Genomic DNA, 72,089 nt, shown 5'->3' on the forward strand with positions numbered 1-72,089 from the left:
TGGAAAGAACTCCCAAGCGTATCAACAAAAGCATGGCATGTTAGGTTGCAGTAAGACTAAATACCTTCCCTTGTATTAAGACTTGGCAAGATAATTCAGTATGAGGAACAGCTTTCCAAAAGCCAGGTAAAGCATTGGGGATATGCCCTGCTCCCACTGTAAGGAGTTCCACAAATAGACCAAGCTACAGAACTGTCATAAATGTAGCAGGCCTAGGTTGGTTCAATGTAAGCTTCCTGGTTGTTGTTTCAGACTCTGTGAGCTCCTATGACCCCAGGTTAGTTGTTTCTGTGGGTTTTCTTGTGTTGTCCTTGACCCTCTGGCTTCTACAATCCTTGGTTCCTCTCTTCAGCACAATTCCCCGAGCCTGACCTAATGTTACCTGTGGGTCTCTGTATTATTTCCATCAGATACTCAATGAAGGCTCTCTGATGACAATATAGCAGAACATTATTAGGCATCATTACATTGACACTTTTACTGAAAAAGATGACAGGAAAGTGGGGGCAATTATGAGTCAGATAGAAACCTGCTGCAAGGAAAACTCCTAAAAATCTACCAGGATGACCCCAGCTAAGATTCATAGCAATGGTAGATAAGTAACCTGAATGACCATTTTCTGTGATCAGGCAAGACTTCCAGTAGAGGTATTGGGACACCAACCAGCCACATAACCTATATGACCTATAGTCTGTCCTGCCTGTGAGGTGTGCTGTGTTAGGGGTGGCACAGAGACTGTCAGAGTGAACAGTCAATGACTAGTCCAGTCTGAGGTCCATGCCATGAGGGAACCCACCTCTGACACTGCATGGGGTGCTAGGATCAAGAGGCTGGATAGCCTAGAGATCTAGAATAGAAACAAATAGGATTAGAGTAACGCTATTTTTTGTTGTTTTGTTTTGCAACAAACTTTTCAATGGCTAAGTAATAAATTACAAGACAGTCAAGTTTCTAATTATAGGCTACTCATTGCTAAGGGAATTCTGTCACCAGTCTGCTAACCAATTGAGAGGAGCATTTTGGTCCAGTTTGCAGGGGTTGGATGAGATGGAAAGAAGAGGTGGAACAGAGAGATTTTTATCTTATATTTTGTTTTTTGGTTTTATAATAAATAAACTTAAAAGAAATCAGTAATAACTCAATGTTTATCCTTCTTCAAGAAGAAAAAAGCTCATCTTTATCAGAAAACCTTGCTATTTTAGAGCTGGGAGGAAGCCATATGTTCATCTATCCCAGCTCCATTATTTTATATATAAGATAACAGTGCTGAGGCCAAGAATGTAATTGACTTACTAATACAGCACGCAGAAAGTACTTAAATCAAATTAAAAATAAGAATGCTAACTTTAATGCTGATCCATCCTATTCTTAAATTGCTGGTAATTTTAGTCTGCTAGAGGAGAACATTTTTAGTTAAGTATAGGACCTAGCATAGGAGTGAAGAGAAGATATAACAGTGTTATGGATTAAATTTTCATGTTCCTTGAAATTCATACTTGAGTTCCTAACCTGTACCATGATAGTGTTAGTGTTATGGGAGATCAGTGAGGTTAGATGGAGTAGTAAGGCTAGAGCCAAATGTCTTATAAATTTTAAAAGAAGGGATACCATATTTTATTACTCTGGCATGTATGGGAACTGTGGCTCAGTGCTCAGAGATTTTCCAGTAATAGAGTCTTCATGAAAGTCCCACCCAAGCTTATAGCCTGATCCTGAACTTCTAACCTGCAGATATGAGATACAAAGATCTGTCAATTAATCCACTTAATGTAGCAATACATTTTTACAGAGATTGGAACCAAAATAGTGCATCCAAAATGACATGAAGAAGCTTGCAAGTGTCTACAAAGAAGTCATCCTCCCAAGGCTCACGTCTCAAGGTGTCTCTGCTGTGATAAGCTATGCCACTTTGAGGCTATGCCTTACCTTCAATGATTTTAACTGATTGGTTGCCTTAAAGCATTTATTCCTGGCATGGCACAATATGCTAACAAATACTGCAGAACAGTTGAATACTGATAAGATTCTGTAGTAAGTGGCTAATGAAATTTCATTATGACATCTATTTTGAGTCACCACAAGAAAAACATTTTCAAAATAATTCCTGTGACTCAGACTATTTTCATACACACATACATACACACATACACACACACACACACACACACACACACACACAAACACACACACACACACACACACACACACATACACACACACACACACACACACACACACACCACTTCAATAAATCTAAAGTCTTAATTGTATTTGAGAATACTATATGTTATGCCCAGATCGTGTCCCCAAAGAAGCCACTGGAGACTTTAGGTACAGAATGCAAAAGCAAGGTTTATTCTATTTAAGTTTACAAGCTTCAGCAGGGAGGCTCCTTCCAAATCTCTCACATGCAGCAGGAAGGTTGGAAGAAGTGCCCCCTTTCTTTGTGAGGCTAGTTCTTAAAGGCACAAACCATATAATTCATTTCCCACAATCCGCCTTCCTTTCTTTGGTTCGTATCAGTTCCCCTTTTCTAGTCTTTCATGTTATCCTTATTTCTTGTTTGTTCAGCAACCGTGTTTTTTTAAGTCCCTGTAGCTGATACTGCCACCTGGGAAAAAGGGGTCTAAGTTCTTATCTACACTTAGGAATCCTGGTTTAAGCTTCTCTTTGTCTGTAGGGGATAGAGTAGGGGGGTTTTACTGAGGTTTCACACTATACATTTCAGATTATGTAAGGGAACATATTTTTCTAACATAGAACACTAAAATTAGTGTCGGAGTCCAGCTCCAGTGGTGTTCTGATCCCAAAGAAGAGTATGGAGTCAGCAAGAGGAGGAGACTGGCACAATCTGAGGGTGAATAGGGATGGGTGCATGTTGATTGAAAAAAGGATATACCTTTTACACTCTGTAATTACACAAAAGACTAAATGGGACAAAGGGAGCATTTGAGCTGGGGTGCAGCTTGTAATCAGGGATTGAGGAAGCTAGCACTGACATTGACTAGTTATTAGGCACCAATCATATGCTAATGAAGGGCCATAAATTCCTCTTCCAGAGATGAGAATGACTCCGTTTTTAGCAAGCAGGAACTTTCTTCAAGCCCCTGAGGGAATGGATACTTATGTCTAAATGCCTGACCTTGGGACAAGGACTTTCTTGGGGGATCAGATACTCTATTATAGAATATTGCAGGGGTTTTTTTTGGTATGGCTTAGTTTATCCAAATAGCTAAATCTTTAAGTGAGCAAAGATGAAGCTGGACAAGTACTAGTGAGAATCTGAGTAGACCTTAGGAATTTATAAATCTTAATTATCAAATATATCTTATTTATCAACCATATGCTACTTACCTAAATTTTCTAGCATCTTAGTTTAACTGGTAGTAGGCAGAGTTATCACTATATGGTTCCACAGTGACAGGTATTTTTTTTACAAAGAATTATTTTAAGAGGCTGCCATTTTATACATTTTCATCCTTTAAAGCCCACACAAAATTTCCCAAAGGAAAAGGTAAAAGGGAACTCCCATAACACATAGTGAGAATAATTAAAAATGAAAGTAAAAGGTTGCTGAATAATTGTGATCTGCAAAGTCAAAATGATGCTTGTTATGAATTATTGCATGCAGGGAACCCATGGATATCCTGCACATGCAGGGAAACATGCTGGGCAAATGCATGCCATGTGGGCATGGCAGGGGCAGTGACCAGTAATTTACAACCCAGACAAGATGATGTATCCATGTGGATAGCTTATTATAATAGAGAGTTGAAGGAAAGAGAGAGAGAGAAGAAGAAGAAGAAGAAGAGAGAGAGAGGTCAATGGTGCACACCTCATGGGAGGAAAAAGCAGAAGAGAGAGAGAGAGGAAGGGGAGGATTTTTATTTTCAAAGTGTATATATCTGTGAATCTGTGCCCTAAATAAATTAATCTGATGTCTGAATGAGCAGACATCAACTCTGGTTTGTCATTTTTCTCATTTTGTTAACTTCTAACAACTCCTTAAAATTGTTTTAACACTTCATAAGTTTTAACCAGTTATCATTCTTCCTTCAAAGAGAATTCATTTTCACCTTTCACTCTAAGGCTAGCCCTGGCTGGTACAAATGAGTGAATATGTGTTAATTAAGTCTCTGCAAGCCTCAGTGATTCCTCAACTATGACTCAAGAAGAGGGGATCATTTCTTCTTAGAAAGACCTGCTGATGACTTCACAGAGGCCAGTGAGACTGCTGTGCCAACAAGACAGTTGAATTTTATTTTTAAGCAAAAGACTCTTGTTGTGGATATCGCTCTGCATAAATAAAATGTTGATTGGCCAGTAGTCATGCAAGAAGTGTAGGCGGGACAAACAGAGAAGAGAATTCTGGGAACAGAAAGGCTGAGTCAGGTGATGCTACCAGCCGCTGCCATGAGTACCAATATGTAAGACACTGGTAAGCCATGAGCCATGTGGCAAGGTATAGATTTAAGATAAAAGAACTAGATAACAAAAAGTCTGCCATGGCCATATAGTTTGTAAGCAATGTAAGTCTCTGTGTGTTTACTCAGTTGGGTCTGAGCAACTTCAGGGACTGGCGGATGACAGAGATTTGTCCTGACCATGAGCTAGGTAGGACTGGAGAAAACTCCAGCTACAGACTGTGGTTCTCTCCACACCCTACTCTAGCTTGCAGTTACTCCCCTGCTAATACATAACTGGGATTTAGTCACCACAGCTTTTCTTGAAGCCTAAATGAAAACATTTATGTTCTCCAGTAAAAGAGATGTCCTGAAAGGCTTTAGGAAGTCACTTTTGGCTCTAGAGGACTGGCATTAAGAACTCCCAACAGAGATGGGAGAACTCTTCCTTCACTATCCACATTCTCCTGAGCCTTGGCTGAATCTCATCACTGCAGTGTCGTCTGAGAACCCATCTGACTGATGAGAAGATAAGCTCTTTCTTTTAAAATGTGTTCAGTATCCTGGGAAATGTACTGTTTTCATTACTGCACCCTCCACCACTCCTGTATATTATGTGACCTTTTATTTTTTCAGTCTTAACAGTGCAACCAAGTGAAGTGTGCTTTAATATTAGTCTTTGACTAGAAAGGATCAAAAGGCAAAGCAGTGACAAAAAGTATTTCTTTGATGTATTTTTTATATTTCTAAAAGGGAAAATAGGAAATCTGAAATGGGTTGCTCATTTTTTAGTCCTAATTTCTGACAGGCTGTCTTTTTCCATAAAACTTTTTCCATACATTGGGTGGAAAGATGGAACATCATAATGGTTTTGGGGCTCTCATTCTTCTCTAAAAATACTCATAGAACTAATGAGCACCTTCCCTACAGGTCTCAGTTGTAGGATTTGCAAATGGACTTTGAACAATAAAAACATCAATGTGTGAATGGATTTTAAATAAGGTTATTCCTTTAATTTTAATAGATATTAAATGTAATAGTTGAGATACAGTTTGAATCTAGCCTCATAAAACTTTATGCATTGCTAACACTTCCCAAATAGAGAGGAAAGCTTAAACAGTGACAATGCTGGGAAATAGCACTTATTTGTGTTCTTAATATCCCCATTGAACTCAGCAGATAGGCGCATCTAAATGTCTTTGACACTAGAATCACTTTAAGGATAAATGGCACTGTACTGAAAATTAATTTCAAGTGAACAGGAAGAAAAATAACTAAGCCCCCTAACCATGCTTCTAAGACCCTCCTCCCCAAGTTTCCTTATGTGTGATATAGAAAGGATGGCCCTGTCAGGCAAACAGCCAGATGGTATTTGAAGATTTCTCAGAATCACTCTATTTTAGTGCTCCAGGGGTGATGCTGGCAGTTCAGAGATGTAGGGTTTATTTTTTCTTTATACTAGGTCCTATTTGGAGAAGTGTTAATAAACTGACAGAGACTGTCCAAACAGAGAAAGTGCAAATTACCAGTACAAAAGCCACATGTGGGCAAACTCTAAGAGAAAAGTTGAAGAGATTAATTTACCAACGGTTACATGTCCCTAAGTTGCTAGAATTTAAGTAATTATATAACAATCCTCAGATATTAGCACTACAAGGGAAGGAGGCAAAATTGTGATAATAGCATTATTTCAGGATATCTGGCCATTCTATGAGGGAGGGAGATGCTAACTCAGTGTCCTCAGTGACAATTCATGGTTGCAACATTAGTAGTAATAATAATGCATACTCTTACTATTGTTGCTAGTACTTGCTACAAGCAAGGCATTGTGTTAAATGTCCATGTCTCATTTCATGTTCAGAAAAAAATGAAATTATCATTACACTGTCTTATATTAAGGATCTCTGTTTATAAAGGTATAAGTACTTCAAATTAAAAAGCTGAATGAAACTTGAAATTTTCACCATTAGTCAATAAAAGATAACTATATTTTATACTTTTTAATAGAAATACAAACCCAAATCAGTTCAAATTCAATTCAACAAAAATGGAAAGGCAAGGGATCTCTTTTTTTTTTTTTTTTTTTTTGGTTTTTCGAGACAGGGTTTCTCTGTATAGCTTTGCGCCTTTCCTGGGACTCACTTGATAGCCCAGGCTGACCTCGAACTCACAGAGATCCACCTGCCTCTGCCTCCCAAGTGCTGGGATTAAAGGCGTGCACCACCACCGCCCGGCAGGCAAGGGATCTTTAACAGCTATATTGGGGAAAATATCTTAGCATTCTGTTTTATTAATTGATTTTAAACAAAGAGAAATTGGAGCTCTTCTTACATTCTTGACAAGAGGCAGTTTCAGGCAAAACAAACAGCCCTCTGAAAAGCCACTGCTGCTTTCTGGAACCTGAGTGGACCTGTGGCCTTGTTCTTGATACTTCTGTATCAAAGAGTTGGCTCCCGAATACTGGGGAAAGATAAACTTAGATTCTGAAATCCACAGCAAGAATTTTATAAGGATTTCCGTTACAGAAGGGCACTGGAGGGATTTACAATGGTAAGATTTCTAAAGTCTTAAGAAAGGGGATATCAGAAACTAAGAGTCAGGGCCAAGCTTGAAAGTTTAGCCCAGCTAATAAGATTACTGAAATTTCTTAGTGACTGGAATCATGTCTTACTATAATTTTGTGTGACACCTTTTTTTGCAAAAAATGTAACGCACAAAGAAAAGTATTTAAGTGCATTGTGATTGATATATGTATGTCTGTGACTTGTGTTATGTTGAATCAGTAAAAGTGTACTACCATGTGATGTATAATTTTAATTCTCTTATTATTTGTTTCATTTTCCCTATAATAAAAGTTTTGTAATATATAGATAGCAAATCATGTCTCTTGAACTCCCTAACATTTTAGGAGATGGGAGATGTCAGAGATAAAAATGAAACATGAGTGGTAATAAGAAAATCCATGGTGGTCTCATTTGCTTCAAGATGACTAGATCAGCTTCATACTTCCCACACACACATTCTGCTTATGGCTTCGTGTGGAAAATTCTGTGAGGAAGATTTTCTTGGCAAAGTAGTACTTCACATGTACTATAGTTATGAATGTAGTTAGTTGGTTATGATTCTTTAGACCACTATAGATTTCAAAAATTCCATTAAAAAATGTCAAAGGATAGAGAAGAAATGTTGGCAGCTTTTCCTCCTGTATAAGGAGTTCCAGGTTGAAGGCATCATTAGATTCTTGGTCCAGAGTATACTTGGTCTTGGAGTATACTTACCTATGACATGTAACCGTGCTGTTCCCATCTCCAATCAGCAGAAAGTCACATATCCATGCGCATCAAGATATATCAAACAGTAGTGTGAAAACGGGGCTCAGATCTATCAAAGATCTCTCTGACTGAAGAGTGTTAAGTGCAATTACTTTTTAAATTTTTTAATTCACTCTATTGACTTGAGGGGTTGAACGTCCATGCCAAAGCATGCATTTGAGATCGGAGGACAAAATGCAGTAGTCAGTTCTTTCCTTGCATCACTTTGGTTCCCAGGATCAACCAGGTCTTCAGGCTTGGTGGCAAGTTCTTTTTTCATCTTGAGCTGTCTTGCAAAAACTTAAGTACATTTTCAAAATCAAATGAAATGGAACATATCTTTCTGCAGTGTGAAAACAGCTAATAGGTTTCCCAATAATATGATTTTGTTGTACATTGGTAGGAATTTCTTTCCAAACTATAATAAATGGTGGTGAAATTCAGTTGTCACATTGAAATTATATTTCAAATTTTGAAAGATGTTGTATGTTCTTTTTATAAAGTAATTTAATTCAGTTTAACCCAGTTCCTCTTCTTCCTTTTATTATTCCATACTATGGGTATTCTGGAAAGTTTCCTCTGTTATTATTGCACTGTATTGTTTTGAGACTTTTTTCAGGGAATGAGGATTGCTGGAAAGATGTCTCAGCAGTTAAGAGAATTCGGTAATCTTGCAAAGGACCCCAGTTCAGCACCCAACTCTCACAAAGTGGCTAAAAATGTCACCAGAAACTCCAGTTGGGAATTACACACATACAGACATGAAGCAAACTTTCACAATTATAAACTTAAAATACATATTTTTAATCATTTGTATGTGTTAGGTCTGCATGTGAGCACAGGTGCCCCTTCAGGCCAGAAACATTGGAAAACAGTGAGGTTGAAATTACACATGGTAGTGAGCTATTTGACAAGGGAGGCAAGTATCAAACTCAGGTCATTTACAAGTGTAGTGTGTCTTCTTAACACCTGATCCGTCTCTACAGTCCCTACACTATATATTTTATAGGTTGCTTTAAGTTCCCATTTTTCAGTCTCCCAATTGCCATAGTTGGTTAAGATATGTTTTCTCATTAAAAATAATGTTATTATGGGTTAGCATTCTAGAACAAGCTATCAGTGCTAAAGTTTAAGAATGGTTGTGTTTGTGTGCTTGCTTGTTTATCAGGATTATTAGTACTTTCACTCTGTGGGGAAAGTACTTCAACATCTAAGAAGTGCAAATCATGAGACTATTGAAAGACCAATTCATGGTGAGGAGATTGGTTGAACTTCAGAAGTTGGCAAAAATGCATTGTTGATGGAATGTCATGTTAACCTTGGTCACTTCTATGATCCAACTTCATTCTCCTTCATTGTTTACAGGAAACCTTGCTGGCTGTAGTTTCCCTGGCCTACAACTCTTGCTTAAAAAATTCTGTGTCTTATTTCATTATAGAAGATAATAAATCCATGATATTTACTATAATTTTGGTTTATACAACAGCAAAAACTGTAAAACAGATGCTTAAAACAATAACATTTTAATTAAATAGGGCCCTGCAGTGTTCACTTGATTTTTCTGCAATTTTGCCCACTGACTGACAAAGATAAGCAAATTTTCAATGAAGAAAAGTTACACACAGAAGAAAATATAATTTCATAAAAGTAATTGTGTGCTGGTAAACTTATTCTCTGGAAGAAGAAATAACCAAAACCTCTAACTTAAAGCATTTGGTGGTATTTATCCTTCAAGAATTTTATTTTGAATTATTTACCAGAGCAATAACATAGAAGGGAGAGTTGGGACAGGATATGTGATGAATCTCCAGTGGTGCTCATGCCACTGATCAAAATTTCTATTTGTCTTTTGAACTGAAACTCAGGACTATGTCTTTTGGAACAAAAAAATAGTCATTTCATGAGAATTTATTCTTTGGAGTTAAAAGCTTCTTTATAATTTGATACTAGAAGGCTTTCTAGTCAAATATTAGGGCATATTAAAATTGTTGAGTATTGGCCATTTTCTGAAAATGCAGGGATGGACCTGGCCAGAGCCCATCTACCTGGACAGTATTTAATTAAAGCTTGCTTCAAATTTGGCTTTGGAAGAAATTTGTTCAATATTATTGGAGTTCCCTTAATAAATTGATAATACTGACATTATGACAGGACAAAATTTAGAAAAAGAACAGCAAGTGAATATTTGACCTGAAGATAGTAGTCTTTAATGTAATATACATTAATATAGTTAAAGGTCTTAGCTGTATTCATTCTTTAGGGTTTAGCATGCCAATCATTCAAATGGGAATTGAAAACCATACAGAACAGGCATATTTAGAAAAACTTTTCCCCACATCCCTTTCAATATTTGTTATTGTTTTATTCATCCTTGACATTATGACTTGGATGAAATGAAATCTCAAAGTTGTTATGATTTGCATGTCCCTAATTAACAGGGATAATGAACATTTTGGAGAATATTTCTTACCCATTTATTTTCATCCCCTGAGATCTCCTTATTTAGAACCCAGGCCTATTTCTTGAATGAAATAGTTCTTTGTTAGTTTTTTTTAATACTTTATATGTTCTGGATATCAAACCTATATCAAATGTACAGCTGGAAGAGATTCTATTTCTTCCTGTTGGGTTTCTCTCTACCTAGGTGATTGCTTTTTTAGGAGTGTAAAAGCTTCTTTTTAATTTCATGAATTCCTACTTGTTAATTGTTGGCCTAAATTTTTTAGCAAATAGAATGATCTTCAGAAAGTCCTTATATACACCTATATTATGTAGGGTATTGAGAATGTTTTCCCTAACAGTTTCAGTATTTCTGATTTCACATTTAAGTGTTTGGTCCATTTGGAGTTAGATTTGGTGCAAGGTGATAGATAGAGGTCTAATTTCCTTCTTCTGAATGTAGGCATGCAGTTTTCGCAGCACCATTTGCTGAAGGTGCTTTCTTTTCTCCCACTTACGTTTTTGGATTCTTTGTCAAATATTTGATGACTGTTATTACATCTATTCATGTTTGAGTATTTCACATTGTTCCATTTATCTATATGTCTGTTTTTCTGTAAGTACCATATATGTTGTTTTTGTTACTATAGCTCTGTAATTTATCTTAAAATCTGGAATGATAACTTTCCAGCATTGTTCTTTTGGTTCAGGATTATTTTGACTATCCAGAGCTTTTGTGGTTTCATATAAATTTTAGGTTAGTACTTTCTACTTCTGTGACAAAAGAGATTGGGGTTTTGAATGGGACTGCACCAAATCTGGAAATAGCTTTTGCTAAAATGGTAATTTTCACAGTTTTAATTCTACTAATATGTGAGCACGAGATGTCTTTCCACTTCCTATCTTTCTTCAGATGTTTAGTTTTCATTGTAAAAGTGTAAGTGCCAGCGCTTACTTACAGAGCCAGAGTTACCTGATTACAGTAGGTAGGAATGAAAACCAGGCCATGATGGTGGTATCTCAGCAAGACTGGAGCTTAATAAAGTTTATTGCAAGCAGTCAGACTTTTTATACCCTTATCAGAAACAGAATACAATGGTGATCAATATAGTGAAGTTTATAAGCTATACAGGGTCCACAAGATTAATGGCTGACTAACTGTCCAGCGAAGATTCTATATGCTTTATTGGCTTCTAGGGAATGTAGAGATACAGAAAGCCTGAATGTGTTACTGCCTAAGGAAGTGCCTTGTTTTCTCAGGAACTGAAAGGCACACAGTGAGCCAGGAGCCATGGACTCTAACCTGAAAAAGCTATGATGCATGCCCCTCAAGGTAGCAAGTCCAGGCCAACTCCATGATTCCCTGCATAGTAGTCCTTCACTTTCTTAGTTAAATTTATTCTTAGATATTTTATTTTCTTTGAAGTTATTGTGAATAGGAGCCCTCATTCAGTGAAGATGAGTTTGCATACTGATCCAACCACTGTGCAAATTGGTATGTAGAGTTATCTAAGATCTAAATATTACTTGACCCACCTATATCACTTCTCAGCATATGCTCAAAGGACTAAACACACTCCTCCAGACACTTTCTCAGCCATGTTCTTTGCTACTATAGTCACAATAGCTAGGAAATGAAAACAACTTAAATATCATTTAACTGATAGATGGATAATGATAGTGTGGTACATATATAATATACTATGCAGCCATAAGGAAAAGATGAAATCATAAACTTTCCAAATAAATGGATGGGAATAGAAAATATCATACTGAAGAAGGTAACTAAAACTCACAAAGACAAATAAAATACAATATCTTTCATCTTAAACTCCTACTTCCAAATTTTCAGATGTGAATACATACCTTGGAATAACTGAAGAAACCAGAAAAATAAAAAGCATCCATTGTCTGAGGAGCAGGATGCAAAAAGAGGAGTGTAGCAGGGGAAAAGTGGTTTGATTTGGGAATGGGAAAAATGTGGTTTGGGGGCTCTGGTTAGGTAAGTGGAGATAAACACCGAAGATGGGGTTAAAGTAACTATAAAGTTATCCAAAAAAGTCACAAGGAATCAAGTTACTGATCATCTATCTAAAAAATAATCTATAATATACTTAATGCTGTGTATAAATATAGGTGTATCTTTTTTATTCTTTCCTCATTTATTGAAAGCAAATTTTTTTCTCATACAATATATCCTGATTACAGTTTCCCCTCCCTCTACTCCTCCCATTTCCTCTCTACTTCCACTCCTTTTCTGTCTCTCATTAGAAAAGAACTGTGGTGATGTATTATGTTCTCCAATATACTGTGTCTCCCAATAAAATTTACCTGAGGATCAGAGGAAAAAGCTACTATATTAACATAGAAGTCAGGCAATGATAGCACACACCTTTAATCCTGTCACTTGGGAGGCAGGGATCTGTCTGTATCTCTGTGAGTTCAAGACCACACTGGGAACAGAGCCAGGTATAGTGGTAGGCCTTTATTCCCACCACTAACCATAGAGGTCTGGAAGTCTGTACAGACAGACAGGAAGTGACAGAGCTGGACAGGAAGAGGAAGTGATGTAGCTGGACTGAGAGAGCAAATGAGAGAACAGGACAGAAAGGCATATAGGTGTGGGTAGACAGGTAGTAGCTTGCTTTGGAAGCTGCTGAGTTGGTGAGGTGAGGTTACCTGTGGCTTTTCCTATTCCTCTGATCTCTCTCAAGCTTTAACCCCCAATTTTGGATCTTTGTTTTTTATTAATAAGACCATTCAGCAATTTGTCTACAAAGAACAGGCTTCTAAGTAATAACAACAAAACATTAGCAAAATGAAATATAATAAGGTAAACAAAAACCATCACATCAAAGTTGGGCAAGGCAAACAAATAGAAGAATCCAAGAGAAGGCATAAGAATCAGACACCCATTCCATTACACACTCATAAATCCCATAAAAATACTAAACTGAAAGCTAACACATATATACAGAGGATCTGGTACAGACTCCTGTATGCCCTGTGCTTGCTGCTTCAGGTCATCTCTTTGAGTTCATATGAGCTTTGCCCAGTTGACTTAGAAGTACTTGTTCTTCTGGTGTCCTCTTTTTCCTCTGGCTCTTATATTCTTTCTGTGGAGTATCCTGAATTATGAGGGGAGGAATTTGTTGGATGGAGAAACCCCATTTTCAGCTGTGTGTTCCAAGGTCTCTCTCTCTCTCTCTCTCCTTCACTCTGCATAATTTCTGGCTATGGGTCTTTGTATTTGTTCACAATTGTTGTAGGAGGAAGCTTCTCTGATGATGGTTAAATAAGGCACTAATTTATGAGTACAGAAGAATATCATTAGGAGTTATTATATTACTTTATTACTTTTTTTTAAGACCAGTATTATTTGGTAATACCTGAAGTCTCTGGGCTATCTAGTCTCTCGTTCTGGGTTAACCAAACAATGTCTAGTATGGGTTCCATCTCCTGGAGTGGTCCTCAAGTTAAATCAGACATTTCTTGATTAGTCCCATACAATCTGTGCTACCATTGCCCTAGCATATGCTGCAGGTAAGACAGCATTGTAAATCAATAGGTTTGTGGCTGGGTTGGCATTTAAATATCTGTTTAGTTGCCTGCCAACTACCTTCCTGTACCAAAGACACTAGATCTTTTGGGTGAAGCTTCTATGTATGCACTAGCTCAACCTGTTCATGTTCAATGAGTTGTGTGGATATTGTCTTCAGCAATAGGGCCTTCTGTCAGTTTTTGGAGAACAATCTAGTGTCTTGACAACAGCCTGGGATGCTTGAGGGTTTCCGTGGGACCTTGGGCCAACAATTCAATTAGATGTAACCCTGTCCCGGTACTAGAAACTTTATTTGGTGACAAAAGATGGCCACTTGCAATTCTGTCTCCATTATTTGGAGACTTCTTCTTCTTTAGTATCATTTATTTTAGAAAGTTCTCATTGCACTTCGTTTCCAAATGCCTTTCAGTTATCGATGTCTCTTTCTTCATTCCTTCCTTCAACCCCATCTCCCGTCCCGCTCCCCACCTGATCCTTTCATTTCCATCCCCCCACCCCCAGTAAACTCATAAAATCTATTCTATTACCCCTCCCTGGAAGATCCATGTGTCCACCCTATTCTCTTCACTGGGTTTATGGTTTGAGAGAGATAAGAGTTCATCAGTGAAGAATGATAGCAAGCAGTAGGCATAGCAGCATGGGCAGGAAGCTGAGAGCCACATCTTGTATCATAAGATCAAAGCAGAATAAAACGGAAATAGGTAAAGGTTATTAATTCTCAAAGCCTAACATCAATAACATACTTTCTCCAGCAACCCTATATCTCCTAAACCTCCCCAAAGAACACTACAAACTGGGAACCAAGAATTCAAGTATCTGAGCTTATAGTTACTATGGGTATCTTGCAGTGTAGCTGGATCTGCTCTCCTCTGCAGAGATTAGCCAGCAGTGTCAAGTTCAACTCAAAGAAAATCTAGTAATTTCTTTAGTTCTTCTCTCAATGTGGCTTACATTTTTTTCCTGCCAAACAAAACTAATGCTTTTCTTGAGAGTATCTTAGTAGTTTTGAATGCAGTCACCCCTTTCACATCTGTTGTTGGAGATATTTCATTTTGCATTATATGTATTTTTTTCAAGTTCCATCCATTTGTCTGCAAATTTCTTTATACCATTTATTAACACCTAAGTAATACTCCATCATGCAAATATACATTTTCTTTATCTATTTTCTGAAGCTGGTCAGTGGTGGAACATGCCTTTATCCCAGCACTAGGGAGGCAGAGGCAGGCAGATCTCTAAGTGTGAGGGCAGCCCAGTGTAAATAGTGAGTTCTAGGGCAGTCAGGGCTACACAGAGAAAACCTGTCTTTAAAAAAGAAAGCATGTAGTTTAAATGAACTTTTATCACTTACCATTTTGACAAGTGAAATTGCTTTCTCCAAGAGCCATAGACCACCTAACTAAATATCCCCACATCAAGCATGAGAGGTCTTCTGAATTTTCCATCAGGGCTGTCCAAGAAACTCCCAAAATATACAGGCTTTGCTATTGCCCTTCACTGTACCTGAGGTGAAAGGTAAATCCCTTTTGTTGAAGACATCATGAACTTGAGAAACAAGACCAGAGACCCCTGAACTGGAACTGAATTGAATGCCTCCTTCCTGAGAACTAACGTTCATGGTACAAGAAGCAAGTTTCAAATGGAGGGAAGAAAACAATAGTCCTACCTAGCTACGACATCTCTGAACTGTAGCATCAATCCTAATTGATTTTACTAAAACTCCAGAGCCAGATATTGGGGTAAATTCTAAAAGATCCGAGAGATAAAGGAGCCATCCACTAAAAAGAGTTCTTACCTCTACTGAATCCTCAGGCTAAAAGGGCTGAGCTCCTTTCTCCACCCTGCCTTAAAACTCTCTCTCTCTGTCCAGCCATGTCACTTCCTGTTTCCTCCTCCCAAGTGCTGGATTAAAGGTGTGTGCCACCACTGACTGGCCTCTGGTGGCTAGTTCCACACTCTGGTCTCCAGGAAAGGTTTATTTGCTAAAGCACAAACAAAATATCACCACAGAGGTGACCAGCATCACACAATTAACTCCAACGGTGCTGTAGACACACCTTGGCAGGAATGAACAGCCCTATAATTGGATTTAAGACCAGTTCGAAAAGAGGGAAATCATTGCATGGTGATGGAAACCTAGTGAAATGCCAAAAGCATTCTACAGTTAAGCATATTCTGACTATTCTGATTCTGATACTAACCAAAGCTGGCATCAGGATTTAATGAGTAGAGCTTAGGCCAAAGATGTCTTCCCTTAAGAGGCCATATTACTTAAACCTATGTCCCATTTGAATGGGACTGTGAGTTAACTCACAATATGTCCAACTTGACTACAAAGTCAGAGACCTCTGAGACTCTCTTCTGAAACTGATTATTTCCTAGAATGACTCACAAAACTGGGGTAACATTTTTTTTTATCACAGGATTACTATACAGAACACTGGTGAACAGTCAAAAAAAGTTTACAAAGTAAGATCCAGAAAGATCCCAAATACAGTTGTGTCTATTAAGGAGAATACATTCACCAACTTGGAAATTATTTTTTTACCAGATTTCTATTATTTAATATTTTGGTGGAGGCTCCATTCTATCATATATAATTAAGCAATTAGCTATTAGTGAATATCTCAACATCACACTCCCCTACCCTTGGGGAGGTCAGGTGGGCAGGCTTGAAATTCTTATTCATGGAAGTCCTGATTGTTTTCCTTTGCATGGAGTGCCTCATTAGTATTCTATTACTGTCCTACAAGAATACCCTAATTAGCATAAAGCCTATTATGGAAAGGGGCATATCATGAATGACAAAAGATCATTCTCCTACTCTGTTGCAGAGAAACTTTCAAGGGTTTTAAAAACACTTCACTCTAGAAATTATTAATCAAGTAAAAATTTGTAACATCACAACATCATATATTTTTATGGGAGCATGACACTATCACTTTCATTTCAGTCGAGTTAGGGAAATGGTAAAGATCTTATCTATTTCAGTCTTCAATGTGTAGCACGCCAATCTTTCCACTAGGTGTTGAATATTTTACGGAACTTTTTTTCCGTAAATTTTTAAAAATGTGACTTTGATTATGTATTGACCACTGCTTAGGCTGTACCCATGTTTGCTTTTAGAGACTTCAGTCTATTTCCATCATAGCTCATGTTTTGGTAGATAAATTGCTTCATTACTGTCAGCTCAAGTGTTTCTGTAGACTATTCATTTCCAATGGTTGACCCCATGTAGTAGGAAGGGATGATTGTTTTTACTTAAGTGCTTTACTTAAGTGGGTTTTTGTGTGACATGCTTTTATAAGGAGAATATTGACCATTAAATTGTATGATAAGAAAAAAAGAAGAGAGGAAGATATGACCGATAAATTAACAGTGAGATGGTGAGGGCTAGAGGAAATACTTTTTAGACTTATAAGAACAAAATCCAGGAGTTTTTCAAAAATTAGCATGTGTCCAAAGCAACTGAAGGGCTTGTCAAAATGGGTATTGCTAGCCCAAGCCCCAGAGATTTTGGTTGCTTTCTGAAAATTTACATTTATATCAAAGTATAGGTGATATTGATGTGCTAATTAGGGAATCTCACTTCAAAAATCCGCTGTGGCACTATGACCTAAATCCTACCTACTTCTAGGCCAATGGCACGAGGAGAATTAAGAGTATATAGATTTGAAGCAAGAATAACTATAAATAAGGAAGAAAAACTATTTAGTCATCTATTTTGAATGTCTTTCTTCAACTTTTATTTTTATAAAAAATTCCAACCATTATACTATAAAAATACAAACATCTTTATACTTTATTTATGTATAAAAAGAGATGTTTTTCAGAATATTTTTACATATACTAGTTCATTTGCTTCTCCTTGGAAGACATTTAAGTTCATGAACAGGTTATTATCATGATACAAATGAAACCTAAAGATAAATGATAAATTCTATGTCCACATGGCTGAGAAGTATCAGTCAGAACTACTGTCCATTTTCTCATAAATACTATATTGTTATTCCTACAATACTATCTTTAAAATAAGATGAACATTGGAACTCAGGAGCTACTTATGTAGAAGACTTAATGAGTACCAATATATAAATGTAATGACCCCTAATGTTTGGCATGTGATTTAAGTAAATCAACAGAAATCAGAAGTAAGCAGTTATGCACTCAATTGTTTTAGCTGTCAACTTTACACTACCTAGAATAATCTGAGAAGAGAGTCTTAGTGAATGAATATTTAGATAACTGTGGCCTATGGACATGTCTGTAGGGAGTTATCTTGAATATATATGGAGACTAAGTCATATAAATGTATATCGATCCATGTGCAATTGTTTATGTATTTTTGGTGTGTTCATTTCTCTTTTCGTTTTCTGCTAGAAGAAAGTTGTATCCCACAGATTAATTCTTGATACAATTGGCCATTCCAGCTTGTCTATCAATACCTGAAAGAGAAAAGGAAAATGGATATTAATTTATCTCTAATGTTAAAAAGAAAACTTTAATTACATACCCATTTTAATAATGTAAAAGGGGGTTAATAACTTTGAAATCTAATTTTGTTTCTCAGGAATAGCAACAGAAACCCTGACTTACTATTTCAGAAACCATTAAAGACAATAAGGGGTAATGTAGGTCATATATATATATATATATATATATATATATATATATATATATATCAAAGAACAAAGTTAAGGAATAGAGAAGTAGGTATAGGATCAAGCTCTGATGCTAGGTAAGAGTAGGGTGATGAAAGGTGGGAAGTTGAAGAGATTAAGATGAGCCAATGGGCAAATACTTCACTCACCCTGGGTAAAGACCATTATATAACCATGAGGAGGCACTCAAACCAGTACACAGGCCATATGTAGGCAAGCACATAGAAATATGGGAAGATACATGCAGGCAAGATGGGAAAGGCAATGGTTCAGTCTGCAGCCTCTAAACTCAAGTCCCATATTTACATAGAACCAACACAAAAGTTACTTTCTGCCAAAAATAATTATGTAACATATTATATCACCGTTACATTGGGAGCTCTCAGAGATCCAGTGTCAGGCAATTTATGCTAATTCACAGCCCATAAGGTGTCTAATGTCAGCCATGTTTTAATGGACTCATGCTGTACATCTGTAGTAGTTCCATATTATCTAAACACGAACTGGTTCTTGTGTCCTTCTATTTCCAACATCCTATGACTTTTAGATAACTGGTGTTTTATTAAAGTAGGACCTACTAAGATGCTATTTAGACTCATAATCCATAATTACTGTGTAGAGAATAACCGTATCTCCTCTATGGATTCTCACTCAGTAAGTTTTTCAGGCTCTCTAGCCCTGCAGGCTCTCAGACCCTCCATGCTATGTAGGTTTCCTTTGTTCTCAGGCCCTAAGGTTCCCAAGTCTCTCAATTTTGTACACACATGGACTGGAGGGCTTACTTAATGACTACTAGTCATTGAGTCTTTGATGCAGCCAGTGGCTGTGCTAGCTAACCTCTGTTTTTCTTTAACTATCATCAGATGGTCACGTTGTTACTTTATATGTGGTTCATGGAGCCTAATAGAACTCTCAGTATTTGAGGCATCTTTCTTCTCGGGGAGCATATTTTGTATTACTATATGTGTTTGCTTATCTTATGCCCTTCTAGAACTCTTTGGTTAGGGAATAACTACTTAGTGCCACCTCTTTAGAACAGAAAACTGAGACCCTGGTACTCTTGAGGACTTCATCATCTACCCCCATGATTTTATAGCAGACACCTGGGCAGCTATTAGACTCAGAACAACAAATTCAAATCTTTGAGAGAATCAGAGATTTGTATTTGTATATTGTCATTAACATAATGATACAAAGTGATGACCTTGGGCTATTGCCTAGAATCAAGTTATGTGTCATCAAACTGTGACAAATTGTGGGGCTTCACAGATTTCTTTTGGATAGTATGATATGATAGATGTCCAACATAAACTTTTCCAGGTGAATAAAAAGAGTTCTTGATCCACTATACCATGATATTGACTCCAAATCAGATTTGTTTATCTGAAGGATATTTGTTTATCCATGAAGGATAGCAAAGCAGCATGCATAGGTGGAGTCACCATATTTACTTCTCATTGCTCACAATCGTTCCAAGTTTTTTCTGGTTTCCACACTGACCATGTAGATGTGTTGTAGTATTATGTGTTACTCATATTAAATTAGCATGTTCCCTGGGAAACACATGGATCACTGTTCCTATGTTTGGCAAAGCTTGCAGAGATAGTGATGAGGAAGGTCCCTGTCCATTGGTTTCACAGTCCACATTTGCAGTTTGAGTTCTCTGATAGTTGCTTGAAATGTTGCCAACACTCACAGAATGTCCACAGTTAGGACATATTCCACTACAAGGAAGCATACACTGAGTATGACTGGGGGAGGGTGACAAAGAGGGCAGATATCCAAAGAGACATTTATGAATTTGGCATTGATTGACCTAGAGCCATTTATGTATGATGCAAGAAAAGCTTTTAAGGTTTCTGTGGACTAAAATATAATCAGTTCTATCAACCACAAATGCTGAACACCCTTTGTACATTAGTGGAGAACCAATTAATAATGGGCATAATGTTTAATGTCTTCTATAAGTCCCCACTTGATGAGGCCCAAAGTACTTGTCTTTGTCTGGAGAGGTTTCACATCCAGGACCCTTTTCATGATCCAGGGCAGAGCCAGCATCCACAGTGTGCCTAACTACAGGGTATGGGTATTCTCTGCAGACCTATTCACTGAGGTCCATTGTTTCTAGCACAGGAAATGCTCTACTTGCTACCTGCACTGCTAAAGGTAATGTTACAACATTTTGGGAGTCTGACATATATTTCACTCTTGAACTACCTCTAATAAGTCCCTCTATGAGGTTCCTTTATTTGTAGTCTTTGTCAACTTACCACATACTGTATGTACTACAACCATCATAGAGGTCATTAGCAGGTGTTCTTTACAGTTCTATGGTTGTGTCTTGCAGGCACCGCCTTTAAGTGGGGTGGTTTTGATGGAGCCCAATCTCTCTGTATACTGTGATGCCATCAAAATGCTATCTTCCGCCTCTTAGAGGTGTAGGGTTCAGCTGCTCCAAACTCTAAATATACTCCTTTTTTAAAAATATAAAAACATTCTTATTCAGATAATGCTGTAAATCACATATTCAAGTTTTCAAATTTTGTTTCAATTTGAAAATTTTACACCTTGACTTCTAACCTCAAAATGTCCTCAAGACCAGTTTTCTCTGCAGTTAAAAGAGCCAGTTAATTTTCCAAGCAGCCACTTTGCTCCTCTCTCAGAAGAATGTCCAACAGAATCTGAAGAGATACTCCCAGTGAGGTAGGGCAGTTGAATCCTTCTGACTATGCCAGACATGAGATCTAAGTTCCATTACTAGGAAAGGAGGAAACTCCCTAGAGGTTAGAAATTGAAGAGATCATGAGGAGCTGACAGAAAATAAGAAATACTCTGTTTACTCTGGGTGAAGGCCACTAGACAGGCAGACACCAGCAGATATCCAAGCACACATATAGAAGAGCACATAGGCTACAAGGAGGGAGAGACATAGACCTACAAGTAGATAAACATAGGCAGCATGGGAAGGAGCGAGGCCTAGGTTCCAGCCTATGACCTTGAAGCCATATTTATACAGAACCCACATAAAGCAACATTCTGCTAAGAATAGTTACATAAAAGATTATATCACTGCTTACTTTGGGGTCTCTGAGACATACAGTATTTGTTATTTGTGCAGACTCTAAACCCTTACTTAACTGTTAAATTAAGTATTTTAATTCCTGTAGCTGTTCCCAGACATTCTATGATCTATAAACTTAGAATCCTTGTTTCTGTCTGTGGTTTCTTTGTTAGTGCTCTATGGAGCTCATGTGCAGATATTTTTATACTTCCATATAAATAATTTTGACATAAAAGCCTACATGAGGTTTTGAAATTCTTCCAGTACTTCCCCCTATACATTTCAGCACTTCAATTTTGTATACAGTCAAGATAATTACAGCTGTCATTGTTAGTACCACTGTAATGAGAAAAATAATTTTCTGGGGTGCTTTTTTAATAATACAGATGACTCTCAACCTGTAATCCTAGATTTCTAATCCATAGGTCTGAGATAAATACCAGCCATTTGCATTTCTAACAAGAATCCTGGTGATTGTGATGGAAGTGGTGGCCCACAGGTTCAGCTCCCTGACAATTAAGTTCTGAGTTAATGATTCTTCATGGAAAGGATTCTGGGAGACACTCTCTACATGGATTCCTGAGGTGAGGGGAAAGGTTGGAAGAGAGAAAAGGTACACTATGGTACCTCAGTCTTCTATGATGAATTGGAGAGCTATAATGCTTATTAGAAATGCTGGAATTGGTGTAAGAACATGGAATGCTCCAGGGAAGGAAGCTGAGTGAGAAAAAGTCAGATTTTTACCTTGGAAATGACTGGACAGAGCTCTATATTATTTTTTGTTGTGCTGTGGTGCTTTTAGCCAGTGTACAAGTGAGGGTAGTGATTAGATTACTGTAGTTGGAGTAAAGTTCATTTCACTACTAAGCTAATTTAAGAGATCCATATGTGTCAAACATGTAACATTCAATGTGGATTTGTCCACATCTTTTTAATCACACTTACATTCCTGGGGAAATAGATACCATATGTCATGTAGGTCTAGCCCAGGTGCAGAACAAATCACTGAGGATGTAGTAACTTGGCTTTGTAACAAGAGGGTGAGGTAATAATGATTCTTACAAAAAGATGAAATTTTTGTTTTTAAATAAATTTACAGATTTGCGGGGAATTCAAACACATTTAGTTGAGACCATGTGAGGTGAAGCTGGTGTGTCTTCCAGGGGAAATAGCTGGGTAGTGAATTGTTCTTTTTGAGTCAAAGACTATCTACTGATAGCAGAAATCATTGAAAGACTCTGGACGCTGTGAAGCTTGGGAATATCTAAGAAGCACTTAAGTTTTTAGATCTTATAATATTTCATCCTAAGTAGAGCTTTTCTCATCAATAAGGAAGTAAACTATTGGAACATCTGGCTTATTTGCAACAAAGTAATTAATATTATGGTTATTGGAGTTTATAATATTATGATATCATTGTTACAAATATATTGGGAGAGTTCTTCAAATTATGTTCTGTTGTTCATCCCTTCATTAATTATGATGAAAAGGAAGAATGCTTAGATGAAGACATTTATACATACTCCATAGAGTGATGAGCCTTTGGAGTCATTTAATTCTATCTGAGGATCAAAACTCATTGTACTTTTCAGATTCTTGGTTAAAGGCTTTTGAAAAGTCATCTGGGTCTATCAGACATTGCTATACAATTTTGGCAAAATTTTAATATTATAATTTGACTAAAGAGAAAGTATATTAAAGAGTTTATTCAGTATGAAGAATGCATGTTTCAATTAAAATATAGTTAAAGCTACTCATGTTTATTGTTACACTGAAGAATGGATTTATTTATAAAAGGTCACTGTTTGAGGGCTGGGGAGGTAGCTGAGTAGCTAAGTGGCTGAGGTGCTTACTGCTGTTGCAGGGATCTTGAGTTCCTAGCACGCATGTCAAGCATTTAAAAACACATGAATCTCTAGCCCAAGGGGATTGGATTCAACACCCTGTTCAGGACTCTTTGAGAAACTACATTATGTGTACACACCTACACGTGATATACATGTGGATATATATATGAGTTTTCTTGGCATTCATTGTATGTGTGTTCACACACGTGTGAACATGCACATGCATGTGTGTTCATGCTATAGCATACTTGCGGAGGTCAGGATAACAAAGTGTAGGAATTTGTACTCTACTTTCTGTGATGTGGGTATCTGGGATTAACTCAGATAATAAGCTATATTATCCTTTTGGAAGATATATTTTACTTTTAACTATGTGTATGTGTATGTGTGAGGTCTGTGCACATCCATTATTTTAGGTGCCTACATAAGAAAGAGTATGTGAGAACACCTGGAGCTGAAGTTACAAGCAATAAGGACCCAGCTGATATGAATGCCAGGAACTTAACTCTAGTCTTCTCAATGTTCCGAATGCATTTTGAGACTCAGGGTCAATCTTCTGTCCAAACTATATTTTGAAAATGTGTTTTTACTCACCAGTGGTCTTTCAACATGTATGAAGATACTGTAGTTTTTGTATTGAAAGAGCCATTAAAAATTATCTGCTGTTCTCACTTGTAAGTAGTTTGTAAATGGTCCCACTAGAGAAGAGGAGCATGAAAGCAAATAAATTATCACCTTCATATAGATTGTCTTCTCTGTGCCAGTAATAATAGAAACACTTGTCCAGTGAAACTCAAGATATAATAAAGTTAGCAGACTTCTACTTACAAAGTACAGCAAACTTATAGGACCATATCTGGATCTATTAAACAAGGGATTAAATATCTTTTCCCTGACAATAATAAAGGGTTTAGATGCTTTAAGAAATGAAAAAGTGAAAGCATGAACATAAAACTATAAAATTAAATTTACATTGTGAAAATGAAGTTATAAACAGGAAGTCCAATATCTGTCATATCAACTCTATTATATATGTATTCAAATATATATATAATACATATTTAAATCATCATATCATTTGGTTGAGTGTATTACCTCTAGGTGGTTTTATTTATATTTTTAAAAGCTAGAAAATTATTTGGAATTGAAATTGAAAAATCCAATGTAACTGGCAATTTATAAGAGTATCAGAAAACTTATACACACACACACACACACACACACACACACACACACACACACACACACACTTTGATAGTCTTAATCCCTCCACAGCTGGCCTCTGGTTGAGGAGCTTATTTTACTTTACAGATATCCCAGCTTGCGCCTCGTTACAGAGAATGGGGGACAAAGGCAAACTGCTGTGTTATAATCAAAGCTATCAACAAATGAACATCAGATGATCCAGGAAAGTTATTCACAAACCCTCTGACATGACATGTAGATTCCAGGTGTACGTTTCAAAAAGTCAAAAATATAAAAGAAGAAAAAGTAAAATGAAGCCTAAAAATTGTTGAATTAAAAAAGAAGAGAAAACACATCTAAATTTGTCCAGAAAGTCCATCTTAAATGTTATCACATATGCTATCAAATAATGTCTAAAAAAAAGAGAGAAAAGAAACTAGCAAAGGAGTACAGCCTGTACAAAAGTCCTCACAGCAAACAATTTCTTCCTTTTGGTACCAGTGTTAATATCTTAAAAATAAGCTGCAGAATCCTTAAATGTACTTTTTCCAGGTCTACCTGGAGAATGCTTTAATTTTCAATGGAGTAAGGAAATCACCCTATGATTGGCACTTTACCTTTTCCAATTAAAAAGGGCTTAATGCCATGGCTGATTTGTTATAGATATGCATTGTACAGACAATACAGCTTAATATACAGTTGTTAATAAAATAGCAATTGTAATCTGGCTGTTTGATGATGGTGGTGTTTAACAATATCTAATCAATCTGTACATATAGAGACTACATATGATATTCAAATGTAAAGACAATTACATCACATATAGTATATGATCCCATCTCTCTCTCTCTCTCTCTCTCTCTCTCTCTCTCTCTCTCTCTCTCTCTCACTTGCTTTTGTGTGTGTGTATAACTATCTCAAATAATTTTATTATAACCTCATCTATAAACAAGTTTATTTTCCTTCATTTTGCTACCATTCTTTCTTAGTGAATAAGCACAAGTCTCAAGAGATTGTTTCTTAGACAACATCTTCATCTGAGACTCCAAGGATCTAACTGTAATTTATTTTTAACATATAATTACCTAGTAACTTATTTTTCTTTCCAAGGCTATAATTTTTTTTTAGTTTAACAAGCCTGTTTTATTTTACATTCTATATCAATAGCTAATGCTAGGAATGCAAGACAAGAAAAAACACATTCTAATTGACATGGAATAAAGAAATGGGGAATGGGAAAAGAAGAAAAGGAAGCAGTATGGATTTTAAAGTCATTTCTCTCTAACATTTAATTCCCAAAACATATAAATCTTTACTGGTTCCTTTCTAATATAAACTAAAATCTATACGAAGAATAATTTCAGAATTTTGTTCATTCTCCTATAACATAGGGAAAAAAGAAAGAGAACAGAGAATTAAGGTAAAAAACGAATCTATGGGTATCAAACCTAGGCAATGCTATGGCTCTGTGTGGGGGTCACATGGATATGATACAATGCACAGAATTTTGGAGCAGTAGGCCTCACTACTGACATCATTATTATCAGCTAGCAGCCTTGGCTACAGTTCCGTTAGAGGACTTTCTGTCATCCCAAAGAAATAATTTTGTGCTTAAAATAAAATAGACAAACTAGGGAAAGGCTGTTACTCTTCCAGGGCTTGTGATAATGTACAGTGGTTAATAGTTCACAGTGGCTATCATCTGTATTATACAAGGGAACATAAGAGAAAAATATGCAATGGATAACTGTATCAAACACATGAAAGGTGACTAGTGTATATAGAAGGATCACTGTATGAGAAACAGAACCATTCAGTACTTTCAGCTTCCTCCAAATTAAAAACTGATGTGATAAATGCTTTTCTGGAGAAAACTTCTCTAGCTACATGCTCAGAATTAGCTCTAACCAGAGCAAACAGAAATAGTAAACTTATGGGAGTCTACCTGAGCATCCCAGGGTCACTGGCAAATGATTAGGGTGAGTAAATAGTAGATAAATGGTAAGCATGCATATTTTTGTTGACAAACAAGTGAACAAAGATGGGATGCAAATCAATACAATGACTAACAAATGGCTAATTTGCTGTCCTAATGGTATTTTTAGAAGCAAAATATTAGGGGGCTTTACAGAGTTGGGTAGAAGCCCGATGCAAGGGAAACTTCCAAGTCTACAAGGATGGCCTGAGCTAAGACTCCTGGCCGCAATGAATCTATAGCCTGAACTGGCCATCCCCTGTGATTGGACTGGTTTCTACCCTGGTTGTCATCAGTGAGCCTTCATCCAGTTACTGATAGAGGCAGATTCAAAGACCAATGGCCAAACTTTGAGCCACACTTAAGGATTCCTGTTGAAAAAGGAAGGATTGTAGGAAACAGGATGGCCAGGAACATCACAGGAAAACGGACAGACACCACTAGCCTGACTCATGGGAACTCACAGAGTGTGAATGAATAGCCAGGGAGCCTGCATGAGACCAACCTAGGCTCTCTGCTCATATGTGACACATGTGTAGTTTGATCTATATGTGGGACTCCGAGAATGGAAGCAGGGATGTCCCTGGTTCTTTATTGGCTCCTGGGAACATATTCCTCATGCTGGATTGCTTTGCTCAGCCTGAATACAGGTGGAGATGCTTGGTCTAATGGCAGCTTGATAAGCCATGCTTCGCTGAAGCCCATGGAAGGCTTGCTCCTTTCTGAGCGATTACCAAGGATGGATGACTTGAGGTGGGGTGGGGGGGAGGGGGGAAGGAATGGTAGGAGAGGAGGGAGGAGAGGCTTCAGTTAGGATGTAAAATAAGTATTAATTTTAAAAAAGGGTGTTATTTCTGAAAGAAAAGTGAGAGCCATTTTGCCTGTGAAAAACTTGATACAAGATTACATTAGGTTTTTTGAAGTTAATTTTTGTTTTTAAATAATTAAGACACATATTTACAGTTCCTCTAACTAGAAAAATTAACCTTTGTAATGATTTCCTTGAGGTTGAATGAAGTAGACATGGAACAAAAAGTTGAATTTACCCTCTTGAGTAGAGAGATTCTTAACCTCATTCATAAAAATTACAATTTTAACTTTTGTGTGATGGTGAAAATTAAAAATAAAATACATAATTATAATATATCTATTTTAACTATAAAAAATATGAATCTTGTGAAGTTTCTTCTCCAGTTTTACTGTTTCTTCTCTTTTTTTTCAAAGTATGTCTTCTAATTCAATTGATTGAAGATGAAGTTTCAATCCAGGGTCCATGTAAAACTTGCAGTTGGTAAGTGGAGGGAATTGGCACTCTCTTTATTTTTTATTTTATCTATTGTATATGTTTTTAAATAAATACATAGGCTTTGAGTTATCTGCATGTACAAACTCTCTTTTATATTGAAACCAGGTGGTTCTGTGATAGTTGGGACTGTCTCCATCCTTTGGTAAAGATTTCTACCATAGAAGAGAACAATGTTGATCATTTGGGGATTTCATTTCGATAATAAAATTACTTGGCTGAGTATTTTGATATTTTTCTTGGTAAAAGAATTTGCTATTTATGCTCATTTGAAATGAAAAAGATACTTCTGGCAGAAGCCTTCTCTTCCCCTACAGGCCAGGCCAGCATTCTGAACTTCAGGTAATACTAACCGCTATCCTACCTTGCCCTGCACTTACCCAGCATTATTCCAACTGACCCTCCTCTCCTCATCACCATATTCTAGCCCACACCTCTGGTGGAAGCTTTACAACCCATCAGAGGCCAGGTCAGTTTTCTGAAAACAAGGTAAGCCACTACCCGCCAAACCCCCACCTGTCCCATCCACCAAAACCCCAAGTACCCCTTCTCTGCTTGCCAGTTGATGCTACCCCACACTTCTGGCTGAAGCTTCTCACTCCTCAGAGGCTAGGCCAGCATCCTGAACCAGGCCAGCAGTTAAGACTGCCTCCCCACCCTACCCATGCCCACCCAACAGAATTCCAACTGCCCCTCCTCTCTTTGTCACCAAAATCCAAGCTCACACCTCTGGCGGAAGCCTCCTTTTCCACTTGGGGCCAGGCCAGAATCCTGATCTCCAGAAGCCAGACCAGCATCCTGAATCCCAGGGGCCAGGCCAACTACCTGAAAATCAGGCAGAAGCCTCCTACGCCACTAGAAGCTAGGACAGCATCTGAACCCCAGATCAGAGGCTATACACACTCATAGTCAGAATTTCAGCCCCAAACTTCAGTAGCAACCTGCTGCTAGCCTAGAAGCCATCCAGACCATCAGAAATCCAGTCACCAATGTGGACAGAGATCCTATACTCAGCCACAGGCCACAGGATCCAGAAGACCAGAGAGGAAAAAGAAAGTAAGGAAGAAAACACCCATCCAACAAAGTCAAATCCAGAAATTGGCAGCTAGGCCTATAATCACTTCAAATCCAGATACCTAAACCTAAGTATAAGAACACAAATAACAACAGCCAGGGCAACATGTCACCACCTAAGCCCAACCATCCCACTATGGCAAGCCCTGAATATTCCAACACAGCTCAAGCACAAGAAAATGATCTTAAAACCAACTTTTATGATGATAATAGAGGTCCTCAAAGAAATTGAAGAAAAGACAATCAAAATATTAGGGGAAATCAAAAATCCTCTTAAAGAATGTGAAGAAAGCCAAGAAAGAACAATCAGGTGAAGGAAACAATTCATGACTTGAAAATCTAAATAAAAGTAATAAAACACAAACTGAGGAAATTCAGGAAATGGAAAATCTAGTTATACAAATAGGAACTACAGATGCAAGCATCACCAACAGAATTCAAGAGATAGAAGAGAGAATATCAGGCACTGAAAACACAATATATGACATAGATTCATTCATCAAAGAAAATGTTGGATCTAAAAAGTCCTAATAAAAAACATCCAGGAAATCTGGGACACCATGAAAAGCCTAAACTTAAGAATTATAGGAATAGAAGAAGGAGAAAAATCCCAACTCAAAAACCCAGAAATATATTGATCAAAATCATAGAAGAAAATTTCTCTAACTTAAGGAAAGACATGCCTATAAAGGTACAAGAAGCTTACAGAGCACAAAGTAGATTGGATCAGAAAAGAAAGTCCCTGTGTCACATAATAATCAAAACACTAAGCATATGGAGCTAAGAAAGAATATTAAATGCTGCAAAGGATAAAGGCCAACATATAAGAGGAAAAGTGACATATAAAGGCAGACCTATAAGAATAAAACCAACTTCTCAATGGAGACTCTAAAAGCCAGAAGGGCCTGGCAGACACTAAGAGACAATGGATGCCATCCCAGATTAATATACCCAGGAAAATTTTCAATCACCATAGATAAAAAAACAAGATATTTCATGACAAAGTCAAATTTAAATAGTATCTATTTATAAATCCAGAGCTACGGGAGGTACTAAAAGGAAAACTCCTACTCAAGGAAGTTAATTGTAACCATATAAACACAGATTATCTCACAGCAGCCAAATCCAAAGGGAAAAACACATGTGTGCATGTGTGCATGTGCACACACATGCACACATACACACACACACACACACACACACACACACACACACACACACACAATCACCACCATCACCACCACCACCAAAACGCACCAACAATAATTGTTGGTCATTAATATCTCCCAATATCAATAGGATCAATTCACAAATAACAAGACACAGCTGAACAGAATGGATATGCAAAAAGGGTACATCCTTTTGCTTCATACAAGAAATACCTCAACATCAAAGATAAATATTACCCCAGAGTAAAGTGTTGGAAAAAGATTTCCCAATCAAATGAACTTCCTGAGCAATCTGGTGTAGCTATCCTAATGTCTAACAGAATAGATTTCAATCCAAAATTCATCAAAAGAGATGAAGAAGGACATTTCATACTTATTAAAGAAAAAAATCCACCAGGATGATGGGCTCAATTATAAACATCTATGTCCCAAATGCAAGAGTACCACATTTGCAAAACAAACATTACTAAAGTTTAAATTACATAGTGAACCCCATACAATAATAACCGGAAATTTCATCACCCAACTCTCACCAACTGACAGAGTTCAGACGGAAATTAAAAAGAGAAATAACAGAACTAACAGACATTATAAATCAAATGGACCTAACAGATATCTACAGAACATTTCACCCAAACACAATAGAATATACCTTCTTCTTGGCACCTCATGGAACCTTCTCAAAAACTGTCTAAGCAGATTCAAGAAAATTGAAATAACTCCCTGTACTCTATTAGATCACCATGGATTAAAGCTGGATATCAATAACAACAGAAACAATATTTGGGTAACAGAAATAAGAAGAAACAGAAACAAGCCTACAAACTCATGGAAACTGAACATCTCTACTAAATTACCACTGGGTCAAGGAAGAAATAAAGAAAGATATTAAGGTCTTCCTAGAATTCAATGAAAATGAATGCACAACACACCCAAACTTACAGGACACAATGAAATTCGTGCTAAGAGGAAAGTTCATAGCAGTTAGTGACTGCATAAAAAATTGGAGAATTCTCATACCAGTGACTTAACAGGACACCAGAAATCTCTAGAAAAAACAAAGAGGCAAATACACCCAAGAGGAGTACACAGATGGAAATAATCAAAATGAGGGCTGAAATCAATAAAACATGAACAAAGAGACCAATACAAAGAATCAATGAAACAAAGAGCTTATTCTTTGAGAGAATCATCAATATAAACAAAACATTATCCAAACTAACTAAAGGCAGAAAGAGAATATCCAAATTAATAAAATCAGAAATGAAGATGGGGACATAAAAACAGACACCAAGGAAATCCAAAGAATCACTAGGTCATATTTTAAAAACCTGTTCTCCACAAAATTGGGAGATCTAAAAGAAATGGACAATTTTCTTGATAGTTACCACTTACCCAAGTTAAGTCAAGATCAGGTAAATAATTAAATAGATCTATAACCACCAAGGAAATAGAAGTAGTCATTAACATTAAAAAAGCACAGGACTATATGGTTTCAGAATTCTACTAGACATTCAAAGATGGACCTATTACCAATACTCCTTAAATTATTCCACAAAATAGAAACAGAAGGAGCATTGACCAATTAATTTTTGAGTCAATAGTCTCCCTGATACCCAAAACACACTAAGACTCAACAAAGAAAGAAAATTACAGGCCAATATACCTCATGAATATTGATGCAAAAATTATCAATAAAATACTCAGAAACCAAATCCAAGAAAACATCAAAAAGATCATCAACCATGATCAAGTAGGCTTCATTCCAGAGATGCATTGGTGGTTCAAAATACAAAAAAAATGTAAATGTAATCCACTATATAAACAAACTGAAAGGGAACAGAAAAGCACATGATCATCTCATTTAGGCACAAAAAGCCTTTGACAAAATCTAATACCCCTTTATGATAAAAGTCTTGGAGAGATCAGGGATACAAAGGACATACCTGAACAATAAAGTCAATGTACACCAAGCAGGTAGCCAACATCAAATTAAATGGAGAGTAAATATAAGCAATTCCACTAAAATCAGAAACAAGATAAGGTTGTCCATTCTCTCTATATCTACTCAATATAGTACTTGAAGTTTCTAGCTAGAGCAAAAAGACTTCTAATGGAGATCAAAAGGATTCAAATTGGAAAGGAAGAAGTCAACATGTCAATATTTGCAGATAATGATAGTGCACATAAGCAGCTCCAAAACATTTACCAGGGAACTCCTTAAGCTGATAAACACATTTAGTGAAATGGCTGGATTCACGATTAACTGTAGAGGCTCACAGAGGTTTCCTAGTGAGATGTGAGCTTGCTTTTCCTAGCAGGGCTGCATTAGGGGATGGCTTGACCACATGCATGGTTACCAGGTGATTGGAAGGGTCTGCACTAGACTGTGCTGGGGGGAGGTCTTTTGCTCCTCCTCTTGACATTCCTATAAAAACCCCTTTGAAGAGAAAGAAGAGGCTGGTGGATATTTATCCAGGCCATTCCAAGGCTATCCTGTGTTTCTGTTTCTCCCCCCTCTATCCTTTTACCTAAATATTTCACCCTCCTCCCTCCTCAAGAGTACCCTGGGGAAAATGTGGGAGTGGGCCTCCCACAGAGAAATGAGTAGGCCTCCCATAATTAACTAAAAATAAAAAAAAAAAAAAACTAGTCATGGTAGAGACCCTTGCAACAGGCAGGCAGGCAGGCAGGCAGGCAGGTGGTCATGACTCTGGAAAAGTTGCTGAAAGCTTAATCTGATCCACAAGCAGGAAGCAAAGAGAAATAACTGGGAATGGCAGGAACTTTTGAAACCTCAAACTCTATCACCAATTGACAACCCCCTCCAATAAAGCTATACTCCTGATTCTTCCCAAACAGTTCCACCAACTGAGGAACAAGAATCCACAATGTATATAATATACACATATTTATGTAAGAATAATTAAAGTATACTGAGGGTTTGGAGGAAGAAAGACAGAAGGGGATGATGTAATTATACTATAATCTCAAAAAATATAAGAGGTAGAAACTAAAGAGATGGAGAGAAATGAGGACCAGAGTATACAATGACCTCTAACCTCTACTTGAGCACATCTACCTAGACACATACGTTCATAGACATACATAAATGTGTATTTCTCTATGCCTCCAAGCCTTATTTCTGTAAATATATCAAGAAATAGACATAAATTGTAATTTTTTGTATGGTAATATTTTTCTATTTTCTAACATAATGTACTGCAAATGTACTTTACTGCCATTTTTCTCTTAATATTGATGTACTTGTCTAACAGTAATATCAGCAGAATAATGCAGCATTTGTAATGACTAACATTCCACTGTATGCTAGGCTACATTTATTGAGCAAATGAAGCAATTTATCTCTTTTGTATTGTTTAATCGTTTACCTCTATACAACACTACTGTTCTGACAAATGTTAGATTCTATGAAAATTCTTACTAGGATTGAGAATAAAAGTAAAATGATGAGTATGTTTTATTTAAATACATACTGATTTAATTTCTACACTAAAATGTTGAAAGACAACTAATTTTCAATTTGTGTCTATGTCTTGTACCACTAGTTTTAAAGAGGGAGGTCTATTTCTACTTCTGAGTAGTGCTTATCTAACTGTAGAGAAGATTCCTTATATTCTTCCCAGTTCTCTCTCCCTGCCTCCTTCTCTCTCTCTCTCTCTCTCTCTCTCTCTCTCTCTCTCTCTCTCTCTCTCATTTTTCTCTCTTTCTCCCTCCATCTTTCAATCTCTCTCTCTCTCTCTCTCTCTCTCTCTCTCATTTTTCTCTCTTTCTCCCTCCATCTTTCAATCTCTCTCTCTCTCTCTCTCCCTCCCCAGCTCCTCCCCCTTACACTTTCTCAATTTGAATTCCCATTAGGAAAAATTAAATAAGCATATTTTGTACTCATTTTGGTGACAGTTCTCTTTTTTGTTGGTTTGTTTGAGACAAATTCTTGGTATCTATCCCAGGCTAGCCTTGAATGTGGAAGGCTCTTTTTTTGCCTCATGAACCACTGTGATTATGTGTATTCCACCACTCTCAGTGTGATCTTCTTTATTTTAGAGGCATTAATACTTTGTTTTATACTAATTATAAACATATTAAACTTTGTTTGCTTTTAGAGTTGTCTGGTGGTTTGTTGCATTGATTTTTTCATCTTTAATTATTTTATTAAATCATTTTCAGGAAGTCAACTCTGTGTATAGATTTCTGATAGTTCAATACTTGCTGATATATTCTATAAAAGAACATAAACTTCTCACTATCATGTTCTAAGAGTAAAGAAGAGGTCAGAGTACCAAGGCAAACCTTCATTTAGGGCAGGAAGTATAACCAAGTTATGACAGTTTCATACTTGTTGACTGAGTATTTATTGTTTACTTCTATGCTTCAGGAACTTAGCAGATATTTTAGCCAAAGATCTGTAACTATATTTTCTTGAGTTTTAAAATATATTTTGTCAATCACAAGGATTTTTATTATGCACTACAGTTGGGTGCTTTTATTTATTCACTTATGCTTCCAGTGAATTTTGATGAATGTGAAAGAAACCTTTAAATTTAGTGTAATCACAATGACCAACAATCTCTTTTATATTGTTCTTAAAATTCTCATACCATGGGAGTTTTACCATATATTAGCCTAAACCTGTTACAGCTCTGCCTTTTATATGTCTGTTTATAACCTAGTTCAAGAACAACTGTGAGAAAGATTTAATGTGCAGACATAATTTTCTGCTTTCTTTCTATGGTAAATAATTGTCCAGGCGCCACTGATTGAGTAACGTTTTCTTTCATCTTACTTACATATTGTTTTCACTTGTGGGTCCATTTCTTAGCTTTCTGTTTTTTATATTTTCTTTGGTATTTCTGTCTGCCACTAACATTTGCAAAACTGTGCAAATGGAAATTCATGTTTTTTAGTTAAGTAAATTCCTTCATGCAAAGTCAGTCACAGGTCTTTGGGTTTCAGCTTTTGTCTTGTTATAAATTTCCAGTGTTCTGCCTACTTATTTCATTTCTGCCAAAGAGTTTAAATGGAGCTACCATCTAATAAGAGGACAATATTCCCTAGACACCACATATTAGCAAATAAAAATCCCAGTGTCAGGAATGAGTTGTTGGCTAGTGGGGTTCCTCAGATCAACAAACATTATATGCTATTGGCATTGCTTCTGGTTTCAATATATGGCAGACAAATATATTCAGGAAAATGGATATGAATATATGTTCTGTTTGTTAACTCTATGGGGTAATAGTTGGAACTGGGAGATGGAAAGATGATTCAGCATTTAAAGAAAATTTACTACTTGTGCAAAGGACTCAGGTTTGGTTCTCAGCACATACATGGACATATATAACTCCTTTTCCTACAATTCCAGGGGATCTAATGTTCTCTCCTGGCTTTGTAGTTCTCTAAATGTGTATGGTGCACATATACTCATTCAGACACATAAAAATATTCATTTAAATAAGTAAGCAAATCTTTAAAAACTATTTGAAACAGTCACAAAAGGAAAAATTGTTCATGTTGAGAAATATTTGAACAATTACATAGCAAAATGTACACAACAGTGCTGATGATTAAATGTTAATATTTCCATTCTTACTGTTATTATTACTTATTCCAAGAGGAAGTATTTTGGAAGAAATAAATATTGAACACTTTCCAAGGAAATTCAATTTATTTGGTTTTTTTTGTTACTTGTTCTTTGTATGCAATGGTGATAAGGGGCATGATTTTGGGGGGAATTGAGGGGAAATAAGCATTTAATAAAAAATAGGGAACAAATAATGCAGACAAAGGGAGCAATACAAAACTGAGGATGACTACTATAGAGTATCTGAGAGTTAAAAACTTCATAAATCCATTGATACTGGTCATAAAAGAGTCAAAGGGCATTCTAAATAGTAGTAATTTGTGTCCTTTGATCTCAAATTCCAGAGTAAAGTATGTAAGAAATAGTAAGATTTAAAAAATAAATTGCTGAGATTTTCCCTAGAAAATGCATAAAAACAAAATAACAAAAGAGAATATCCTTGAGAAAGAAATGATATTCTATCTATAACATGGATAGTGACACTAGCATTAATCTATTGTGAAATTAGTGGTGCAATTAATCACCCAGCTTTTTGTCTGAAAGCTTTGGGTTCTAGAAACTATAATCCTTTTATGCCAGAATGTTTAGAAATGCCTGATAATTACTGAATGTATCTGAAAGCAGTACAATCAGAAGAATCAATAAAACATTCTAACAATAGCAAGATGTAAACATTTATAGCCAAAATCATAGCTGTCTTTTCCAGTTAAGAGATGGGGTCAAATAAAATTAAATATAATGAAAGGGGAACTATGTATAGATAGTTTCCACATATGGGAAGTGAAAACAGAAGGCAGGAAAGTAATGGTTGAGAAGTATAAACTGTACTGGTTATATGGGCTGTCAATGGAGCTTCAGTCAGAATTCACAGAAAGTTTGCTCCAGAGATTCCAGAAACTTCTTTGTTTATACAAGTCTTAACTACAGCCTTATGGGATGTTACAGTGCTCAAATGAGAAAAAATATCAACAAAAATGCAGCAATTTTAATGAGAGATAATGGAAATAAATTAAAATAAAACATTCAAAGCATGATAAAGGAAAATGACATATATATGTATTAGGTTGCCAAAGCCTAAATGTAGTATTAAAACATTTTACAGCTTTGAGCATCTTGTGAGACTTGATTGAATTATAAAATTAATGGCTTATAAGCCTATTATTGAGCTAAGTAAAACATTCATAAGCACATTTAGAGCTGTTATTTCCTGATCTCTTCTGAGGATATTCACTGGAAGAACAGCTGAATGCTATTTTAATCAACCAGAAATTAAAATGCTATATAATCATAGGTCCATTAAAAAATTCAGTGAGCTTTCCAAATGTACCATTATTGCCACATTTAATTTCCAACCCAGAAAATAGTAGCCAAACATGGGGCTCAGATATGCTTGCTCATGTTTCTAAATACTTAAAGACAAAATCAGATACATTTACATATTTCAAAGAGTTCTCCCATTTTGAGGAACTAAATTTCTTTAAAATTTAGCAGATTTCTGAGGGGAAAATTAAAATAGATTGTATTACTTTTGTATAAATTATATTTTTCTAATGTTTGATGAGGCATGGTTTTAGAAGTATATTGAGTATTATGTCAATTGTCAATGGCTAGTTTGGGGTTTGCAAATTTATCTACAGAGAATTCACCCTCAAAAAAGCAAATAAAATTTGTTAATACAACAAGTTTTGTTGTCATACCTTGCAAAAGAGTTAAAGTATAAAAGATAAAAGAAAATACATTACATTGTTCCTAAGTTTTAATATCTATCTCCAGTGGGGGGAAAACTGCATGTTTATTAATTTAATGTTAATATCAAATTGTAATTAAAGATTAAATAAAAATAATTAAATCACTATTACTTTTATTACTTGAGTCAAAAATAATGGAATGAATACACTAAATAGAGTATAGTCTTTTTCCTATAGTTACAAGGTAATAAAGAAAAGTTGTGTAAATTAAAAAAAAAAATCAAGCTTCTCCAGGGTCTATTGTTGTGGTATATTTGTACATTGTGTGAAAATATATTGCTGTGGCTGGTTTAGCAAAGAGCTGAATGGCCAATATCTAGGCAAGAGGTATAGGTGAGACTTCTGCATAGAGCAGAGGAGATGCTGCCAGCTACCACCATGAGAAGCAAGATGTAAAAGTACCGGTAAGCCAAGAGCCATGTGGCAAAATATAGATTTATATAAATTGGTTAATTTAAGATAGAAGAGCTACCTAGCAAGATGCCTGCCATAGCCACAGTTTAAAAATAATGCCAGGCAGTCGTGATGCATGCCTTTAATCTCAGCACTCAGGAGGCAGAGCCAGGTGGATCTCTGTGAGTTCAAGGCTAGCCTGGTCTACAGAGCAAGATCCAGGACAGGCACCAAAACTACACAGAGAAAATCTGTCTCAAAAAAAAATAACAAAATAAAAATAAAAATAATATAAGCCTCTGTTTGTTTACTTTTGTCTGAATGACTGCGGGACTGCAGGTCCACAAGAGCTGGGCAGGACTAGGAGAAAAACTTCAGGTACAAATGGCACCCATGAGTCTCCCTGACTTTCCTCATTTAGACCTTCTATTAAACCTGACAGACCAGGTCTCACTACCAGTGGCAGAGCATAGTTCGGCCAATCTGCCTGTACCAAAACCAACCACTAGAATCCTCCCTACCTGCCACCACCCAAATGTCCCTTCAGTGCTGCATCCAACCTCTCTAACTAGATGGACCTCCTACTTATTTTTCCTGGATCTAGCCCAATCTCCCCTACCCTCCACATTCATGCTTTCCCTAACCAGCCAGCTCTATCTCAGGTTCCAAATCACATGCCCCAACCTAGTTTGGCTACCCAATGTCTGTTCCACAACTTGCTTCTAATTATTTACCAACACCCACCCTATCAGCTACAATACACTGGTCCCTTATGCACCATACCCAATATCTCCACCAAGGTATATCTCCCACATCCTTCTCCAAGCTCTGTGAGTTTTCCTGACCTGTCCTATCCACAAATCTACCCAACCCTATATATCTAAATCAGGTTTTATATCCAATACCCCAGCCTAGTTTACCATCCCCTGCTCTTGTCATCACAGATCTCTAGACCTCAGAGAGGACGCTCTCTGACATCTTCCAAACAACAGCCCTGCCTATGCCACATTCAACATTTTCACCTAGCCATATCTAACTTCATGCTTCATGCTTGGACCAGGAGATACATCTTGTACAACAATGCAATCCCTTTGTCCACTTGACACAATTCCATCCAAGCCATTTCCACTCTCTAGGCCTAACATACATGCACATCCTTTCTTCTTTCCCAACCTGCTCTGTCCATATCAGACTCACAATTACTAAAATATTTGCAAACATAACACATACATATATCAAAAAAAGATAATATCCATCATGGTCAAATTGGCTTTATCCATGAAATGGAGGAATGGTTCAACATATACAAGTCAATAAATGTAATAAACCATAAAAATAGACTTAAAGATAAAAACAATTGGATAATTATCTCAGTAGATGCAGGAAAAACGCCTTTAGTAAAATCCAAAATGACTTCATGATAATAGACATAGGGTTAGTGGGAACATACCTCAAAGTAATAAAAGCTATATATGAGAGATATGCAATCAAATACCCTAAGTAGAAAAAGTTTTGCAATCTCACCGAAGTCAGGTTGAGACAGAAATATCTGTGCTGTGGCCATGTTAGAGGAGCAGCAGGTGGCAAATGAAGTTCAAGGCTGGCTCAAATTTCTTTAATCTCAATGCTGAAAGATGTAGTCACAGTTTTGGTGTGCATCATAAGCTGAAACAAAGCCTTATCATAACTTCAGGTTAAATAAGATGATTTGATAATAGCCTTAAGATGAAAAACTCCAGAAACCAATCAGAAGTTCATAAGGACAAATAGCTGAGGTCAAAAAATACAAAGTAGCTCAACAGTTACTGGCTGATGTATTTTCTTGCTAGGGTTGGTTGATGATCAAGGGTGATGATTAATTCCTTGTACCCATTCCTGCACTCAATCTCTTGATATAAAAAACTACTGATGAGTGGGTATGCACCCTAAGAATCTAAAGTACAGCTGACTGATTTTTTTTAATGTATAAAAGTTTAGGTTTGTGATTCCTTTAAGACTGTATGGGGTAGATATTAGAATGATCAGCTGATTTTTAGAAGTACATTGACCTTGAAGAATCCTTATGGAGAACAGTGATTGTTTTGCAGAAAGAGCTTCACAGCTGTCCCATAACTTTGGTCACTAGACACCTCAAGCATACTTGAGACTCTTGTAATATTATGTATTGCACACAACACATAATAAAGGACTAGAGTCATATAATTGTATGAAGCCCCACTTCAATATAACAAGTAAATTAAGATTAAGGACCTTGGTATGAGTACATACTTTGGGTAACAATCAATAAAAGCATCTTTGTACAGCTGTTTGGGGTCCAGTCCAGTCTAGTTCATTCCATCAGAAGAGGCTAGACCTTCCTGCTGTAACATAGACCTTAATATTTCATCTTGGAGTGTCTTTTTTTCTTCAACCAACAATAAAAAATACAGAAAGAACACAGAAGAATAGAGAATAAAGAAGAAAATAATCAAGAGAATGTGTGAGTGTCTTTTTCCCTAAACCTTTCAGATAGAAAAGTCTTAGTATGCACAGATACTGTGGATTTACCTTTGAGCCCTGTGCTGCTGGAGTCTGGCCTTCAAGGCAGCGACATATCCACTATCCCCATTCCTTTTCTATATAGTCCACAAAGTACTGGGTGAAGCCAAGACAAGAGAAAGAAATTCAAGGGATATAAGTAGGGAAAGAAGAATCAAACAATCCCTATGCAGATGACATGATACAATAATTAAAAATCACAAAAGTTCTACTAGAAAATTTCTAGAAATTATCAATAAATTCTGTAGCAGGTTTCTTCTTTTGGCCCACCAACCAGCTCCCAAATCATGGCAGGGAGACTATTATTTGTTTTGAATGTTGGGCCTTAGCTTAGGCTCATTTCTTGCTAGCTCTTATAACTTAACTAGTTTCTCTTCATCTACATTTTGCCTCAGGGCTTTTTACCTTTCTTTTTGTATGTCCCATTTTCACTGCTTCTCATGCTTGGCTTCTGGCCCTGGATGTGCCCTTCTCTTTCTCCCTTGTTCTCCTCCTCCTTCTTCTCTCTTCTCTAGATCTCTCTTCCTATTTATTATCTCTGCCTGCCAGCCCTGCCTATTCCTCTCCTGCCTAACTATTGGCCATTCAGTTTTTACTAAACCAATAAGATGCCTTAGGCAGTTAAGGTGAAACAAATGCAACACATCCTTACATAATTAAATGTAACACATTTTTACATCGTTAAAAAAGGCAGTAGAAATAAATGTAACATACCTTCAATATCCGACACAAACAAATGTAAAACATCTGTGCCTAATGGCAAGGTAAAGAATCCCCTTGCACAATGCAATAGCTTTACTATACCTAAACAGCAAGCACTGAGATAAAGAGATCACGGACACACTCTCATTCCTAATAGTCTCAATTAAAACAAACAAACAAAAGACTAGGGAAAGACCTAAAAAAAGAAATGAAAGATCATTATGATGAAAACTTTAAAATCCTGAATAAAGAGATAAAAAATAACTAGAAAATAGAATGACATCCTAAGTACATGAAATGGTATGATTATTGCTGTGAAAAAAAGATCACTTTACTAAAAGTTGCTACAAATTCAATTCAACTTCAATCAAAATCATCATGTCATTATTCATAGAAAAAGAAAAAAAATCAATCCTATAATAGACATGGAACCACAAAAGACCCAGGGTAGTCAAAACAACCATGTACAGAAAGAATAATTCTGGGGTGATTACCATCACAGATCTTAAGATATATTACAGAGTCATCATAACAAAAATATTGTATGGCACAGAAACAGACACATAGAGCAATAGAACAACATCAAAGACTCAAACATTAGCATATATAACAACAACCATCTAATATTTGACAAAGAAGCCAATCTGGAGAAAAGAAAGCACATTTAATAAATGGTAAATGGTGCAGAGAAAACTAGATATACATAAGAGAAGAATAGAACTAGACTTACCTTACACAAAAAACTAATTCCAAATGGATCAAAGACCTAAACATAAAACCAGAAACAAACATCAAAGCTTCTAAAAAAAAATAGGCAGTACCCTACCTGATATACATGTAGGAAAGGTCTTTCTGAATAGGACTTCATTTGCCTAAAAATTGGGATCAATAATCAACAAGTTTGATTTCATAAAATTGAAAGTGACAGCAAAAGTGACAATCAACCAGGTGAATAGGAAGTCCACAAAATAGGAGATAATCTTTGCCATCACTATACCCGAGGGAAGATTAATATCCAGGATATACAGAGAACTTTCTCAAAAGAGAAAATAATTAGCTAAGGAACATTGCAAAAATTTTAATCTCTAGCAAATATCTCTAGAAAATAAGGAAAGGCAAATCAAAGTAACTTTGATATTTCATCTTGCCCCAATCAGAATGGCAAAGATCAACAAAACAACTTACAACTTCTGGAGAGGGTCTGGGGAGGAGACTCTCATTCACCATTGGTGGGTTTGCAAACTAGTATAGACACTGTGGAAATATATGTAGAGAACTCTCAAAATGCTAAAAATAAATCTACTATAGGGCCCAACTACAGGAGTCCTTGACATAGTCCCAAAGCACTTGTTAATCTACTGCATAGTAACTTGCTAAGCCATATTCATTATTGCTCTATTCATAATAACTAAGGAATAGAAGTGTCCTAATTTTCCTTCAGTGCATGAACAGATAAAGAAAACTTGGTACATATGGAATATTATTCATATGTAACTAAAAATGAAATAATGAACTTTGCCAGTAAATAGATGCAACTAGAAAGATCACATTAAGTGAAGTAACATACTCAAAAGCATATCCTCTCTCATTAGAGGCTCCTGGGACCAAATATTCAACTGTGAATCCATATCTTGGAGTAACTGAAGAAATCAGGAAGAAAAAAGGAACCATTTCATTTGACTCCAAGAGCCAAAAATCACCTATCAAAACCCCAACACCATGCATGAAAAGCCATCTTTTAATCAGGTGTCACCAAGAGACTTCCAAATAAACAGGGTATTGCCTTGGTTGCACCTGAGAGATGGAAGGTAATTCTCTATTGCTAATACACCATGCACCTCTGACACAGGACCCAGAGTTTCTTGTTCTGAAGATTCCATGCAAGTTTCCAGTGGAGGAAAGCAACCAACAGTCCTACCCAGCTATGATACCTATGAACCACAACAACTAGCAGTGCAAAATAACCACAAGGTCTTTATTCATAATATACAAAGAACTCTTAACATTTAACAACAAGTAGCCAACATTTAATACTAGGTTAAGGATCTCAACAGACAATTTACCAAGGAAGGCAAACAGATGCCAAGTAGCTATGAAACAAAATGTTGTATGTCTACAGTGTATGCTCTGGAGAACTGCAAAACAAAGGATCAATGCAAAGCAGATATACAACCATTAGAACACCAAAATATGAAACAATGACATCATCAAATGCTGCTAAGTTTGTAGAGTAACAGACTCTTACTCAATTTTAGTGATAACGGGATATATGGTAGTTTTAGAAAATGTTTTACCAATTTCCAACGAAAATACAAAATAAGACAAAGTTATCCTTAACACATTTTCAAGATTTTATTAAATATTTTATGTCATTTATACCCTTTAACTCCCAAAACTATTTTGTCAATTTCCAATGTATTTCTTGCTCACAAAACAGTAGTGTTAAACATTAATATTTGGTCAAATGAATTAAAAACTTACATTCAAAATTCCCTGTGTAAATGTATATAGTAGCTTTATTTGTAATTTTTTTAAACTTGAAAACAATCAACATGTCTGCCAGTCTGTAAGTAGACAAATAAATTTTGGTGTAACCAGATAATATAATATTTTTCAGCACTAAAAATATCAAGGTACAGACCTATCAAGCTGCAAAATATTAATAAAACTTAAAGACATAATACTAAGTGAAAGAAGACACTTTGAGTGTCCATATGCTCAAAATTATAATACTATGAATATGTTTTAAAAATCCTCAGTCCTTATTAAGGAAACTTCTTTATGCAACAGAATGAGACTACTACAGAATACTACAACAAATCAATATATAGAGTTGTGGAGCTCAGCCTCAAATGATATGTGTATAACACAGCTTCTGTATCTACAACTCAGAAATCATTGTGTAAGGGGAGTGGGCAGAAAGAATGCAAAAGCAAAGGGGAACAGAGAGCTTGCTGTGGGGTTGTGTCTCCTTTTACTGTCAAAAGCTAGATCCATAGGCTCACTAACATGACTGACTAAAAATGAGCTGAACAATGATAACAATATACATGCCACAGTGGATGGGTGAAAGTTCATAAGGCCACACCCCTACATGAAGAAAATACAAAGTAGAACCATGCCCAAACCTAACATTCATTAGGTATGATTAAAAGCAAAGCAGCCCAATGCAAAAGTTATTGAAGATTTAGAACAATTAAAACTCCAGGACACTGCCTTTAGATTTGTAAAACATCACAGTGACTTTGAGAAGCAAATTAAAATTTCTTGAATTTTAAGTATACTTACTACATCACCAAACAACTCCACTGTTAGTTGAATACAAGAGAATTTTTTTTAGAATCCATGCAAATAAATGCAAACCAATGTTACAATACTACCAATAAAAGCCCAAACTGACAATACACTGAGGAAAGTGAAATTTTTATATATAATGAAGTATTATTTGACTGTGAAATCAAAAAGCATTTATATATACTGTAACATGGATAAACATTGAAAATAGTAGATCACGTGAAAGAAGCTAGGTTAAAAATTGAAACGGGGGAGGGCAGGAGTGGGGAGGTGGTTGCCGGAGATGGGGTAATGGATCAGTTGTTAGGAGTACTGTCCGTGGGTCTGTGTTCATTCTGCATCACCATGAGGCAGTTTAAGACTAATGCCAGGTTATCCAGTGTGTGCTTCTGTTCTACCAGGGCTCTGAATGATACCTGAAGGCAAAATGTACATACAAACAATATAATAACATTACAATAGAGATGATACAATGTACCTTTCCAAGAAAAGGCAAATCTATAGACATCTGAAGTACATTATTGCTTAAACATGGATAGGGAAAATGAGTGACACAGGACACTAAAAATTGTTACTAGTGTTAACAGGGAATTGAAAAAGATGGTGATGATGTCAGGGTAAAGCTGCAAAAGCAAATAACTCCAAATGATTCATTAACTCCTTGTGAATTATATACATAAAATAGTGAATTTTTGATATATGAATTGCATATCATTTAAAGATGTTTAAGACAGTGTTTGACATTTAATATAGACAAATATCTGTCAGATTCACTACATTCATAAATTCATGTGTCAGTAACTAAATGAGTTTGACTCTATTTTGAGGTCTGTGGTGAAAGAAAATTGAAATAAAATATCAGGTTTTCACAAGTCCACGTTCATTGCCTGTGAGGTAAGTACAGTCAGGCTAGATTTCTGTAAATCTTTTCCCATAACATTGCTAGGAAAATCAGCCAAATTAGTGTTCACTTGTGTCAGACTCAGCACATTACTCTGACTTAGCACTCTATCAGATGGCTATTTCTATGTAATTTTATAATCTTTCTCTCCATTTCTTTCATGGTGAAATTGCATGATACATATTGTTCTGCTTCAGGAAGGACCATCTGTTGTATAATTATCACCAGAGGCTAGCCATTATCTCAAGGTACAGAAAGCTTGAATTACAGGTAATATGAATATGTAATTTATCATGCTCATGTACTTAATTGAAAACTCAAATATGTATAGATACAGTCACATTTAATCAAGACTGCTGTGGTTGAGGAAACATATTTTCTCTCTAAGTTGAACAAATAGTTTGTAATTATGAAATGTTAGTAAGCAAGTATTTTTCAAATGGAAATTTCTTTACTTTTTAATGATTAAAATGGGTGAGGAATTAGAAGCGGACCAATAAATTTAATAGCAATCAGAAATTATATTCATTGATACACAGTCACTAGCAAACAGGAAGTTTTGTTACTGTTTAGTGATAAAAAAAGAATGTTAGGTGTAACAATGCCAGCAAGAGCATAGGCTGTGGTTCTCACCATAATGCCATTTTTCTCTTTATGAATAACTGTAGAATCTAGAATGAGGAATATAAAAAATAAAGATAATTATGGCTGAGTGTATTTTCCAGCAAAACCTGCCTTCATTTTAGTATCCAGACAAGAGTTTCCATATCTATTAGGGAAACTGTGTGACAATGTAAATGAATCCTTTTTATTAGGGAATCCTTCACAGAAGACACATGGGCTATGAGTTACAGAATATAAAAAAAAAAAACAGTGCATATTTTTCTCCATCTGCTACAAGGTCTTTTTCAGTACTTCTCCTCCATTAAAATGGATTAAAATTTTTTGATTTTTTTGTTTGTTTTTTTTTCAAGACAGGGTTTCTCTGTGTAGCTTTGGAGCCTGTCCTGGAACTCGCTCTGTAGGCCAAGCTGGCCTCAAACTCACAGAGATCCTCCTGCCTATGCCTTGTGAGTGCTGGGATTAAAGACGTGTGCCACCTCCATCCACCACAATTTTTGATATTTTTGAAGTTAATACTTGTATGTTGTTTCCAATGCTTCCTCATATGAGATAAGGAAATCTACAATCAATCACATAAGCATGCTAAAGTGACATGTAATATTTCACTAGCTTTAAATACTATAGAAATGCTATTTCTCAAAACATAGCAGTTTTGATTAAATATAACTTCTGTTGCAGCACAGGCAGCCAATCAAGGTCCACATCCCTGAAAAAAAGTGGAATATTACTACCCCAGAATCTATAAATTGTGCATAGTGCCTCACCTAAATGTGGGAGTTTATGAACTTCTCCCAGTCCATGTAAATGAAGTTGGAGAGGAAAAATGGTAGTGTGGATATAGAAGAAGTTGGAGGGAAAGATATGGAGGGTGGATTTGATCACAATACATTATATAGGCATATGAAATTCTCAAATACTACACACACACACACATACACGTTTCATGTTGACAATTGCAAGCTCAAGCTACTTCCCATTTGGATATAAGTGACTTAGATATCCTGCTATCAATACTTGAAGGAAGTCTCTAAATCTGGAATTCACATATGTAACCAAAAATTCACACAACCATCTTAAATATATTTATTCTGACATATAAAGTGTCTGGTAATTTATTCTGAACTTTTGCCAATATATACAATTTTAATACTAGGATTGGGTTCATGAAAACTTTAGCAGCTGGAACTGAAGGAAATAAATACATAGATTCATAATACAGGGACACTCAGAGAGTGTGCAGAAGCCGCTCTTGTCCAGGTCATCTGAGAATTTTATTACCGTATAGTCTATCTCTTTTTCACAGACAATCTGAATAAAAATGGAAATCCGAGCTGACACAAGCACAAAGTGACTCCAGTGCAAACTCATGTTCTAATGGAACTAGTCATCTTTATTGCAAGTTCTCTCCATCTCAACCCTGCCTTCTATTTATAGCCATATCTCTCCATCTTATAGGTATCCTTTGCATACATGGTCATTTCTCTGGATCAGGAAAGGATTGCTATCAGTTACTCTAGATAGGCTGGGTTTTACTGGACATCATAATGCTAGGTGTTTACACACATAAATATATACAATACAAAATAAAGTATTTATTTCAGTACATGGCACATCCCTGTTCCCAACTATGTAGGTTTCCAAATGCTGTGTTTCTGATGTTTCCTTGTTGATAATGAGAGGGATACTGGCCATGTTGTGTATTTGAACTACATTACACTATAAAATATGTGTAGAAATGATAGCCTGAAATAACAGCTACAAATGCCTTCATTGGTCTTTTCAAAGAAGCATGGTTATAGAATATCTACTACTTTGAAGGCTTTGGTTCAAAACTTCTATCAAAAAGACAAACACTCCAATTTTTTTCTTGTATCTGGATATTAGATTTTAAACTTTATATGTGTTTCAACCCTAGTAACTTTAGAGGTTAGGTAGCTAGTAAGGAACCAGTGCTAAAGAGGGGCTCTACCAAAGTAAAAGAAATATAAAATAGTGTTACAGAGAGATAAAGTGTAGAACTAGAATAGGAGTACAAAAATGGGGAGGGGACAAGAGGGTAAGGTAAAGGATGGGCCATCAGGAGGAACAACTAACACTAAAGGCCTTTTGAAAAGTCATATGGAAACCTACTGCAGTAGACAATGCCCAACTATACATCTTTTAGCACCAAGTACATTCCCCAGTACCAGAAATGGGTTATGTGGTCTTGAGTCACTGACTTTCAATCTACAGTTAAATCAATAGTAATGATGAGCAGTTATAATGGTGAGAATATTACCACATTCTCACTATGTGGTTTGGTTAATACTTCCCTTTTCTTCCTCTGTAGCATGAAAGCTAATTCCTTGGTCCTTGGAGGTCTTTTGTGCAGTCTACCACTTTGATAATAAAAATGTGCTTTCTAGTCTTACTGTAGTAGATTGTTTTTTCCAACTGAGAATACTACATGAAAGTGATGCATATTTATTATCAATTACAAAAACCCTCTCCATGTCTTCTACCATAATGATCAGATCAATTTTATAGGTAGCAACATCTGCATTCTAAGTTCTAGATACCCTCCTCCTTAAAAACATGACACAAGTGGAATTCCTTCATGGTCAGTGACCATTGCCAGTTATTAACTGCTGATGAATGACTTACATGTTCTCGAGTGGGCTCAAAATTTCTGATCTGCCTCTTATACAGCAGTCTTTCATCACTCTAAATACTTCTATGTGTTCCTTTGCAATGTTTACCAAGTTCAGTTCCTTAAGAATTGGCTTTGAGCGGTCATTTGCTGGTTGCTGATTTTATGGTCGTTGGCATCTTGTCAAAGAACAGCTTCTGAAATGAGCCTGACCTTGATGCCACACTGAACAGAAGGTCTTGCACTCCCAAGTGCTTCTTAGATATCTCAGTTGCTCTTTTTCAATCCACCATTGGGTATAGCCACCAGGACTTTATAACTGGGTCATTCCATATGCATTCTGAGGTAGTGTGCAATTCTGGAAGTGAAGCAACTGCATTGGAAAACTGCAGTGAAGTGATATTTCATGGGGTGTGTTATGAAATACATTTGAACATTTAAAAATAATATTTAAATTTCTTCTATTTGTAATTTTCAGAAGGAAAAGGAAAAATGAACTATGAATTTAAGCCACTTAGACTGACAACATCCCTCACAAGGAAAATACTAAGACAAATCCAAGTACCAGGCTTTTGGTCAAGATAGTCCAAGAAACTCCTAAAACAAAATAGTTTATTAATGTAGGCATTGGTTGTCTCTCAGGTCTTGAATATGGGCTGATATCAAGAAAGACACTGTATATGACTGAACATGATTCAAGATGGATCAGACCTGAAAGCCTCTTTCCTGTAGTCTAGCTTCAGTGGTTCCAGAAAGTACTGCCTAAATAATCAAGGGACAGAATCAATTAAATGATCCTATACAGCTGTTACACCTATGAACTATGACAATTCCTGCCAAGATTTTAAATATCATACTTATATCCACAGGTAAGTGTAGTTACTACAATTCATTGAGGAAGTTTTCCTTCACAGCAAATATAGACCATGATAGAAAACCAACCACAACTGAATACAATGCAGAATTCAACAGATCACAATGAGTCATGTCCCAAAGAGCACATCTATATCATGGATCCTGTATCTAGAGTTTAGTGAGCATTACAGAAGAGGGAGCAGAAAGAGTCTAAGAGCCAGAATGCCAGTAAGTCTTCCATGAAACATTCTCTCCCAAAAAGGGCTGCAACAAACAGGATGAGAATAATGGTAATATTAATGAAAATGTTAGAGTACAAGGAAAAATATTTCATTTGTACCCATATTAAAATGACTAATGAGTATTATGAAAAGGAGAACTAGACTCTCCCTAGGATGATCCCCCACTTATTACTTATCCAATGAAGACTAGTCAGTCTTGAAATAATGTATGCACCAGGATAAAGTTCTATTTATATCCATATACTTGTCCATACACATACATACACTCACATTTATATATATATATAAAACATTAAATAATATTGTTTATATATATATGTATATATATATATATACATATATATATATATATATATATATAAAAGGACATAGAACTTTAGAGAGACTAGCTGTGAGTGGTTGGAGGGAAGAAAGTGTGGGAGTGTTGAAATTTTATTTTAATTAAAAGCATATTTAAAAATATAATTGGGTAGCCGGGCGGTGGTGGCGCACGCCTTTAATCCCAGCACTCGGGAGGCAGAGCCAGGCGGATCTCTGTGAGTTCGAGGCCAGCCTGGGCTACCAAGTGAGTCCCAGGAAAGGCGCAAAGCTACACAGAGAAACCCTGTCTCGAAAAACCAAAAAAAAAAAAAATATATAATTGGGGTATCAATAGCGCAATCTCGGGAGGAGGTATTTTCATATTAAAATATTAAACAATAGCGTTTACTAAAGTATTTGTATAAGTTACCTTTCTCATCAGTGTGATTGAAAACCCCAAAAGGAGCAACTTAAGGGAAGAATGAGTTACATTACTTCATGATTTAATGGAATACAGTCCATTAGAATTGAAAAGGTATAGTAGAATTTACTCACATCTGAGTATATCAAAACAGTGCCCAGACTGAAAATAAGTGTTCAAACACAAGAGTACTTTAGGAACATTCTATAACTAAACCATGATAATGGTGTTTGATGATTATTTTGTATTTTTCAAAAGTTTAAACCATGAATTAGGAAAAGTATATGCAGGACACAGAGAATATAAATCTGAGCAATGTTTTCATGATTCAGTAAATGGAAATGTATGATGCTAGTAACATATTAAAGTAGATGTAAGACCAGAAAAACTGAATAAGTATCAGACATTGAAGCAGCCCAGGACTAATATGGTAAAAAATTTACAAATTTCTCTTTAAAATGATTTAAAGTTATCCTATACGAGATGATTAGTAGCAAGATCATGATTTATGACTCAGTTCTTTAGCCTTCCTTTGGGGAAGCCAATCTTTATCTCTTCTTCACCAACGTGTTTTGGTAGAAAAGTCACAAAAGAAATATGCATATAGAATTCTATTTAGATTATTTTGCTCCCAAACATAGGAATACATTATTTGAAATAAGTGAATGTTATAGTTCGTGGAAAAACAAAAATAATATAAACTTTTAGTAATTCCAAAACCAAATTGCCTTAGAATTTTGGGAAATGCTATGTTTCCTTATGGAGTTGCACTATCAGACCATCCAGACTTAACTCCTTGCTCAATAAATACACAGAGATGGAAAGGTTCATAGCCTTTTAATTACTCAATGTGTTTCCTCTACACTGTTCCTAGCCATAGAAGGTGATCAAACCGTACAGTTAATTAAGAAAATACTGACCTAATAGCTCTCTTTTGCCATATATTCACTTTATTAAGACTTCTGTTTTTACTGTTATATTTCTTTAGGGAAAAAAAAAACCACTCTTCATTATCCCAAGATGACATGTAGCCCTTAGCATTTGTAATAGATTAAATGAGAAATGTCTCCATAGGCTCAGGGATTTTAACACTTCGTCCCCAGTTGGTGGCATTGTTTGGAGGAAATTTAGGGCATAAGGACTTGTTAGATAAATTATGTTAATAAGGGCAGATTTTAAGAGTTTAAAGCCTCATATCTTCTCCATTTCACTCTCTCTAATTTGTGCTTGAATTTTAAGATTTCCTTTTTTCCTGCTGTTTGCTGCCATGCTTCCCAACTATGATGAACTTTTATCCCAACAGAACCATGAGCGAAAATAAGTTCCTTCTTCCATAAATTTCCTTTGGTCTTGATATTTTTATCACAGCAAATGAAAAGTAACCAATACAGAAATTGGTACCATAGAGTGGGCTATTGGTATAAAGAACCTGACCAAGGTTTTGGAGGAATGTGGCAGACTTTAAAATTTGGGGCTAGAAAAACCATTTGAATTCTATAAGTATAGCCTAGAGGGCTATTCTAATAGAAACCCAAGAAACAGTAGTGCTAAAACTAGTGGCAATGGTGGAAGCCTGGCTTAAATTTTCAGAGGAGAACAATATTATTAGCAAAGGGAATGGAGGACATTCCTGTGATATTATTTTTTCTACTTATGTCTTAAGAACTTGCTCAAAGCTAAATTAAGTTACCTAATTTTTTGGGGGGAAGGATATTTTAAGACTATGTACTATTAAATTTGTTATGTTGTTATTATTGATCATTCTTATCCATGATGAAAAGAAGCAAACTGTACAAAAAGAAATAAAAAATATACAGTATGGGGAGAAAAAGATTATTAAGAAACTTAATGTTACAGCCAAGGCATAAAAGAGAAAATTTAATTGTTAAGGAGATTAGCACCACTAAGGAGAGGCCTTCTCTATATTGGAATAAAGAGAAGACAAGACCCCAACATAGCTAAGCTTCCAACTAGTGAAAAGAAAAGGTCTATGGAGTTTTCTTCTCCTAGAAAGCAACTGCACAAAAACTGCTGCCATGTGGTTCCAGGGAGCATGGCTCCATCTCAAGATAGCAGCAGAACTTGGCAGTGTCATCTAAATTTTGTTGGCTCCCAAGACACGAAGAATGAAAGAATGAAGGGGCCATGGATTCATTCTCTTTATTTTAAAAGGACCACTGATGCCAGACATCATGTGGCAGGGGAGTCTCAGCCTGAAAGTTCTGAGAGAGAAGGAGGCCACAAGACAACATCATGTGAAACTTTCAAACTGAAATTTGAGTTGTACTAAATGCCCCAAGAAGTTGAAGATGCCAGAGGTGTGTGACATCTGCCAAAAAGACCTGCATACAGGGAGTGGAACTAGACTAAGAAACAGAAAGAGAGATGTATGTTTCAGACAGCAAATGTCAATGGCCTGAGCCATCTAAGCCCTTTTACATGAAGTTATAGGATTTGACGTTTGTCTTAATGAGTTTATCTTGGTCCTTGCTTTGTCTGCATTACTTCCTTTGGAAATGCTAATATATATTCTTGTCCATATGTAATTTGATTTTTATATGTAAGTTGGACATATGTAATTTGATTTTTGTTTTTTGTTTTTTGTTTTTTGTTTTTTGTTTTTTTTTTTTTTTTGATTTTACAAAAGGTTGCAATTAAAAGATGGCCTTGAATCTCAGAAAAGACTTTGGACTTTTAAATAATGTTGAGGCTATGAAAGACTATGGGGATATCTGTACTTTGACTAATGCATTTTGCTGTGTGATGTGGCCATGAGCCTATGTGAGCCAGGGAATTGTATCTGATAATTTAAATAAGAATTGTCCCTCACTGACTCAGACATTTGAACAGTTGATCCTCAGTTGTTGGTGTTCTTTGAGAAGGTTTATGAGGAATGGCTTTGTTGATCATCATTGTATAGCACTGAAGGTAAGCTTTAAGCATTTAAATCATCGATCCATTTCCAGTTCTCTATCATTTATCTATCTATCTATCTATCTATCTATCTATCTATCTATCTATCTTTCTATATACCTACCTTGTAGCCAGAAGTTTTCCTGTGTCCTGCCTGGCCCTTGGTCAGGACAAATCTTTCTCATCCACCAGTCCCACAGCCACTGGGACCCAAATAAACACACAGAGGCATATATTATTTACAACTGTATGACCATTAGCTCAAGCTTATTACTGACTAGCTCTTACACTTAAATTAACCCATAATTCTTATTTATGTTTAGCCATGTGGCTTGGTACCTTTTCTCAGTTCTGCCTTCACATCTTGCTTCCTCTGTGTCCATCTGGCGACTCCTGACTCAGCCTTCCTCTTCCCAGAATTCTCCTTGTCATCTTATCCCACCTATACTTCCGACTTGGCTACTGGCCAATCAGCATTTTATTTATTAACCAATCAGAACAACACATTCACAGCATACAGAATGACATCACCCATCACTACCTCCCTACCTATCATCACCTACTGATCTATCTCTATCTCTATATTTCTGATTCATGTTTAGATTTAAAGATGAGAGTTCTCAGCATTGTGCTCCTACAGCCATGCCTGCCCTTTATTCCATGTTTCTCGGGCATGATGGACACTTATCCTTCTGGAACTAAAAGCCAAATAAAGTCCTTCTGCCATTAGTCACTTTTGGTCATGATGTTTTGCACAGAAAACAGAAAATTAACTAAAACAGTGTTGAAAGTGTGTGAAGGAGAAAATAAGTAGATGAGTTTGGGCAGTGAGAGAGCAGAAGGCAAGTTTTAGAAGTAGTAGGTGGTAAAATCAATAGGATTGTTTGTTGTATTATGTGAGATCAATCAATGTGAACTAACTTGTAATCAGCTTAAATATAGAAGGAAAAGGGGGACAGTACAAATCTGAAAAATATCAATGAAACAATGGGGAGATATGATTTTTAAGGTGGAAGAGATTCTATGAAGATGAATTTAGGAAGATTACCTGGTAGAGAAGAAGCACTCATTGAATAAATAATAGCTCATAATTACTGAGGTTATCTTATAAGTGTTTAAATGCTTCCATTGTAGTGTAAATCAAATATCTGTGAGATTATATGACTTTTTTTTTCATAGCTGAGGAAACCCATACATTTATGCACAGATTTCTAAATAATACAGCCAGCAGGGATATAACAAATTTTAATTTCAGGTTATTCTAAAACTTCCTGAGCCACCTCCCACCCCCCACCCCCCCCCCCCCGCCGCCACTTAAGAGAAGCAGGGCTAATTGATGAAGAGTTAAAAGAAACATAGAAAAAAAATACAGACAAAGGCTTACCTGAAGAGGAGAGAAGGTTCTCTGCAATGGCAGAGTTAGCAAAGTTAAGGACACATAACTCTCTAAAGGAGTTCAGAGGGACTATAACTAGTTGTCATTTGTCAGGAGAAAACTCCACTATAGACTACTGGCAATGGTCGAGAGGGCACTTGAGCTGACCTACTCTGGTGACTGGATCGCCAAACACCCTGTCATGATAGAACCCTCATCCAGTGACTGATGGAAGCAGATGCAGAGATCCATGGCCAAGTCCCAGATGGAGCTCCAGGAGCCCAATCGATGAGACAGAGGAAGGATCATATGAGCAAGAGATATTGAGACTATGATTGGAAAAAGTACAGAGACAACTAGCCAAACTAGTGGAAACATATGAATTGTGATCCAATAGCTGAGGAACCCACATGGAACTGGACTAGGCCCTCTGGATAAGTGAGACAGTTGTTTAGCTTGAACTGTTTAGGGGGCCCCCAGGCAGTGAGACTGGGACCTGTCCTCAGTGCATGAGCTGGCTTTTTGGGATCTAGTGCCTATGCTGAGACATTTTGCTCAGCCTTGGTGCAGGGAGGAGGGGATTGGACCTGCCTCAACTAAATGTACCAGGCTCTGCTGACTCCCCAGGGGAGACCTTGCCTTGGAGGAGGTGGGAATGGGGGGTGGATTGAGGGGCAAGGCTGGGGGGTGGGAGGAGGGAGGACAGGGGAATCCATGGTTGATATGTAAAGCAAATAGAAAATCTCTTAAAAAAAGAAAAGAAAAAAAAAACAAAAACCAAAGTTGACCTTCGTTTCTGGAACAGGGCGGATGAGAGCTGCATTCGTAATATAGAAAGAATGAGTCTTTGCATGTGGGAAGAAAAGACAGCAAATTAAATCACACCTACATGATTTCCTGTACAAAAAGGCTGAAAACAACTATACAATGAGCAATATGATTATAATGCTACATATAAATATAAAAAACAGGAGAACTTGATCAGACTAGCACAGAATAGATGTTTACCTACTTTTTAGCTACATAGTTCTAAACAAAATGGTATAAATTTCATTTATAATATTTATCTCAAATAAAAATATTTAAATGATTGTACTTCATTATTTACTTACTTATTTAGTTTGCAGGAGTAATCATGCATGTGTAGGTGTGCTCTGATACACTTGTACAGCTAAGAGGAGAGCTTGTGAAGGCTGAGTCTGTCCTACTATAATGTGGACTCTGAATATGGAAATCAGGACTGCAATTGTCTTTACCTGATAAGCTATCTAACTCGGTGAAAATTCAGTTTATAGATGAAAAAAATGAACAAAAGGAATTAAATAATATTTTCATATAATAATAAAAATAACCAAGTAAGTATAGAAAAAATTTATACAATTAATCAACATCATTTGAGATTATATGACCCACATGATTTGCTTTACAAAAGGGAAAGCTACAAACATGTATAGTGTGTAACCTGTCTGAATTGTGATAAGGTTCTTTTAAAGGAAAGTGAGGCATTTTCTGTGGGGTATACCTTTTCCTCATGGTCTGTTGGCTACCAGTCTGTCAGGACAAACGAAGCAGAAGTTGCAAACAGGGCTTTGTAAGGCTGTGAGTAGAACGGAACTAGCCTTCCAGGATTCAGTTTCAGTGAGACACTTTATTCCAGAGTGAGGAGAATATATAGGAGAGGGACAGCAGGTGGGACATCACCTAATAGGTGCTCATAGTATGCTTCATTTGCATTTGACAGCACAGTCCCATCATGAAGATGAGAGCACAATGCATAATTATCATATGGGGCAGAAGGAGGAGATAATTTGCAGGGAACTCTATCAAAGGTTACACTTAAGATAAGTCAGGCATCCAGGCTCAGGGACAGGTTCCAAATAAGGTCAGGCAGAGAGAGAGTAGGAAGCCCTGCTGGGGGAGGGGAGGGAGTCTTCCATTTTGCACTGATCTCGGAGAGCTGTCCAGACATGACAACTGCAGCCTTAAGTAGCAGAGCCTTCCAAAAGTTTTCAATACTGTAAACTGGTTTTTTTTTTTTTTTTTACTTTTGGTAAAGAGAAATTCTACATTTCTATTCTCTTCTAGGAATATATTGTTGTTTTAACTATTCTATTAAATTATGATTGTCCTGTAGGATAATTTACATATTTGATACAAATTAATAAGTTTGGTGACAAGCATATGTACACACTCATAAAGTAGTAATATTACCAATACCAAACCTATAGTAATTTCCAACATTTCCCTAAGTTTCCTCCCATCTCAATTAGTATTCATGTCAGTTTTGTGGCAAAAGCACCTAATATAAGACCTACCCTCTAAGCAAATTTAATACAGTCTATACTTTTAATTATAAACACTCTGCAAAAGAGCATTTTTCCAGATTTTAATTATTCCATATAATAGAAATTTTGTAACGTGATCTTTATCTCTCCATTTTTCTTTGCTTCAACTGTTGGAAACTAACATTGTTCTTTCTCTTGAAATTTGACTCATAAATTCAGCAAATAAATACAATCATGTTGGTGTGTTACTCTGTCTGTCTTATTTCATATAGCATATCCCATTTCATAAATAGATATAGATGAATAGATAGATAAGCATATGCCTATAGTTACAAATAGACTTATGTATCTCCGTATGTGTGCGTACTCATACACAGGTATATAAACAATCCTATAGTAATGAATTATGATAAAAAACTCTTACATTCTAAGGAATTATGACTTTCTCTGTACTTCACAGCCAGAGTTAATAATACATCTTGAAGTCAATAAAGACTTTTATCCTATTGTGTACTTAGCCTGTTTATTTAATACACTTTTAAGAGAACAATGTGACAATCAATTTTCCTTGCCTCAGCTTTCCCATGTAATCAATATATACCATCTAAGGTAATACACAGCTGTAATCCTAAATTCTGTATTCTTCCACACCCCTGACCCAGAATAATTCATTTGTGTTATGATAATCATTTCATAGAAAACACAAATAAAAGCTGAAATCAGTCTTATAAAATGAATATCTACTATTGAAAGCTATTGGGGTCCAGCCCATCCAATAGTTTTCCCCAGAGTTCCAGAAGAGATGCTACCAGTGGTGAATAAATCTGATGGACACTCTAATAAATCTATGTACATGAAATTCTTTAGTCCATACACTTTATTCTTCTGAATCAGTTCTCTCTCTACATAGCTTCTATTCTGCTCTCATGCCTAGCTCCTTTCTTGCCTAATTTCTCTCTACATTTATCTGCTGTCCCCTCTAAGTTGGATCTTAATTCTCTTATTTTAATTCTGCCCCATCTAGGTTTTTATCCATCTAGCTCTTTCCCATTTAAGCTCTTCTCCTATCTCCTTCTTTCTCATCTTGTTCTTCCCCATCTGGCTCTTCTTTGTCTTCCATCTCATTCCTCTAGTATTCTCTTCTAGCCCTTCAATCTAGTTCTTTACCATCTAGTTCATTCCTCTCCAGTTCTTACCCATCTAGTTTTTCCATTCTCTTTTCTCTTCTCTGTCTAGTCTTCCCAAGTCTCTGAGGTTTACAGTTATATACCCATGCAATAGCAATATTCTGGTTAAATCAAGGTCACCAAGCTTGAATTCACTCAGGATCAAAAAAGAGCAGTAATTGCCAGCCATCATCAGCAACCCAAAAGGGAAGTGACTAATTGGGAATAGAATCAACTGAGGGCTAAATTTGGTTAATATCTGAGCAAGGGGGATTTTATGTGCTCAACTAAGTGGTTAGTTAAAGTGTTAGGAGTCTATCAGTGACAAGTTAAAATAAAACTGCCTTATTTTCCTGTGGCCCCTTTTCTGTCCAAGCTTTCTTAGCTACTGCTTTCTGGCAGGGCAGGAGAGTGTACTCGGTGGCTGGGAAGCCTGAGTCAGCTTGATGTACCTGTAAGTAGAAACTTTTTAGTTCTGAGTTAATAGTTAAAGGTAGATATAAAATTAGACATAAGACTTTGGAAAGGGAGAAAGTTAAGCTTAACTAGCACATCTGCCAGGCCTTCTCAAACAGATAGGGTGGATGCTTAAGTCTGTTCTTAGAGAGTACATAGGTATCTCTGATAAGATACTTTCATCCATCAGGGGATGGTCCTGGCCAGATGCTGCTAATGATGATAATTACAGGGAGGCTTGCACTGGGGTTAAGGCTGTGTAAGCTGTCAGCACAGAAGGTTATCTAAATATTCTATTAGTAGAGGGGAAATGGTGCTCAATAAATGATGGGAAAACTACAAAAGCACATGAGAAATTCATGGCAGGAAACAGCTAATAATCAAAAGCCAAATATCACCAAGACTCCTTAAGCCTTGGCTTTACCTCTGAAACGCATTTGGCTTCTTCTAGGTATAGCTTTGTCAGAATCAACTGAAATCCTACTTCATATTATTGTGGCTTGCAGCAATCTGCCATCAATGTTGAATACAACATACAGATATTACTTGATAAGCAGTGATGTGTATTATTCGTGTCAGTTGAGATCAGTTGAAGTCAGTAACATAACCTCTTCTAAAACTCTGTTAAAGATTATCCTGTTAAAGATGCATTCTGTGATGTTCAGTAACTACAGAGCAATGCCCTATGTTAGGCAAAGACAAAGACACAGGGACAAGGATAGTTTCACAAGACAGCCTACAAGCAGGCACAGATTCAGACTCCTTCAACAGGAAGACAAGAGGATGGAGGATAGAGGAGAGTGAAGTAGAGAATTCATGTTCAATCTTTATCCTAGTTAAATGGCACCAAGGGAAATGCTTTAATTTCACTCCATAATACATTTATATTTTTATTTATATTTTTATTTATATTTTATTATTAATACATTCAAAAACAGAAAAAAATTAGAGAAATGATTTAAACACTTAAAATTATAGGTAGCTTTGGCAAGTTGCTTTTGAACAGTTATATTAGACTATTAGGGGTAATTAATTTGAGTCTATATTTTAGGTATTATAAATAGTGCTGAGAAAATGTGAGAGTGAAAGTATTTCTTTATGAACATGCCTTATATTTTTTCTTTAAATTATTTTATTTTTATTTTGATTACTATCTTCTGTAATATGTATATAAACTATTAATTGGTCCTGAGGGTAAGATATGAGAGCTAACATTTGCAGACTGCTAATTCATTGCCAAGGATAATACTAAGCATCTCTCTTTGTACTGTACCAAATATAATTACCTTGAGAATTAATTAATGACTCCATTTATTTTCATAGTTGAGAAAAATAAACCTGAGAGAAGTTAAGCAGCACTAGAGTTCATGATTTCGTCACACTGCAAAACAGCTTTATGCTTGCATTATTTAAGCATCTAAGTTTTTGTTGTTTTACTATGAGTTTTTACGTGTGTGTGTGTGTGTGTGTGTGTGTGTGTGTGTGTGTGTGTGTGTGTGATCTAGATACTTTTAGCATGATTCTGGAGCAAGTGCAGAGCAGATATTGAAAGGAAATTAAGTTCAGCTGTTGTCTTTCAGGAAGGGACAATAAAAGAAGGTTCTGTAAGAAGTAAGTTGAGGATAAGGCATTCAATATCATTCAATATCATGTTAGAATAAAAGGAAAAATTTCGGACAATATTGCTGTTTTCTTAATATAATCATTAAATATTTTCATAACTTTGTTTGGATCTTAATTTTTCTCTTGATGCAGCCAACATATCTTCATGAATTCTTATCCTCTTATTCTGTCCAAGTTGTTATCTTAACATTTTACACTTGCAAATTATTACATAAAATGTCCAAATCTACATTTAGATGGTATATATGAAACTCTATCACCAATTTTAGTTCTACATAAATTTGATAGCCAAATAGTAAAATCATTGAGAATAAGAGAGAATCATCTTTACTGCTGAGTTATAAAAAAAAATAAGTCTAAGAAGGAAATAAATTTCAACAAACATCTGTTGAAAACCCAAGATTTGAAGTTTCATTTCACCTTATTTGATGATGAAAATGGAATTCATAGATACCAAAGTATCTCAACCACATTGTATAACTAGTAACTAGTGTCAGATAGAAATAAGACATAGTTGTAGACCAAGGTATTTGTCAGTAAAGAATTTACAGAGGGTGATCAGTAAGTTCCCCAGAATGTCAATGGGATAAGATCATATCTAGACTTTTAAGATAAACAAGACATGAACCACTAAGCTCTACATAAATACCCTAGGAAAACACTAGATCTACTGATGGTGTCTTCTCTAGTAGCTGACTTTGCCACTGTGGAGTTCATATTGTCACCAATGCCATGGATACCTGCTGTCCTTGACAGTCCTCTTTGCAGCAGAAAGGTGATTCAAGCCTTATTTCCTCATAACTTTTCAGAAAGTCTGAGGTTCCCAAGAGAATTATGTTTTCACCTTAGCCCAAATCACATGTGTGGACTCTGGTGTCAAATGAGTTGACTGGAGTCTTTTCAGGATATATGTAGAAATCCAAAATGTCTGGAAGATCTTCAGTATATGTTAGGCAGTCCAAACTGAAAAATATTTGTTACAATCTTCTCATACATTTTCCTAAATAAACAAATAGTTTTCAAGTATCTCTGAATTTTCAATCTATGAAATATTCATCTCTAGTTCTCCCACCCCACAGCAATATAATTTCACTTCTAAATGTGGAAACAATTGAGTTTCAAATCTCATCAGCCTCTCCAGTTGTGCTGGTAGTTTTACATCAACTTGACACAGATTATAGTCATTTTTGGAGAAAGAACCTCAACTAAGAACATGTCCCCACAAGATTTGCCTGTATCCATGCCTATGGTACACTTTCTTTATAGGTAATTAATGTGGGTGGTCCCAGCTCACAGTGGAAAGTGCCACCTTAGGGCACTTGTTCCTGGGCTAAGCAAGCCGTAATGAGTTGGCTAGTAAGCAGCTCTTCTCCCTGGCCTTGGCTTCAGTTTCTACCTCCAGATTTTTTTCTCTGTTGAAGTTTCTGCCCTGACTTCCTTGATGATGGAAAGTTGTAAACTAAAATAAAGACTTCCTCCCCAAGTTATTTTTGGTCATAGTATTTTATCACAACAATAGGAATCCTAGCTAAGACATTTCCAATGACATTTCTCTCTTGCCTAATTTAGATGTATGTAATTTCTATTACAAAAAAATCCATATTTTGTAACAGGAAAGTAAACAGAAGCTTAATAATTCTATACATGCTCTTCTCAGTGAAAAGTTATTAGGGAAATAAAGTGGGTGGAATGCTAGATAACATACATAGCATATGGCACAGCCAATTATTTAGAAAGTTTGATTATAAATCATTATTATTATTTTTTTTATTTTTTTTTTTTTTGGTTTTTCGAGACAGGGTTTCTCTGTGTAGCTTTGTGCCTTTCCTGGGACTCACTTGGTAGCCCAGGCTGGCCTCGAACTCACAGAGATCCACCTGGCTCTGCCTCCCGAGTGCTGGGATTAAAGGCGTGCGCCACCACCGCCCGGCTATTTTTTTTTTTTTTTTTTTTTTGAGACAGGGTTTCTCTGTGTAGTTTTGGTGCCTGTCCTGGATCTTGCTCTGTAGACCAGGCTAGCCTTGAACTCATAGAGATCTGCATGGCTCTGCCTCCCTAGTGCTGGGAATAAAGGCATGAGCCACCACTGCCTAGCCTCATTATTCTTTTTCTTTCAACAAGTCAGAAAATCATAGATGTTATTTGTAATTTAATTCTTCTGCAGTTATTTCTTGGTTCCACTTCTTACATTCATTATTTATAGTATATTTGAGTGCATGATTTTTCCTTTTTACATGGTTGCTATAGTTTTATATTGACGATTAGCAGTGAAAATAGAAAATTGAGTGTGGTGATATTGTGTTCCCCACAAATATTGTGCACCTTAATAAACTTATCTGGGGTCGGAGAACAGAACAGCCACTAGGTAGACATAGAGGGCAGAGAATGGTGGCATATACACCTTTAATCCATACGGATCTCTGTGAGTTTAAAGCCACAATGGAAACAGCCAGTGACTACGCCTTTAATCCCAGGAAGTAAGCCTTTAATCCCAGGAAGTGATGGTAGAAAGCAGAAAGGTATATAAGGCGTGAAGACCAGAAACTAGAAGCTTTGGGCTGGTTAAGTTTTTAGGCTTTTGAGCAGCAGTTCAGCTGAGATTTATTTGGATGAGGACTCAGAGGCTTCCAGTCTGAGGAAACAGGATCAGCTGAGGAACTAAGGAAATGAAGAAGCTGTGGCTTGTTCTGATTCTCTGATCTTCCGGCATTCACCCCAATACCTGGCTCCAGGTTTGTTCTTATTAATACGAAATTTTAAGATTCCTGCTACAATTGAGTCACATTCTTTTTTTTCCTCAAATTATAGCACAAATATTCTTACTTTGACCATGTCTCATACAGCAAACCAAACAAGTGTATACATATACCTCAAGGATTACTTGGACTATGCATGACAATTTTATAATACTCTTACCAGCTGAAAAACTGTTTCTTAATCATAGATGAGCATTGTTAACAGATGGTTTAAAGTAGTACACCCAACTGGTGACTTTTCTTCAAGACTCATTGTGAACCACCAATCTTCATACCTCATGATAAGTGGTAAAAGGCTTAAGTATTTATATTTGGCCATTAACTTCAGAGGGCAAATCCTTAGAGGGTCCTGAAATACCATATTTTATGTATTCTAGGCTAAGATGAAAGACTCTGGGTAGATTAGTATAAATTCCTATAGGCTGTTGTAAACAAGTCCCAGAAGACCAAGCAATGAGCAGCCAATAATACACTACCATTTCTATTAGAAACCAAACACAGACAGGCATAAGGGGCATTGAACTTCTTCAGTTAGTGAATTTAAAAGTAAATTGAATGTGACAGTTTTAGCTATACAGTATCTGTATTTTCAAAATTGATTTTTTAAGTCATGGTATGACATATCAACATAATTGTGAAAGAGTATTTTCAATGTGATACCTGCATTTAATTTTGGTGGGAAAAGTAAAGTTGATATTTTGAAACATTTATCCTCCATTCAAGTTCCACAAAGTATATTTCTTGTATAAGCAACACATATTCTCCTTAGTTTGGGTATGCATAATCATAGTCATGATCATACTAGTGAATTTTTTGCCTATAGCTGTTTGACAGTGTCAATATACTTATGAGTATAAAACTTAAATATAAAAGTTGCTAATATGTTCTAATGATACTTTTTAAGTAAAAAGTATTACATAATGATAAATTATATACATATTTTATTTAATTCTTACTTAAAATTCCTAAGTCAACATATATTTCAAATATTTGCAGTGTTGAAACATCCAAAAAATGACCAGGAATGTAATCACATTGGGTAGTAGATATAATTGACAGTTCAGTTACAAGATACTATATATAATCTAATTTACATGGGTTCTTATGCATGACTAAGTGATCAGAGCTGTTTAATACAAACTCTATTCCATTAACAGTGAAAAATTTAATCATATTGGTTCTTTAAATTAATGAGTCAATTTAGAAAAAGTCAATGAAGCCTATCTACAACCAAGGTTAGGATATGCAGCTTTCATGAAACCTTTTATATGATTTTATAAAACAAGTCAGCTCTCCAAACCTGGTATGTTCAGACCTGGGCCATGTTATACATCAGTTTAACACAAAATGCACTTAAGAGATGCCTAGTACATGCTAAAGAAGTACTGGCATAAACAGTCACCTCAGACCTTCAGTATTTGAAAAATAAAAGAAATGTCACAAAAAATCCAACAGCATTTGATCATATATTTGTGGGCATAAAGAACAGATATTTTTTAAAATGTCATTAAAATGTTTAAAGACATATATGGGGATATACCTGATTTTCTAAAAACATTATTTTTAAACATAACTACAATACATTGAAGATGACAGTTTATTTTCATTATCTACTGTTTAATGCAATTACTTACCAACCAAAAGGTTGTTTAAAAATACATTGTTTAGATCTGCAAATGCTAATTTCATTTTCTTATTTGAAAGTCCACATATGTATGTTTATGCTACCATGAATAATCTTCAAGCATGACATTTCCTAGGACATTGTGCAGAATTCCAATTCTGACCTTATGAGTAGTCTGGCAGTTGCTTGTCAACCTCTAGTACTTTAAATGTAATGTCACAATTTTCTGGAAAATGCTGCTTGATCAGAAACAACTAATCTAATATGACAATTAAGAACTAATAAATGTTAGTATCTTAGGCTAAAAATAACAAGAATTAATTGAGATTAAAAATGTAATTTTAATTTAATTTCATTTTTCATCAGGAGAAATGTCATATATAGTATGCATATACATTTTCATATTAAATGAAAACTTCTGTTTCTATGTGATTTCAATAAACTTAGCTAATCTTATATCTCAAACCCTGTGTCTTTAGAAGGACCTCTGCTGCTCCATTTCTTCATAGCTCCTTAGGTCTTTCTGTGATACTGTTTTCATCTGATAATTTAAGCTCTTTTCAATTTGTAATTGTGTCTTTTTTTTCCTGAATGCACAATATTGTTCCCCACTCTCTTTGAACCCTAGTATTAATCAGATTCTGATAAATTTTTATGAAAAAGGTGTACTTCTGTGTTACATGTTTTGTAATTTTATCCTTATATCATTAATTATAATGAATCTCAAAGATCTATGACTCATTTTGAAAAAAATTAAAGATAATATTTCCATTTTAAAGATTATTTTCTGTCTTAAAATGTGAAAAGCGGGCTGGAGAGATGGCTCAGAGGTTAAGAGCACTGCTTGCTCTTCCAAAGGTCCTGAGTTCAATTCCCAGCAACCACATGGTGGCTTACAACCATCTGTAATGAGATCTGGCGCCCTCTTCTGGCCTGCAGGGATACGTGGAGACAGAACACTGTACACATAATAAATAAATAAACCTTAAAAAAAAAAAAAAGAACTTGTTCTTCAAAATGTATAAAAAAAAAATGTGAAAAGCAGGGTTATAAAATTACAGTACACAGAGAGAAAACAATAAATTTCATGTAGAATGAAAAAAAATCCTGAGTGAGCAGGCTTCATATCTGGAGCAGCTTACCAAACAATATGGGATCCATTGTTTTCAAGAGTTTTTTGTTATGATTTGGTGTTGTATTAGGGTTTCTATTGCTGCAAAGAAACCCCGTGACCAAAAGGCAAGTTGGGGAGGAAAGGGTTTGTTCAGTTTATACTTCCACATTATACTTTCATCATCAAAATCATCAAAGAAAGTCAGGACAGGACCTCGAACAGGGCAGGATCCTGGAGGCAGGAGCTGATGCAGAAACCATGGAGGAGCACTGCTTACTAGTTTTCTTCCCATGGCTTGCTCAGCCTGCTTTCTTATAGAACCCAGGACCACCAGCTCAGGGATAAAGCTACCCACCATGGGCTGATCACTAATTAAGAAAATGCCTTACAGCTAAATCTCAAGGAGGCATTTCCTCAACTGAGGCTTCTCTATCTTGTGTCAAATTGACACAAAACCAGTCAGTACAGGTGTTTTTTTGTTTGTTTGTTTTTATTTGGTTTTAATTTTTTATATTTTTAGTTTTTCTTTTCTTTTTGTTTTGTTTTCTAGTATTTGCATGTGGTTATTTTTTTCTTTTTTTAAATATTTTCTTTCATTTTTGTATTAAGAAATATTCTACTCACTCTACATACCACCCACAGATTCCATCTCCTCCCTCCTCCCACCCTCCAGCCCTCCCTCCCAAGCCATCCCACATCCCCACATCCCCCAAATCAATGTCTCCCATGGGGAGTCAGCAGAGCCCGGCACACTGAGCCTAGGCAGGTCCAAGCCCCTCCCCACTGCACCAAGACTGCACAAGGTGTCACACCACAGGCACTGGGGTCCCAAAAGCCTGTCCATGCATCAGGAGAAGAATGTTCTGTGTGTCTCTGTTACCAAGGAGATTCCTAAAAGACGGATCCCGATCCACATGGGATTATTTTTAAGAAAGGGAAAGAACACAAACTAGGATGGGTCAGTAAGTGGAGAGAATCTTAGAGGACTTGGGGGAGGCAAAGAAAATGATCAAAATATATTGTATAAAAATGTTTAAATAATAAAAGAAAATGAAAAAAAAACTTTAAAAAGGGAATTTTTAACCATAACAAACTCACAAATGTTTTAGTAGATAAATTTAAACCAATCTAAATGTTATGCAATGCATATAGGAATAGAACATTACATGACATCCATTAACGCACAGTTTTTATGTTTGAGTTATTAAAACAAAAAGTAGAACATGTGGAAAACTGCTGTGTGATGATCCTTCTGTACACTGTGAGTATGCGTTGCTCTCATTGGTTGATAATAAAGTTGTTTTGGCCTATGGCAAGGCAGGATAAAGTTAGGCAGAAGAATCAAACTAAGGACTCAGAAGAAGAGTGGCAGAGTAGGGGTTATGTGAGCCAGCCACCTAAGAAGCAAGATATTACAGGATCAGTAAGCTACGGACCACATGACAAATGACAGGACAAAAAGCTTTGTCCCCATTTACAGAAAACATCATCTAGAAACACCCATTCAAGAATATGAAAATACATAAATTGTATTATCATTTGAGACAAGATAAGAATGCTGTTTATGGAGAGCAGCTAGCTGCACCACAGTCTGGAATCCTACTCTTTCTTAGTTTTGCTGATCCAGGGAAGCAATATACAAGAAATCAAAATTCAAAATTACTAAATCAAACTCTTTTAGGAATCTCCTTCGTAACAGAGACACACAGAGCATTCTTCCCCAACTCCGCATGGGGTCTACATATTTCACTTGATAAAGGCTAAATATTTGAAGATGGATTTACTACCATTTAAGTAAGAGTTAAGAGTAGCATTTTTTTTTACATTTACTTACCTGTGAGTGTGTGTGTTTGTGTATATGTGTGTATGCATGGGGTCATGTACATGACTTAGCACATATGTGGAGGCTAGAGGACAATCTTTTATATATAAGTGCAGGGGTTCCAGGGAATAAGCTCAGATTGTTGTTCTTGCTGGCAAGTGAATTTACCTCTGAGCCATCACAACACATCACAAGGCCTGGGTATGCTACATATTTGTTGTGCCACTGAGTTCCATGCCTAGGTTTTTTTATTTTGTTTTCTTTTTAAGTGTGCCCAAACAGGAACAACATACTAAGTTTTTTCCCAAATGTGTATTTATTTATAGAGAAATAGTAAGATAGGAGCAGGGTATTGACAAAGAAAACAGATTAAAGAGGTTTTGGCAGTGTCTACCTTTCCCAATTATCATGTCCCTTAGATCTGCTATTGAATAACTGTCAGGATATTTATGTGCATAAAATCATATACCTAATATAACTCTTTACTTTTGATGTTTTGTCCTCCAAACTATCCCAAAAAGATTTAATAGAATACTCAAATTCATAATGTACTCTTTGCTTCGGGATTTTATTTGGTCAAATTTAATTATCAAATGCATATAAATATATTCAAAATGCTAACTGATATTTTTCAAAGTAAACAAAATAAAACATAGCATGGGTTATCTAGTTACATATATATATATATATAAATATATATATGTCAGTTCTTTATTTTATTTTTAATAAGAAAAAATTTTATTCATTTTACATACCAAAGATCCCCCCTTCCCTCCTCCTCCCCCCTCCCAGCCTCCACCTCCAAACTCACCCCCTTTCACTCCTACAAGAAGGTAAGACTTCCCATGGGTAGGTACATTTACTAGAGGCAGGTCTAAGCCCCTCCCCCTGCCCGCACACTGTGTGAGGTGTCCCACCATAGAAGTGGGCTCCAAAAGACCTGCTCATGCACCAGGGATGGACTCTGATCCTACTGCTAGGGACCCCCCCAAGCAGATCATGATACACAACTGTCAGTTCTAACAAGGTTATACATATTTTAAAATTACAAAATTTTTGTTTATTCTGTTGTGTTCTTATGATTATTTTATATATTGTTACCAAACAGAACTTACATTTTTAACCCTACAACTACCCCTTCTCTAATATTATTTTCTTCATGCATCATGAACAGCCCTTTCCTTCATAACTTGGTCAGATTGTTAGTAGTTTAGTCTATATCATCTGTCTCCCTAGAAAAGAACATCACATTTTAAATTTATCCTGACTATACACCCTCCCTTCACCACTAATGATAAAACTTTAGTTCTAGATATGTGTGCTGTGTATCTTGCTGAAATTTTCCATATAATACCAAGGCTTTCTCTGCAGCAAGCTTGAGAGAAACATCAAAAACTTTAATTCTAAATCTACTGGGGGTGGGGGAGGGCAGGGAAGCACAATATCATCATAGAGGATCATATCTGTCCCACTATGGTTGTGTTCCCAGGCTTGTTTGTTCCTCTTTTCTGGATAAATTTAATTTGAGCCTTAAAAGGTGATTGGAGAAATCTTCTCATTAAGACAGACATGAGCCGTGCGGTGGTGGCACACGCCTTTAATCCCAGCACTCGGGAGGCAGAGCCAGGCGGATCTCTGTGAATTCGAGGCCAGCCTGGGCTACCAAGTGAGTTCCAGGAAAGACACAAAGCTACACAGAGAAACCCTGTCTCAAAAAGCCAAAAAAAAAAAAAAAAAAAAAAGATAGACATGAAAGACATAGTAATAGGATTTATGTGTACAGAGCAAACTACTCCTAACTTCCTGGTATGCAGTCAGCATGGGTTTTATGGATAGCATCATAATTCACTCCAATACTGATCCACTCTTTTTTTTAAAGCAGAATGAAGAATTCTCCCTTGGTATTCATGGAGTATGTGTATATTTCAATATGATACAATTTAATACATTGTATTAGGTACAGTGGAGTATCTCAAACTCTCAGTATCTCCCAACTTCACCATATTTGTGATATATTATAAGTCAAATACTTATTAATTATGTGTGTGAGTAAATGTTGTTTCAATATTTTATAGACAAGAAAATATTTATTTCAATCATTTTAAATATATGTTAGGATGTTTCATCTACCATCCCATTATTAGTTATAAAACTGTTAAAGCTATGACAAATTTTAACATCAATAAAAATAAACAGAACCAGCAAGATGTCATGTAGATGTAACCATCTTATTAAATAAGAAACACAGAGCCAATACAGAGATGAAAGCCAAGAGGTCAGAGCAATAGCTAAGAGCTAAAAACCTTACCCTTCACTGTCGCTGTTGTCCTACCTCTCCAAAAGAGAGCTACTTCCTGTGTGTTTGTGCTTTTTATTGACTTTCTATTCTGCCTTCTCATTGGTTGTAAACTCAAACACATGACCTCCTCATCACTGCCCATCTGTACAGACCTCCAGGTCTTCTATGGTTGGTATTGAGATTAAAGGCATGTGTCTCCATGCTGGCTGTATCCTTGAACACACAGAGATCTGCCTAGCTCTGCCTCCCAAGAGCTGGGATTAAAGGTGTGTACCACCAATGTCCGACTCTGCTATGGCTTGCTATTAGCACCGACCCCCAGGCAACTTTATTAACATACAAATAAAATCACATTTCAGTACAAAGAAAATATCACCATAATGTCACATCTAATAAAAGCCCTTTTTTGGTGTATTATTCAGGATTTTATAGAACAGAACTTATAAAATGAATATATGTTAAAAAGGAATTTATTAGAGTGCCTTATAGAATACCTTCTGGGCAATACAAAAGCCTTTCAAACACAGGAGAGACCAACAGTTCTGTAGTTGCTCAGTCCACAAAGCTGGCTGCCTAAGTAGGACCAATGTGGTGCTGAAGGTCTGGAGTACTGAAGATTCAGTGGTCTTCAATTCACATAGGCAGGCCAGAAAAGAACATAGGATCTGAAACAGTGAAGGAATGCAGCAACAATTTGGGAAAGAGAGAGAATGCAAGCTTCTTTTCTATGTTCCTTTTATCTGAGCAGCCAAGTGAAGGTCACCTGTATTTAGGATAATCATTCTCATTTCCTATAATCTTATCAAGAAATCCTTCACAGGCATGATCAGTAGGTTTTTTGGGGTTTTTTTTTTTGCTGTTTTATTTATTTATTTATTTATTTATTTATTTATTTATTTATTTATTTATTTATTTATTTTTTAGTGGATTCTAGATCCAGTCAAGTGGTCAACCAATATAACGATTTTACTATCCAAACCTCATGACCTTGAGTCCAACCATGAGATGGAGGAGAATGCTAACTTCTGAGAGCTCTATGGGTGAGCCATGACACACAGGTATCCTCTGTAAACACATCACACATACACAATGATATTTTTTAAAGAGATGGTATATGGGCTAATCAGATGGTCCAGTACTTAAAGGCTCTTGCCTCATCAGCTTGATGACTTGAATTCAATCCCAGAAGTTACACAAATATGGAAGGAGAGAACTGACTCCACAAGGTTGTCTTCTAGCCTCTACACATGCCCAATGACACATGTGATCACATACACATATATCATGTATGCAGTCAAATAATAATAAAAAAATAAGTAACTTATAAATATCTTAGTAAGTTCACAAGGCCATATACTGTTTTATTTTTAGTGGAGCCAAGAAGTACTCTAACTTACAATAGAATTTTATTAACAAGGGGTATGGATGATGTTGTTATATGGGAGTCTGTCTAAATGACAGATTCTCACTTTCGAGGTTAATGTATTGAACACAGCTTTCACCTAACCCTGCCAATTGTCAATTTAGTCAGCATCCTAAAGACAAATACTGCTGTGGCCCAGTATTTTCCTTTCCTCCTGTTCTTGCATCCTGAACTACTTGATATTTGTAGGACTTTGTTTATGTTTTGTTTTTTTTGTTTTTTTTTTTTTTTTTTTTTTGTTTTTTGAGAAAGGGTTTCTCTGTGCAGTTTTGGTGCCTGTCCTGGATCTCACTCTGTAGACCAGGCTGGCCTCAAACTCACAAAGATCCACCTGGATCTGTCTCCTGAGTGCTGGGATTAAAGGCATGCACCGCTACTGCCCGGCTAGGACTTTGTTTTATCGGCATTATCTGGTCTCAACTTTTCCACTGACTATTTACCTTGTAGCTTTCTCAGGTATAGTAAATCAGCCCTCTGTCTTTCAGATACTAATCTTTAGAAAGGACTTGATTCCCTTGATATTTTTGGTTTAAAAATATCTTTCTCTAAAGAAAGAGCAAATTGAATATTTGTATTTAGTCTTACCATTTTACATGACTGATGTTTTCAATATGTAATAGGACATCATTTAGGCCTTTTTATTGTCACTTCAAATTTCATCTTTTTATACAGTCAGACAGAGATACCCTTCTAGACCAGAGGTCACATCAGCTGCCTGAACTCAAAGACACAAAAACCAGAAGACCAAAGAAGAATGAACGAACCAATGAACAAAACCCATTCTACAAAGACAAACCCAGAAATATGCACCTTGACCTATACTTACTTCAAACACAGATTCCTGGACTCCAGTGTAAGAAAATAATCAACAACTACCAGAACAATATGTAACCACTAGAGCCAAGCTACCTTAGTAGAGCAAGCCCTGAGTATTGCAACACAGCTGAAGCACAAGAAAACAAACTTAAAACCACCTTTATGAAGATGATTGAGG

General features: G+C 36.2%; 1 long non-coding RNA gene across 1 annotated transcript; it reads right to left on the bottom strand.

Annotated features, from left to right (window-relative positions):
* Positions 1-17,433: 17,433 nt before the first annotated feature.
* Positions 17,434-40,234, bottom strand: LOC128109281 (uncharacterized). The gene is made up of 5 exons (XR_008217777.1): positions 39,258-40,234; positions 23,879-23,982; positions 20,957-21,153; positions 20,647-20,849; positions 17,434-18,160 (listed from the first exon to the last, which is right to left on the bottom strand). It is a non-coding gene; the product is annotated as an uncharacterized LOC128109281 (long non-coding RNA).
* Positions 40,235-72,089: the final 31,855 nt, after the last annotated feature.

The sequence above is a fragment of the Peromyscus californicus genome, unplaced genomic scaffold, assembly GCF_007827085.1.
Source record: "Peromyscus californicus insignis strain IS unplaced genomic scaffold, ASM782708v3 Scaffold_14__1_contigs__length_90479793_seg_1, whole genome shotgun sequence".
Classification (NCBI taxonomy): domain Eukaryota; kingdom Metazoa; phylum Chordata; class Mammalia; order Rodentia; family Cricetidae; genus Peromyscus; species Peromyscus californicus.